The sequence below is a fragment of the Erpetoichthys calabaricus genome, chromosome 16, assembly GCF_900747795.2.
Source record: "Erpetoichthys calabaricus chromosome 16, fErpCal1.3, whole genome shotgun sequence".
NCBI lineage: Eukaryota > Metazoa > Chordata > Cladistia > Polypteriformes > Polypteridae > Erpetoichthys > Erpetoichthys calabaricus.
The window spans coordinates 82,857,340-82,927,320 of NC_041409.2; the positions used below are offsets into that span (position 1 = coordinate 82,857,340).

General features: G+C 37.7%; 1 protein-coding gene and 1 long non-coding RNA gene across 3 annotated transcripts in view; one reads left to right on the plus strand and one right to left on the minus strand.

Moving 5' to 3' along the window:
• Positions 1–6,899, minus strand: part of LOC114666389 (uncharacterized) — a 15,262-nt gene extending 8,363 nt beyond the window's left edge. Inside the window, exons 1-3 of the long non-coding RNA XR_007933629.1 lie at positions 6,818–6,899; positions 3,921–4,009; positions 291–384 (exon numbers count right to left, since the gene is read on the minus strand). This is a non-coding gene — a long non-coding RNA (uncharacterized LOC114666389). The remainder of the gene's footprint in view (positions 1–290; positions 385–3,920; positions 4,010–6,817) is intronic.
• An 8,225-nt stretch (positions 6,900–15,124) lies between these two features.
• Positions 15,125–60,034, plus strand: sel1l (SEL1L adaptor subunit of ERAD E3 ubiquitin ligase). 2 transcript variants are annotated; one of them, XM_028821232.2, is made up of 21 exons: positions 15,125–15,547; positions 16,231–16,265; positions 17,426–17,621; positions 22,336–22,503; positions 27,346–27,451; positions 30,006–30,168; positions 31,515–31,568; positions 31,662–31,721; positions 34,348–34,429; positions 36,694–36,848; positions 39,959–40,015; positions 40,674–40,742; positions 41,834–41,911; positions 43,011–43,073; positions 43,254–43,341; positions 44,435–44,583; positions 46,758–46,923; positions 47,221–47,298; positions 49,110–49,282; positions 57,080–57,208; positions 59,265–60,034. In XM_028821232.2, the coding sequence occupies exons 1-21, from the start codon at positions 15,463–15,465 to the stop codon at positions 59,460–59,462; spliced, it is 2,352 nt and encodes a 783-aa protein (XP_028677065.1). In that variant the 5' UTR covers positions 15,125–15,462; the 3' UTR covers positions 59,463–60,034. The 2 variants fall into 2 exon arrangements, with proteins under 2 accessions (XP_028677065.1, XP_028677066.1); XM_028821233.2 differs by having other exon boundaries at positions 47,224–47,298.
• Positions 60,035–69,981: the final 9,947 nt, after the last annotated feature.

Sequence of the window (69,981 nt, forward strand, 5' to 3'; positions counted from 1 at the left end):
CACTGAATTAAAGCTGAAAGTTTGCACTTCAACTGCATCTGAGTTGTTTCATTTAAAATTCATTGTGGTAATGTACAGAACCAAAATTAGAAAAAAGTTGTCTCTGTCCAAATATTTATGGACCTAACTGTATACATTTGCAGCACTGCCATGTCATGTCATGTCAAGAGTTGCAAATGAGTTGGAATAATGTTTTCAGTCCACCATTGTATTTTATCAAGCTTCAGTTTGTCCACGACTAAAGGCATTTCTTGAAATTGAATAACGTGGGAATATAAAAATTCACTTACATATGTCCCTGCGTCATTGTTCTTGTGTGCTTTGATTGGGTGATTTGACAGCTCTTTGTTAAGAGAGATTTTAAGAACAACTCCAAGGCTCTTGCTAAACTCAAGTTCAAGGAAAAACACTGAGAATGGCAGAATCATCTTCCTTAGAAAAGTTTCAAATCAATCAATGGTTATCAGTTGCTGAAATAATATCTTCATATTAAGTGCCTTCTTACAAAATACTAAACAAAAATTACAATAACCCTGTAGCAAAATATGGCTAAAGAATTAAAAAAAAACAGACAAACAACACCAGCTCATTGCAGAGTTCACCAATTCACAGACCCACACTCGCATTGGGCTAATTTAGAATCACCAATCCACCAGACAAGCACTTCACTGGGAATATGGGAGAAAAATAAACATAAGTAGAAAGTGCATGCTCCACAAACAATGAGAAGACATGGGCTTTAAACTCAGAGCTCCGGAACCATGGGGCAGCAGTATTAACCACAACATTCTCATGCCAGCCACCGACAAATTCAATTACAAGAAATTACATGAATGAAAAAAATGTTTGACTCTAATGGAATATACAGTACTGTGCAAAAGTTTTAGGCAGGTATGAAAAAATGCTGTAAACAAAGAATGCTTTCAGAAATATAAATAATGATTGTTTATTGTTATCAATTTACAAAATGCAAAGTGAGCGAACAAAAGAAAAATCTAAATCAAATCAATATTTGGTGTTACTACATGTTGCCTTCAAACCAGCATCAATTCTTATAGGTACACTTGCACAAAGTCAGGGATTTTGTAGGTTTATAGTCAGGTGTATGATCAACCAATTATACCAAACAGATGCTAATGATCATCAATGTCACACGTAGGTTGAAACACAGTCATTAACTGAAACAGAAACAGCTGTGTAGGAGGCTTCAAACTGGGTGAGGAACAGCCAAACTCTGCTACCAAGGTGAGGTTGTGGAAGACAGTTTCATGTCATGGCAAGATTGAGCACAGCAACAAGACACAAGGTAGTTCTACTGCATCAGCAAGGTCTCTCCCAGACAAAGATTTCAAAGCAGACTGGGGTTTCAAGATGTGCTGTTCAAGCTCTTTTGAAGAAGCACAAAGAAACGGGCAACGTTGAGGATCATAGACGCAGTGGTCGGCCAAGGAAACTTAGTGCAGCCAGATGAAAGACACATCAAGCTTATTACCCTTCAAAATCGGAAGATGTCCAGCAGTGCCATCAGCTCAGAACTGGCAGAAACCAGTGGGACCCAGGTACACCCATCTACTGTTCAGAGAAGTCTGGCCAGAAGTGGTCTTCATGGAAGAGTTGCAGCCAAAAAGCCATACCTCCGACGTGGAAACAAGGCCAAGCGACTCAAGTATGCACGAAAACATAGGAACTGAGATGCAGAAAAATGGCAGCAGGTGGTCTGGACTGATGAGTCAAAATTTGAAATATTTGGCTGTAGCAGAAGGCAGTTTATTTGTCAAAGGGCTGGAGAGCTGTACAATAATGAGTGTGTGCAGGCAACAGTGAAGCATGGTGGAGGTTCCTTGAACGTTTGGGGCTGCATTTCTGCAAATGGAGTTGGAGATTTGGTCAGGATTAATGGTGTTCTCAATGCTGAGAAATTCAGGCACATACTTATCCATCATGCAATACCATCAGGGAGGCATATGATTGGCCCCAAATTTATTCTGCAGCAGGACAACAACCCCAAACATACAGCCAAAGTCATTAAGAACTATCTTCAGCGTAAAGAAGAACAAGAAGTCCTGGAAGTGATGGTTTGGCCCCCACAGAACCCTGATCTCAGCATCATCGAGTGTGTCTGGGATTACATGAAGAGACAGAAGGATGTGAGGAAGCCTACATCCACAGAAGATCTGTGGTTAGTTCTCCAAGATGTTTGGAACAACCTACCAGCTGAGTTCCTTCAAAAACTGTGTGCAAATGTACCTAGAAGAATTGATGCTGTTTTGAAGGCAAAGGGTGGTCACACCAAATATTGGTTTGATTTAGATTTCTCTTTTGTTCATTCACTGCATTTTGTTGATTGATGAAAATAAATGATTAACACTTCCATTTTTGAAAGCATTCTTTGTTTACAGCATTTTTTTCACATCTGCCTAAAACTTTTGCACACACATGTATTTTTTTTGCTGTAAAAGAAGGTGAAGGGACAAACTTTTAAATCAAATGATAATGACTGCTGTATGAAATCTTTGATAAAATGAAAGAAAACAGATGAAAACACATACCAAATGTAAAAAAATTGAGTATGTCAGAAAACTCCAGGCACAGGAAGAGACATTATTTTATGCTTCTGCCAAATATTTTTCTTTTCGTTTTTCATTTTTATCTGTTTAAGCACACGGTAAATGACAGTTTTGAATGCAGCATCTCAATATTTATGAAATCTGAAAAAGTCAGTCAAAGAGAGTCATTTTCTTGCTTTGACAAAACTGCAACAGGTCACTTCCTTGCAAAAAATAAAGAAATACATTGGGGTTTCATAAAATGTAATACAAAATAATCTTCAAAATTAAATCGATAACCAAGTTATTTTTTATTTCATATTTTTATAAAAGGTGTCTCTCAGATATAACCAATTTCCAAAAAAGGTATTCTGCCTAGCAGAATTTTACATATAAAATATTTACTTACAAGAATAATTCAAATATTCCTATATTTAATAATGCTCAGTAGATTATGTACTATGTAGAATGACTCAAAAGAAAAATATGGAGGTTGACAGGTTACTGCTTTATCATCTGTAGACAGATTCTCATTCTATCCTAGCAGGGCATTCATTATACATGGTAATAATTACATTTCTGTTATTTAAAGGAATATCCCACCCAAAAACACAATCGTAAGTAACCTAAAAACCCCATTTTCTTTGTAGTGGTGTTTCTGAGAAAAAAAAATTAAATCTCAAGCTTTCATGCACAATAGTGGAAAAAGCATTTATGATAGAATACAAACCTATAGTGACAAATGCTAATGTTAAAAACATCCAAAGTGTATACATATATATATATATAATAAAAAACAAAAAATGTATTACGTTTATTGCATAACCTACATGAGATTTGGCTAGCTGTATGCTCACAACATGTAAAACACTTGCTTTTTTGCTAAATTATTGTTAAATAATTACTTCTGGAATAAACAGGAAAATAAAGCCTTATAGGAAAGGCTTTGAATTGAAGACAAGAGTCTGAATCAATGAATGAGGGGAGACACAAGTGTCTTATTATTATTAAGCAAAATTTTAGCAAAAAAGCATGTGATTGCATGTTGTGAGCATACAATTGGTAAACTGACATCATGGATTGTGAACTGGGTAACGTGAGATTTTTTTTTTCTCCCATGGATATATTTCCCATTATCTTTTCATTTATATTGTTATTAACTCTCTCTCCATTCAATGTGAAAACATTTTCTTGGCCACCACAACAAACTACATGGTGTAAATTAACATATTAAAAAATAGCATTTTTGGGTGGAGAATTCCTATTAGAAGGCACCAAATAAAACAAAACACCATGTCTCACATATATTCAAATTTTTAAGCTTGTCTATATGAACAGAGTATAAGCTAAGATTCATTTCCTTTGAAAGGATACATATTAGAACAGGAACTGCAGATGCAACCTTTCCAACTTCTTTGTCTTTCTGCATTATTTTCTTAATGCGGGCCTAAAATAAACAAGTACTGCAGAAATTTTAGAAGGGTTCCAAAGTGCACAAAGCAAACACACAAATATAACTGAATATCAGGATTGTACAGATGCCGAACAGACTTACTGGAGTGCTGCGGTGTCTCAACCACAACATTTATAATAAATTCTTGCATAACCGAATATTATTATCAAACCATCCTAATTTATTTCAATGTCACTGGAGGCCAGACCCTATCCTGGCAGCACTGGGCACATGGCAGAAGTCTGCCCTGGTCATGGTGCACTTCATCAAAAGGACCCACGTTTGCACAAACACCAACCGATGGACCAATTTCGAATCTATAAAAACCATTTTATTGCATGTATCGCTTCCACTAAAAATGTACATTTAGAAAGGATTCAGAACTTATTCCAATGTCAATAAATACTCCGGGAAAAAACAGAGGTTAATTTAACAGCATATACGTTAATGCCAAAAGAAAAGTGACCTGAAATATTTAAAAAAGAAAGAAAAAAAAGAATACAATTTGAACATAATAAAAGGATACTCCTTGAAAGGTGCCCTCACACTATTTCTATAAAATACATTTTTTTGATACCCACGCATGTACGTCTATGCTTACACTATAAATAAAAAGCAGCTTCTCTGGTGCGTTTTACCATTTTAAAAAGCAAAGTACGACCAGAGAAAACAACATGATGCAAATAACACTGATAAAGACATTTATCTTCAGACTTGCAAAAACTGTTTTTCAATGTAATCTAAACTATAATGAGAATAAACTGAACATTTTACGTCCATAATGTAAAAAACTACAGGCTGAAACAAACAAATGTGAGGGGCAGGATTTATTATGACTTCACTTTGCAGATGATTTTACTGAATGTGAAGTAAAAAGTAAAACAACGCCCAAAAAAACTATTTACTTACATTATATGTTTGGCTAAAACGTAAAAAAATAATGGGGAACAATAAACGTAAGTTTCCGAATATCCAAAAAAATCTTCTAAATTGGCTTAACAGCATCTCAGGAGAGCTAGAGCCTCCGACAAGGAGCCCCGTATTCTGGAAAGAATTTAGCGCGCGTTCACCGAAGTCCCTCTCGACCCGCCCCCTGATCTCGCGACATGCCAATCACACGTCATCATTAGCGGATGTCGGCTAAATGGCGGATAATTCAAAGAGTAAAAAAAAAATCAATACGGTTGAGTCCGAGGTATTCAATACCGGTAGTTAAGAATTAAGATGTCTGGGGTTTGTTGTGACTTTCATTACTATTACATGTCACCACATTTTATCACTAAGGCACGAGTCGACAACCACGCTTTTTAGTGGAGGCGTCGCGAGTGATGTTTGTAGGCGTGACATGACTGATGTAAGTATTTTGGATTTTTGTTACACTCTGTTGCTGATGGTATGTAAAGGTGTACGTGGACTATGTCAGAATGTAAAAATATAAAAGCAATGTAGAGTTATCTTTAAACTTTTTTTCATAAATTGTATTTGTTTTATGAATATTTTGTTTGAATTTGACCTGCAATGTGTCCTTGTCTTTGAATTGTAATTTTTATTGTTACTGGATAATTAAATAAGTCTATTTATTAGATCTTAAACGTATCCTCTACAAAATTCTAGACATTGAGGAATATTTGCATTAAGCAACGCCCAATTTTTCTTTTGTACTTTATTTAATCCGAAAGTTGGTGACCATGGCTTTCCACTTCCCCTTATTCTGTGCCTTTCTTGTTGCTTCTCATCACACTTTCGATACTGTTTTATATCATCCGCACATCTTTGTCTTCCTTTGTCTCTGATCCCATCCATTCTTCCTTCTATCACCCAGCTGACTCCCCTCAACGTATATCCCGCGAATCCCATCTTTCTTCTCTTCGTCTCCTCCAGAATACTCTTTCCCTATACCCGTCCTCTCCATCGCTTCTTCATGTGCCACCTTCTCTGTCCAGTTAATTTTCATTATCCGTCTGTAGCAACACATCTCAAAGTATCATCCTATTGATAGCGATACATGGACAATCTGGGAAAGCAACTATCATAACCTAACACTGGGGAAAATGTATGTTCTCATTAAAATTCTTTTTAAAGGTCAATTCTTTGATTCCTTCTCAGGAATTCGTTGCGGTCCCAGATCTCTTTTGCTATACAATTTACTGAGATGACCGCTCACTTCACGTTCTCTGACGGACAGAGGGGGATTGCACTAATTTGACCGCTGTTGGTTTTGCGCACGTTTTATCATCGAAAATCTGATCATCCCGGTGCCTACTGCAAAGTGATGCAACCTCAGAGTATTCTATACTTTAACGAAAGAGTCTACAAAATTTCGTTAAGAAAAGGAGCCGAACTTCTCCAGAAAACAGGGTCCTGGCGATCTTGTAACACCATTAGAATTTACTAAAAATCACTCTGGCATTTCGTATGGGTATTATCAAGTGTTTAAATAGGGATGGTAAACAACGATAACCATATATCCAAATAATTTTAAAATTACCTTAAGATGTTGTCCAGTTTCCATACTGCTTTGAATTCTGTCAACAGACAATATAAAAGCATCTGCACGTCGTCAATGAAGACATGCGCGCAGCCCAACAAGGCACATTGAAAGAGAGAATGCGAGTCACTACAAGTTTAAACGTAAAAAGTCTAGCCCATACAGGAAAATATAATGAACAACGTAAACCACTTTCTAGTGCTCGCGTCGTGCAAACAGGTCGCATCATTCAAAGCCTCACACCTTTCTAACGAAGACACATCAAGCTGCTCCTCCCCTCATTGTGTTATGTCTGTTACCTTTTCATAAAACTTGACAAGTCTTACTTACAGGTGGAAACCTTGCGTTATATTTTCTCTTCTTTCCGGGCATATTACGCTCGTTAACCCCCAAAAAAATCAATCACATTATCTAGGTCTCCCCCCAGGGTGTCCGGGCCACGAGCCATTTGTTTATATTTCACAGACAGGAAGTGAGGCGTGTTGTTTTGGGGGGCAAATGTGTCAAGCAGGGGCACCCGATCGTCACATGGTTTTATCAAATGAAAACAGTTTGCAATCCACTTGTAAGCATAAAACCTTCTGCGTGTCAGTAAACGCATTCAAGCATTAAAATTAAAATTTAAAAAATGCATTCAGTTAGATGGATTGGATTCGGCTTGATTGACTTGGCTCAGAAAACTGCTAATTAGTCAATCAGCCGTTAAAGGTAAGAAGAAAGCCGAGCCGTTGGTATACGAGTTCTCCTACGCTCGCCAGTCTTAAAATTGTCATCTAACGAAGAACAACGTCGCATGGACGTGCAGGGGTTAGGTGACATACGCCATGAACTTAAACGAGGTCTCGTTTTGAGAATTTTTTTTTTGGCCAAAAGGTCCCACACCAGAAATGTAGTATGGTTTGGTTTGATATCTTTTAGTGTCAGTACGAAGTATTTCCTTGTTCATTACGGGTACGCTGGAGGGAGAGACAAACGGAGATGTATAGTCTTTTGCAGTACGGTATTCGGCTATGGGGAGCAAGCATCATTACATTTGGCGTGTGTTTTGGCAGGGTACCAATTCACAAATTTAATAGAGTATCTTTAGTATCTTGTTGAGGCTCTTATTACACCAAATATTTCTAAATATTTTTAGATACAATTAAAAGGTTACACTGAGGCCTTCTCACATGTGTACAAGGTTCTTCTTTATTTAATTTGTGCCAAAATTAAATAAATAAAAAGTAAAGGAGTGTAAAATGAGGGAAGTGTTGCTTGGAGAAATAAAAAGTCTTTCAAAACAAGGTAATTTTGAAATAATGCTAGTATAATTAAATGAAAGGTAACTGCAATTTTGTGGCAAAATTAAACAATGACATTGTACTTCATAATAATCAGATGACTATTTTAATTATGCATTTTTTCTACAGTTTAATTCATTTACATATATATATATATATATATATATATATATATATATATATACTGTATATCACTTTACTTTTGCATGTGATTATTTCATAATTTTTATTTTATTTCATTCTGGCACAAACTATATTCCATAGTTAAGTAGTTAAATGGCAATAAGTGTTACTGATTTTTTTTTTTTTTTTGAAGTGAGACTGAATTTTGAATATGTCCAGTGATGATCTGGTGCCATTTAGGTTCTGAAGTGAATGTAATGGGCAATAGATAGACAGATAGAAACTTCATTAATCCTGAAGGAAATTGCAGCATCGCAAAAGCAGACAAAAAAAGGTACAGAGATTCATATAACAATAATGATCATACTCTTAAGTATGCTAACAAGGTACAAATACACACATAACAATAATCTGTAAGTAAATTAACAAAGCGTATTTATGTACTAAGTGTAAAGTGATTAGATTTGCACATACTGTACTTATCAGTTACATCTTCAGAGTACTGGATGTCAGTCAATGGCACAGTATATTACACATAGTGTCATTGTCTGTTAAGAAGCTCAGTACCATTCATCAAACAAGGAGCAAGGCCACCTCGGTCGAGGGGTGACTCATTACGGAGCCTGATGGCTGAGGGTAAAAATGATCTGACATGCGCTCCTTGGAGCAACACAGTTGTCTCAGTCTGTTCATGAATGTGATCCTCTGTTTAGCCAAAACTTCGTACAGGTGGTGAAATTTATTGTCCAGGATAGCAAGCAGCTTCCTGAGTGAACTTTGTTCTATCACATCCTCCCAAAATTGAACAACCCTTTTTAATCAGTTTTTTTAGTTTGTTGGTATCTCTTACGCTAATGACATTTCCCCAGCAAACTACCACATAGAAAAATACACAGGTCAGTACAGACTGGAAGAAAAAAATAGTAAGATTGGCTTGCATACTCTAAACATCCTCAACTTCCTTAGGAAATAGAGGTGAAACTGGACCTTCATGTATTCACCCTATGTGTAGACACTCCTTTCAAGCTTGTTGTTCAGATGTACCTCAAGGTATTTGTATCTTCTCGCCACCTCCACATCTTCACCATCAATGAAAACTGGTGGCAGTGTGGACTTGTCCTTCCTGAAATCTATGATTATCTCCCTTGTCTTACTCATTTTGAGGTGCAGGTGGTTCAGTTTACCCCATTCGATGAAGTTCTCCACAAGTAGTGCCCTGTAGTCTTTCTCCTGCTCACTGCTGATACGCCCAACTATGGCTGTTCCATCTGCAAATTTCTGCAGATGGCATGATTCTGTACTGTGTTTAAAGTCTATGGTGTACAAGATACACAGAAAAACGGCCAGTACACTTCCCTGTGCAACCCCTGTGCTACTTATGACCATGTCCAATACACAGTTCTTAAGACTAACAAACTGTGGTCTACCAGTTAAGTAGTCCAATATTCAGCATACAATAGTAGCATTAACCCTAATTTAATTTAGCTTCTCCACATGCAATTTGAGCTGTGTGGCATTGAATGCACTAGAGAAATCAACAAACATTATCCTCATCCTGCTACCCTATTTCTCCAGATGGGAATTGGCACTGTTCAGCATAAAAATGATAGTATCGCCCACCTCTATAGGGTTCTGGTAGGCAAACTGCAGTGGGTCCAGTGTTGTTTTGACCAGGGGTTACATTTAGGCCAATATTAACTTTTCCAAGGTCTTGATAATGTGCGAGGTCAGAGCCACTGGTTGGTAGTCATTTAAGTCTTTTGGTTGCAATATCTTGGGGACTGGGACCACACAGGATGTTTTCCATACAGCTGGGACCATTTGTAGAATCAGACTCAGAGTTAATATATACTGAAAAACTACACACAGTTACCCAGCACACTCCTTCAGTACATTACAGTTAACATCCTCAAGTATGGCAGCTTTGCTTTGACTGACTCTTCATTGTTGTTTCTACACCTGGTGCACTGTGAATGTCAGTGCTGGTTAGCTGAGAGTTTGGAAGAATAGTGGGTGTAAGTCATTGTAGCTGGGGCATGAGGACTGAGACACTGGTAATTGGTAAGCAGAAGTTAGTCTGTCATTTTCTAATCCGCTTTGTTCTAAACAGGGTCGCAGGGGTTGCTGGAGTGTTTCCCAGCCAGCATGGGGTGAAAGGCAAGAACAAACCCTGGACAGGATGCCAGTCCATCACAGGGCAAACACACAAACACAATCCATAACTACATGCAAGGGTCAATTTGGCATTGCCAATCCACATAATTTAGATAGATAGATAGATAGATAGATAGATAGATAGATAGATAGATAGATAGATAGATAGATAGATAGATAGATAGATACTTTATTAATCCCAATGGGAAATTCACAATTTGCAGGTTTTTAGACTGTAGGAGGAAAACGGGGCACCTAGAGGAAACCCACACAGACACAGGGAGAACATACAAACTCCATATGCAGAAATGCGAATGGAAAAACTTGGGGAGGGAGGTTGTGTAGACAGCAGTACATGGTCTTAGAGAGTAATGTGGATTGGAAGGGGAGCACAAGAGGAAATGAACCCCATAGATTGTCCAGGTACCAGGATGGGTAAACAAACAGTGAGCAGGAAGACAACAGTCAAACCTGTTAAATATATTATTTAACTCATTAGACCACTCCTGACATTCAAATTGTTTAAAAACTGTGATATTTTCCATTCCTTTCCATGCCTCCCACTTTTTTTGTCCCATTTTGGACTCTAGTTCCCTCCTGTAGTTCTCTTTAGTCTCCTTGATCTTTTCCTTGCACCCTCTCTATATGCTCTTCATTTCCCCGTTGTTTCTGTGGTATTTTATAATCTAGGTATAATAATTTGTATAAGATAATGAACTAAAACTATGGAAAAGATAATAAAACATAATTAGAATATGGTTAAGAACCAGCCTATTCAAATAGTGGCCCACGGGCCACATGCAGCCCAGAAGAAAACTTTGAGTGGTCCAGCCTGTGGTCCCACCAAAAATGTAGAAAAAAAACAGATTCTGTAAGCGTTCAGAAATTCCTATATAAATTCTTATAGTGCTTGTCCCAAGACTCCACACCCCCCACAGGCCAAGCAGTAGCGAGACACGTCACTATATCAACATAATGTGGGTTGTGTAACAAAGCCATGCCTAATTACACATGTGGTTATTTAAAACAAAATTCTGTTCCCTCAGTGTTGCATTCATGTATGTTAGTTACTGTTACCACTTGTTATGGGTTTGTGAACTGATAGCTGTGATAGCATTGATAGTTCTTTTTTTAGTCTATTAAATGCACTTTATGATGTGCCTGGGTCATATATGACCAAAATGTTTATTTTTTGGAAAGGGAATACTGTGCACTATTTTGTATTTATGCACTTAGAGATGTGCCTAGTTCAGGTATAACCAAAATGTTTATTTTTTTATTAACAGTGGGAAAAAAAGTATTGCTGCTACCTCAGATTCTGTTCAGTTATAGCTCTTTTATTGTTTTTATGCACTACGTGATGTTTCTGTGCAAGATGTGACCAAATCTGAAAGGGAAACAATGAATAAACATTACTTGTTTTTCAATACATTTATTTGCGTTGGTTTAAAATTTGTCATTACCTGCTGCTTACCAGCCACTGAAAAAGTCTGGCCCATCTAAATTTCTTGGTTCGGAAATCCAGCCCAACTGAATTTGTAATTGAATATCCCTGGTTTAGGAGTTAGGCTTGCTAATACATAAGAGGTATTTGCCTTTTCTTTTTTATTCTTTTGAATAGCTTGTGTAATCACCAGGGTCAAAAAATGAAACAAATAAATGAGTTTCGGTCAAATTCTAGGAATATCCGCTCAGGCTATGAGATAATGGTGGTAAGTTTCAGTCATATTCTAGCTATGAGGAAATGGTGGAAAAATGTTTGCATATTAGGAGGAGCCGAGCAAAAATGTAATGTTAAGATAACACAATAATGGTAAGAAATAACATAAAAAGATGTATACATGTTATTGGGAGGCTTCCTCCACAGACCAAGATAAGGCTTGTTACTTTCTAAGTAGTCTTTTCTGCATTCTCATCTAATCTCAAGCCTTTTTCTTAAAGAAGAGTTCTCTCCACCATCTTTCCAGGTCTGAATATGTTTGAGGATAATTATAGGAGGGCAATATTTGGAGAAGTATATATTTTTTGTCATTTTTTATGGCACATTTTAGATGAATGGAAGGGGTTGTCTTGCATGTTATGAACTCAGCATGTAAGAATGGCTGCATGTGCTTTATGTAATGTTGTACATAAGTGTTTTTACTTTCTTGTATATGAAGTACAGTATATGAAGAATAGGGAAAGTATTGTAACCGTCCAAAAATTCGACCTCAAGATTTTGATGAATCTCGTCGTTTTAGACCTCCCCGATTCCAAATTTTTGGAATTATGTCTGTGTGTCTGTCTGTGTGTGTGTATATGTAAACTCACTTACCTGAGTATGCTTTCACAACTATCAACCAAATTTTGTATAAAAGTATTTGGTACAAAACGTAGATTTCTATCAACTTTTCAGCTATTTCCGCCAACCGGAAGTGGTACTTTTTTATTCATGCAGCCACAGGGTCTGATTTGTTCAACTTTACTTTTATAATTGTTCGATATATTATTAATTTGATTTGATTTGTTGTTGATGGTTCTTTAATGTACATAATATAAAAATATAATCATTGTCTTGCAGTTTACTCCTCAAATATCCATCCCCATATCTGAGCATATGAAAAAGTCTAGGGAAGACCACTCCCGATTTTTTTCTATGTAATTTGCAATACATTTGTATCTGCATGGGATTTCATATCACATCCCAAAAGATGTGTTTGTTTTAATATGATTGACAATTTCAGGTTAGCTCTATGTGTTTGTGAATGTATGCAAAGCTTTCAGTCATTCAAGACCGTAAAACTGGATTAAGGGAATTTGAGAAAATTGTATCATGTTATGATAATAAAAATAGTGCTCGACTCTAAAAATCTTCAGAACAAATGTTTATGTTGAAGATCTGTGTTCAAATAGAATATCAGAGCAGGTCATTACTGTTCCAAAAGCAGGGTGGCAGGAATCTTGAAATGCCATTGCAAAGTTTAAGTACCACAAAAAAAGTTGCAATATTTATTGTCTTTGTAATCTTGTCACATTTTTAGGAAAAGGCATTGTGTATAGTGTACTGTACCTTAATTAGTATAGGGCAGACGAACCTCCAGGTCTAAATAATGTAAGTACATCTATATTTTTATGTGTTTGAAGAGGAATTGTGAATTGATCTGGGGTTCATGGAGGGTCCTCCAAACCCCAGCCCCTCTCTCTTCAGACTGCTCTGTTCAAATATGTGCTCGAGATTTGATCTTTGCATATTTGAATTCCAATGTGGTAAATATGACCTTTTAATTGGAATGCCGTAACATTCTCTTCGATTACTAAGGATAAGGGAAAGTTCGTATTGTTTAATATCTCAAGTGTGGTACCGTATTTCTTCATTCTTAAAAATATGGTTATGCCCACTGGCAACTGTGAGGATTTAATTTTCTGATCAAATTCAAATATTTTGAAATGAATTATTTTTAATATGGTGAAACATCTATACAACTAAAAAGAATAAAAGAGCTTTTTTTATTATACTCCTCATTTTACACCTTTCCATAAAGTATATTGAATCTAATAGAGCTGTTATAGTCACCGTAAAATGTCAGTCAGTCAGTCATTTTCCAACCCGCTATATCATAACGCAGGGTCACGGGGGTCTGCTGGAGCCAATCCCAGCCAGCACAGGGCGCAAGGCAGGAACAAACCCCGGGCAGGGTACCAGCCCCCCGCAGGGCACACACACACATCAAGCACACGCTAGGGACAATTTAGGATCACCAATGCACCTAACCTGCATGTGTTTGGACTGTGGGAGGAAACCAGAGGAAACCCACACAGTCACGGGGAAAACATGCAAACTTCACGCAGGGAGGACCCGGGAAGCGAACCCAGGACCGTAAAATGTTCGTATTGCAAAAATAAAATTGTTGCCAAAACAACGAAAATTAAACTCAAAAATGTTTACCAGTGCCAAAAGAATTACAGTAAACAATAAACAAGATGTTACTGTTTTCATGAATTAAATGATTGTTATCAGTTAAACCTAACATCAATCGAATATTATTACCACTATATCTTTAATGTATAAATGTTCACTGATTAACGTTAATAAACTTATCAAGACATAATGTCAGTTTTCCTATAAATATAAACGAAACCAACGTCACTATCACAACCTCCTACTCAAGAGAAAACCCGTGGCATCCAAAGAATAAGCTGGACGAATAACAGCAGGCCATGTATGTCACGCCGTTAACCAATTGTTTTCAACGCAGGCGGTCCAATCAAGGGTGTGTGACAACGTTATTGGATAGTTTTCTGAAACATGTATTGTGGGAGGGGAAAAGGTGTTCGCGACATAGCAATTGGCTATTTGGACAAGGAAGACCAGGGTTCATGTGAGTGTCCCGGAAAGCAGGGAATATCTATCAAAATTAAAGTCCCTATGACGTAGGCTTATTATAGAAGTTTTTTGAACCCATTTCAGCTATCTGCTGTCCCGTCATTTGTTTGCTGTTTCTGTAGCAGTTGTGTGATTTAGAGGGTCGAAGAACTGGCCCGACGCCTAACCCTCCTCCTTTCTCACCCGGACTTAGGACCGGCAAAGATCAAGTTCATTGGAAAGCACTAGCTGCCCGATGCGCCAAGGAGCGTGGGGAACCCATCTAACTAACAAAGCTAACTGCATCGTTTGCACCAGGTTCTCCGTGAAAGAAAACATATTTTCTATTTAGACCATTTTAAATATTATTCGAGTTGATTAGGTAAACTTCACGTAGATAATTCTACCTGAAGATAAAATATTAGCGAGTTGACATAATGAATTATCAGCTACATCTCTGGTGTTTTTAAATTGGAAACCTCACGGATTTAACGTTAACGGAAACGTTATTTCCAATCGTATAACGGTGAAAATCGATCAGTGGCAGTGACTATTTAACGGTTATTAGTATTCGTTAATTCATTAAAGTAGATTAGGTTAGATTCATTAGATGTTCAAAAAAAAGAGAACGAGCACCTGAAACATAAGTAAAAGAAAATCCCAAAAAATTAACTACCTGTACACATACACGGGCTCTTAATGTGACACAAGTAAAAATAAAAAGCGGAAATACGTACCGGACGTTGTTCTGGTTGTCAGTGCTAACTTGGTAGAGCTGGAGCGGCTAGGTGCTTTACAGTCTGCATCTGTTTACTTGCCTAGCTGTTATGAAGAGGTGGCGCTTCTGATTTTGTTGAAGACTGGCGTTACCATGACCTTGTACGAAAGATCGTCGCCGTCAAGCAGCAAAACAGGGTTACTAAAGGGAGAGTTGTAAACGTGTCGAAAGAAGCGTTTTAAATTGAAGGATGAGTACGACGAGTTGAATCTTCTTATTCAAGCTGCATACAGACTTTTCTGTTTTATTTCTGTTTCAGCAGTTTATTTATTTTGTTATTTCGGCTGACGTTACAAAAATGACTTCAAACACCCGTACGATGACAGCGTCATGGATATTGCTGCTTATGTTACTGGTGGGAAATTATCAAGGAGTGACATCTGGTAAGCCCTACTTCAGTAAAACATACTGTCCTCCGTGGAGAGAGCAAAGTGCAGTGTGTTGTCTTTTTCTTTTCCTTTTTTGTCTTTGAATTTTTTTTATGAAAGTTTCCAATTGCCTTTTAATGCAATCAAGCAATATATTTAAACACCTTTTTCTGTTTTATTCTGTTTTTGTACAATAATGCAGCATTTGGTAATGTTTTTATAACCAATATCATTTCGGGGTCCGTTTGCATCTGCAGAATAAAGCATTTTGTAAAGACAGTTTCTGGTGAATATTCTTTTTGCAGTTGAATGTTATTGTTAACTTGTGCACGAGAGCCGAATCGAACCTTCTTTTGTATAGCATTTTGAAAAGCAAATTCAACCAAAGCGCGCTTTATTAGGCAAATTGTAAAATGAGAAGTCCGAACGGTCTAATAAAAGCACAGTAGGACTGAAGTAATGACAATACCTACACCAGAAGGAGATTCCTATTATACCTGGTAAATGTTAAACAGAACGAACCAAAAATCAAGTCAGGGCAATTTTATCATTATAACCATAACGGATCGATCTTAACTGTGTAACCAAGTAACCAGTTAGAAGTCATTCTTATTACTAAACTTTTTCTCAGTCAGAACAGAAAGTGGTAACAATTCTTGTTAAATGCCGATTACCTGCTACTGTTTTCTCACTTGTAGATGTGGAAGAGGGTGCCAATTCTCCAGAAGATAAGGTATAGCTATAATTTACTTTGTACAATTAACAGTGCAATCAAAATTTTAACTTTAAATGCATTTATTACAAAGCAAGTTTTCCTCCATTCTTTCTTTTTACATTTTTTTTCTTTAGTCATTCTGATGTATATATGAGTTTTTTTTCGGTTGTCATACTAGGATAATACTTATTTGTAATGCTTCTGTAAAAACCCAAAATTCTCCCAGGGACAAATAAAGAGCAATCTGTTGGTTGTTTATTTCTTTCCTTATGATGTGTTTACTTTTATTGTGGAATGTGATATATTAATTAAATGAAATCGCATGCCATATAGCATTTTGAAGATACGCATTCCTTCTGAAAGAGCACAGTAAACAGAGCTCACAGTTCAGAAATAAAATGAGTCAAAGTAATGGGTGTATATGTGAACTTAAAAAGAGTCTCTGGAGGCTTCAATTGTAGTGGTAGATTTGAGGTGCATGTCCGAGATCTTTGTGTTATGCAACTTTTAGCAGTAAGGGACAAATGGAAATTAGATTAGGAAAATCAACACATACCCGTACACAGTTAAAGACAGAGAAATCACAGTTACAGAGACGGGAGTAGAACTGTTGAGATATGATTTGATCATAACCAAGTAATAAAGAAAGAATTGTTTGTTAATTCAGTCATGTTCTTCATACTTTGTAAAATAACGTAATATCAATGCCTCTCAAAATTTACAAATTGTATTTAATATAAGTATTCATTGTTATTTAGGTTTTTAGGTTAAACAGTTTCTGTATGGCAGGAAATAATGGGCTGTACTAGCTATGCAATATATGTGTGGTAACCGAAGGAAGATGGACAGTAAATAGATCTTGCATCTTTTAGGAAGACAATAGTCTCACACAATCGGTCAACAATGCTGCTTGAAGATGCTTTTTAATTTTTATGCCATGGTTAAAACTCGTGTCACAATATTTTTGTGCCATTAAGGCTAATTGTTTACTAAGTAGTTGCTCTTGGCTCATATCCTTTTTTGTTTTATTGAAGAAGCTGTTTTTATCACTGCAGATATTATTGGCATTATCAGTGGCTTAAAAATCTGCACAACTGTATGAAATACATTATTATTATCCACATCAATTTTTAATTAACCCGGTGTTTTTGATACTATTGTTATTATACCTTGTAAAGGAAGCTTCTGTTTCAAATTCTAAAAATGAAGATGAAAAGGCCGGATGGCAGTCTGTGGCAGGGCAATCATTTTTATCCAGTGAATCATCTCAGGAAAAAGAGAATGGCAAAGACGATGGCAGCTCTGAATCATTTTTTCATGGACTAATGGATAATGAAGATAATTCAGATAAAATTGAGAGAAAACAGAAGCCAGGTAAGTGCGTCTTGTTTCTTTTAATACAAGCACAGTTCCATCCCTCCCTTACATGTCAGTTTAATATTTTAATAAGTAATAAAATGGTTTAATTGGTTTTTAAGTTATTCTATGTAATATTCTGCCTTTAAGTTTATTTTCTACCAATTGCTTTGCTTGTCCCTATGAATTACACTCTAAATAACTAAATATACAATACAACTTGCTATCCTTTATGCTTAGAATTTGTAAACTACAGCAGTTGTATGTGGAGGGAGGTCAGGTCAGGGTGGTAAGCATGCACTGGTACAGTGCATTGCTGCTCCCACCACATGCCGAAACAGCTCGGGATCCTGGTTGGCAACCCCCCAGGCAGACATGCGGTCCAGTCCCACCCTCCGGAAATGACCATCTGTCTGCCGCAGCCACTCAGATCCTCAACAATGAGGATCCTTTGAGCCAGATCATCCTCTGAAAATCGTGAAACATGGCCATTGTGCCATAACTGAAGCTCCCTCACAATGCAGGTAATGTGCCTCATTCAGGACTCCATGAGTAACTGCTCATTCTACACAAAGTCAAACCTATGGTACCCAGGATTCTCCAAAGAGGCACAGTACCAAAGGAGTTCAGTCTTCGTCTCGGGTCACTGAATAGCGTCCATGTCTCACAATCATATAGCAAGTCAGGAAGCATTAGGACTCGAAAGACTTGGACCTTTGTAATTTTGCATAGATATCAGGAGCGCTACACACCCCTTTCTAACGACCTCATGACCCCCCATTGCTCTCCCAATCCATCTACTGACTTCATAGGAAGAGTCACCAGAGACATGAATGTCACTACCGAGGTAAGTAAACCTCTCGACAAGGTTGACACTCTCTCTGCAGACACACACTGCTGATGGCTGTCCTATGAGGTCATTAAAGGCCTGGATCTTGGTTTTTATCAGGGACACTCGCAAGCCTAGACACCCAGACTCCTAGCTCAGTCTCTCGAGAGCCCCGATCAGAACCTCCATTGACTCCGCGAAGATCACAGCATCGTCAGCAAAGTCAAGATCAGATTAGGAGGAAGAACACACCCTTGACAAATTCCAGAATCAACTGGGAAAAACGCAAAGGTTCTGCTTCCACTTGGCACAGCACTCACAGTACCAGTGATACCCAGCCGGCCATGATACCCAGCAACCTTGAGGGGATCCCGCAAAGTCTCAGGATGTCCCACAGGACAGCTCGATCAACTGAGTCAAATGCCTTTCAAAAATTGACAAAGGTCACAAAGAAACTCTGGCGATATTCACGTTTGTGCTCTGAGAACACCGTGCCAGGATGCGGTTGATGGTACACTTCTTAGGAGTAAAACTAGACTGCTCCAGTCGCTGGTAGGTGAGCAAGTGATCATGGATCCTATTCAGGATAATAATAATAATAATACATTTTATTTATATTGCACTTTATATTTTAGCAATCCCAACCTTACCTGGCACCGAGAGCAGTGTTATCCCCCCTGTAGTTGACGCAATCCAGGCGATCACCCATCCCTTTCCAGATAGGGACAAGTCACATTTTTCAGTCAGTTGGGATGATTCCCATCTCCCAAATGGAAGCAGAGATTGATTGCAATGCCAGGAGGACAGCCTTACCACCAGCCTGGAGAAGTTCACCCTGGACACCACAGATTCCTGCAGCCTTCCCTACCCTCAGCTGGTTCACCACTTGTGCAATCTCTGAGATTGGGTGGTTCACAGCTAATTGGAGGATCAGCCTCAATAACCATTTATTTTGTAAAACTGTGTACTTACCATTAAAATTTATCAAATGTTAAATAGACTTTTGTTAATTTTACTGTTTCAAAGTAACTTTCCATTTAACCCAAGTTCTTTCATATTCTACATACATGTCTTATCATATTCTCTGTTAAAGAATGTTATTTATGGTACTGACAGAGACGTTGTAATCTCATATGTTTTTGTGTACAGACTGCTGATTCCTCTGCTGCAGGGTCCTTTGGGAAATTTCAAAGTTTGATGTTGGATTGACAGGCTTGCCAATATTTGCAGTCTGCTCCAGCCATGTCCGCTCAGGGTGACTTAAGCCTGTGTTACATTAGACGATGTTTCCAGCTATTTCAGTCATAACCTTCATTTACATAATCTTAGCCAGTCAGAAGCAGTTGGGGGCACGCTACTGGGAAAACAATCTCATAATGTGACATACTGTACTTAATAAATGACAATGGAGGAGAGCTGACAATCAATGAATGTTCATCCAGAAATACAAGAATGTAGTGACGACTAATAAGGAACATGAATGTTTTGAACCTCATAAACATAAGAGAAGCTTGTTTGTCTGGTGTCTTGTTTATTTACTAAACGGAATGGGGAAAAAAGTGGTAGAGACTGCTGCTGAACATACCACAGCTATTAACTCTTTGCACAGTCCCAGTGTAGCTCTGGCTCTGTTAGATGGCATGAGGGCTATGAACCTTGCAAAAATAAAAGAAGCACATCTCCTGATTTCTCAAATATTGCATACCATAATAGAATGGAAAAAAGAAATAAAGGGCAGAGATTGCTGCTGAACTTGCTGCAGCTGTTAATCCTTCATACAACACAGACTCTATTAGGGAACACGGTATTAGCAGTCACAGAACTTTTCTTGGGTTAGTAAGCCATAAAAGTACAAATATTGCATTAAGCCTTTCTAATGGTTAGTTCTACATATATTGTAATTTCTGTGACATCCTTATAATTTTGCATGTCCAAATATTCCTTGTCTCTTGGTCCCACACCCCAGTCTGTCATATTAAAACACACCAGCTACCTGCATTACACTTTTTGTGGGGCTTACCAAACCCCATTACTCAATCTGGCCTTGAATGTGCGGTGTACCAAGGTTATAATAGTTGGATAAAAGGCGTATTTTAATTTATTTTTAAGTTTGATAGCAGTTTGACACAGATAAAAAAAGTTGTGCATAAAAGCTGTTTTTTGTTCAACACTTTATCCAGTTCAATGTTGAAGTTGTACTGCTACAGTGAGAACTGTGAATGTTAGGGATTAGCTTAACTTAGATCAACTTTGTATTCAAGAATCCAATTATGACAGACAGAAAAAAATTCTTTTTGTGTGGGTATTATTTTTGAAATGAGGTGGTGGTTGACTTGTTCGCTCAAATACAGTGGAACCTCGGTTCACGAACGTCTCGGTACACGTACAAATCGGTTTACGATCAAAAAGTTCGCCAAACGTTTGCCTCGGTTCACGACCACACACTCAGTATACGAACAAGCCAGGTTCCCTTTCGGTTTGTACATGTTCAGTCTCTCCCTGTGCAGTGAGCAAGAGAGAGAGCGCGACACACACACACGCACCCCCACACACAGGCAGCGCGAGAGAGACAGACACGCGCACACACACAGGCAGCCCGAGAGAGAGAGACAGACACACGCACACACACAGGCAGCCCGAGAGAGAGACAAGCACACACACAGGATCACAAGAGAGAGAGGCGCACACACACACACACAGGCGCTCCAGGCTCGTAAAAGAGAGAGAGAGGGAGGGATGCATAAGGTAGAGAAGGCTTGTTTTTGTTTTCACTTCTGTTTACAGCGATCGGATCGTAGCCTGCATTGTTGCAATGTTACTTTTCTTGGTGGTTTATTAAATTACGGATTTTTCAAATGTTCATTTTTTACCCTGTGCTTAAAACTCATAAAAAAAAAAAAGTGTTTTTAGCGAGCGGTTCCTAGCACTATAGTGAGAACTATTGCAGTGTTAGTTTTCTCTGTTGTTCAAGGTTTTCTCAGTGTTATTCAATGTTTTTACATTTAGTTTACTATTACGCTGTGCATTCTATGGTATGATTAACTATATTTGTGCTTAGAAATTAAAAAAATATATATATTTACATACAGTTCGTATGGCCTGGAACGGATTAATTGTATTTATATACGATCCTAAGGGGGGAAATTGCTTCAGTCTACGACCAGAGTTTTGGAACGAATTATGGTCGTGAACCGAGGTTCCACTGTATAGACAAAAGTCTATTTTATCCATAGTAACTTAAATATCTGTTTGATAACCTGTATAGGTACTCGGATATCAGAATGTACATATCTTCTATCCACAGGCAGAACTACTAAAGTCACTTATAAACCCTCCACATTTGTTCATTGGTACCAGAAACTGTAATATGATGTATTCAGACTTGCTGAGTTGGTTTCTTTTAAGGGTGTTAGTCTGTCCTTTAGTCTTTCCTTCTGTTTAACTGCTTTCAGATAGGGCAGGGTTAGGGTTGGTGTCAGTTGTGAGATTAGGGAATTATTGCGAGGGTTTTAGGACATTATTGTTCAAAAATTGAAGAGGATTAAATATTGCCTTGTGCCACACCTTTTGTTCTGTAAACTGAAAGTAAGGGGGGGGGGGGGTTATTGATGATTTTCTTTTGGTTAAACCTCATCACTTCCCCCACAGTACAAAAATGCTGTTGGGTGAAATATTTAATTTACCAATTATGAATGCATCCTGTGGTGGACTGACCTCACCTATGGTTGGTTACTCTCTTTTGCTGGTGACTTGTGCAAGAGAGAATGGATTATCTTATGATATATCAAATATTGTGGCTCGATTAAACCTGTAGGGTTATAGATTTTTGCATTTATATTCCTATTATAGTTTTCTGAAGTTGGTGTATTTTCACCTTAATTTTACATATTTTTCCCATTACAGTGCAGAGAGCAATTGGTGGCACAGCTGATGGAGAGTTATGCATATTTCCTTTTTTGTTCCTGGGGAGGGAATACTCTGAATGTACTTCTGAAGGTCGTGGAGATGGCCGACTGTGGTGTGCTACAGCTTATGACTATGACCAAGAAAAGAAATGGGGGTTTTGTGAAAGTAAGTTATTATAATTACCACTTCTTAAGTCTTTGGTTTTTGAATTGTATTTCCTCTCCTACCTGACCAATATATCCCTTATTCTTTAATTAATTGAAAATATTTTTAATGCAGCCATGCTTATACTTCAAAATGGAATTTTATAGCTAATCACCATTTTAATTGTGTTTAGTGCAACACCATTAAAACAACCCATCTATCTTATTCTTTAATTAATTCTTTAATTAATTGAAAATATTTTTAATGTAGCCATGCTTATACTTCAAAATGGAATTTTATAGCTAATCACCATTTTAATTGTGTTTAGTGCAACACCATTAAAACAACCCATCTATCTATATTCTGCCTGTTGTTGAGAATACAATAAATTTAGTGACATGCAACTAAGATACAAAATGTAATGTTTTAAAACACTACTGTGTATGTACAATGTTTTGTAAAATTATTCATATTGTTGACGATTTCTCTAACTTTATGGATTAACATGCAGCACAACTTGGTTCTCAATGATAGATTTACTTCAGAACTCTGAAAATTAAAAATAGTAGTAGTATTTCATTTGTTGTGGAATATCTGAGTTTACACAGCATACAAAAATAGTTGCTTAATGAGGAAGCAGACACCTTATATTTGGCCTCCACTACAGCATCATTTAAGTACCTGCCACATTTTATGTAAAATAATTCCACAGTTAAGGGATCATTGTTACACTTGAATATAAAGTACAACTGGGAAAATGAAAAATAAAGAAAATTACAACGATGCCCGAGAAAGAATAATACAAGTACAATAATTAGCAGAGGAGCACAAAACAATATAAAAATGTTTGCATGTTCGTATGGGTACTGTTGATTCAGTTCTCAAAGTGAATGCTATGTGAAACCACCACTGCTCAAGATCTGTGCAAATAAGTGGACAATATATGGAACAAGCCATAGACCAGTCAACGAAGCTACTGAGTTCAGAAGCTGAGACTGAATTAAAGCTGCAACAGAACAACACTGAGAGCTCTGCATAGCACTGGTTTGTATAGGCGGGTGGCACAAACTACTAACGTATACTGTACATTCTAATCCTAAAAAAGAGAACAAAATCACCTTTACTCTAGTCTGAGCCTCTCAACGGAAGCTCCTTCATGTTATTGTTGTCCTCTCTGTGGCCTCTCTCACAAGTCATTGTCTTGCTTATGTAAAGTTTTTGTCCCCATTGTTATGCTTTTAAGTCTATCCTGGAGAGCTGCTGTAGATTTCCCTGGAAATAGGTTAGTTTCAATATAAATGTACATTTTGATGGGCATGAATTTGATATTTTATCTTCTAATTTCCATCTTCCATGTTTCTAAATTATGTTTTCATATTTTCAAAATTATTCTTTCAGAGAAATACAAAATGTAAATCCTTAAGAAAAAGTGAGCATAATGCAAAGGCAGATATATTTAGAAGAACTACAGTCTTGCAAACTAATTTAATTGGATAGTATGAATCATTTCTCTCTATTATAAAAAAAAAAAACTTGGAAGGAGACGAGACGTGATTTTCTTGAGAGAGTGAGACACTTACACATCCCGCGAGACGAGTTCACGCCTGGGGCCGGAAATAAAGTACAAACAGTAGATGACAAAGTAGAACGTCGTAAAGAATTAAAAAATGTTGGCACAATACCCATGCAGAGCAGGTTAGAGATAATGAAAGTACTAAAATTCAAAAGTCTCAAAAAAATGATAGGAAAGATCACATTACCTCAAACAAACGGAAATTATTACTCGGTGAAATAACGGAACAGCGAAAGGAGATCAAATATATTGCTCAGATTTAAACTTTTAAGTTGGAGACTTGTAGATCATCTAATTCGTGTTGCCAACAAGAATTAAAAGATTTCAAAAACGTTGGCGCGGTATGAATTCCCCGAGGCTGAGACTTTTAACGTGAGATTCTTTCAAGTCATGCCCTACTTACAACTATTTTCAAACAAAACCACAGTCATCTAACAACAGTCGTGTGAATGCTTTTGCCAGACACACTTCTTTTGCTCTCAGCTCTTATACATTTTTTTCAGGACAATAATCTTAAACGTTCTAGATGACACGTCAACAATGAAGTGAAAAAGAAAGAGTATGGAAAAACATTCGAAAAAGCCGTCTTATTTATTAGAGAGAAAGAAACGATATTCACTCACAGGCAGTTATACGTTGCGTTGTCACGATGCAAGTCCAAACACGGAATCAAAATTCAATGCGATCTTGAAGAAAAGTTAATTCCAAATATTGATTTTACTAAAGTTTTAAAGTAAAAGTGAAAATAATGCATATGTAACAATTCCCATGAAAATGACAATTCCATAAAATTGTATATCCGGTTAACCAAACCCAGGGGTGGGCAAGCGAAGCGAGCAGGGGGCAGAGCCCCCTAGTAATTATATAATATACTATCTTATTCCCATGCGGCTCCGCCACGTAGTAGTGAAACAGGACAAACTTAAAAATCAATATAAAAAAAATGTAATTCTGACCAAGTAGAAAGTATGAACACTCCAATGCCAAACGTTGAAACTGTATCTGATCGTGTTCAGCTCTGACGAGAGAGCATCCCCCGCATGGGGAGAAAAGCATATGGCCGTGATATCTCTGGCAATCAGCAGCTACCCACTAAAACACGTAGTTCTGATCTCTCTCTCAAAAACTTCAAACATTATTCCTTAACAAACAGGTATCACTTGCTAAGCGAAGGCAATGTACGCTCCAAGATGTAGCGAGAGGCAGATGGAGGCTGTCGCGTGAGTGAGGAGGGCCTCACTCCCCCCCTCCTCTTGGTACGCTGCCTCTTTCTTGGATTCACGCAAATAAATCGGTACCGCAATTGAACTATAATACTTAGCGTGATGAGAGATGTCACAAAATCAACAGGAATGTTCAAGCAAATTATAGAAAAAACCCAATCTAAATCTGCTAAGTAGTTCTATCGTAAAAAGCAGACAGACATACAGACGTTGGATTTTATATACTGTTTATATATGTATATAGGTGAATTTCTTGAACAACTTTAATCCTACTGTAATTAATAGTCACATTTGGAGACTGTTTTGGTACCACAGGGTGCAAAGCAGAAACCAACTCTGGAAAAATTTATATAAAATAATTTTCTTAAAAAAATTAAGGGAAAACTCCGCAGTTGGTTTTGAATATTATAGATCTTATCAATACCTATGTAATATAGATAGATAGATACTTTATTAATCCCAATGGGAAATTCACATTCTCCAACAGCAGCATACTGATACAATAAATAATATTAAATTAAAGAAAGATAATAATGCAGGTGAAAAACAGACAATAATTTTGTATAACGTTAAATGTTAACGTTTACCCCCCCCGCGTGGAATTGAAGAGTCGCATAGTTTGGGGGAGGAACGATCTCCTCAATCTGTCAGTGGAGCAGGACAGTGACAGCAGTCTGTCGCTGAAGCTGCTCTTCTGTCTGGAGATGATACTATTTAGTGGATTCTCCATAATTGATAGGAGCCTGCTGAGCGCCCTTCGCTCTGCCACAGATGTTAAACTGTCCAGCTCCATGCCAACAATAGAGCCTGCCTTCCTTACCAGTTTGTCCAGGCGTGAGGCGTCTTTCCTCTTAATGCTGCCTCCCCAGCACACCACTGCGTAGAAGAGGGCGCTTGCCACAACTGTCTGATAGAACATCTGCAGCATCTTATTGCAGATGTTGAAGGACGCCAGCCTTCTAAGGAAGTATAGTCGGCTCTGTCCTTTCTTGCACAGTGCATCAGTATTGGCAGTCCAGTCTAATTTATCATCCAGCTGCACTCCAAGATATTTATAGGTCTGCACCCTCTGCACACAGTCACCTTTGATGATCACGGGGTCTATGAGGGGTCTAGGCCTCCTAAAATCCACCACCAGCTCCTTGGTTTTGCTGGTGTTCAGTTGTAGGTGGTTTGAGTCGCACCATTTAACAAAGTCATTGATTAGGTCCCTATACTCATCCTCCAGCCCATTCCTGATGCAGCCCACGATAGCAGTGTCATCAGCGAACTTTTGCACCGAGTTGTATTGGAAGTCCGATGTATATAGGCTGAACAGGACCGGAGAAAGTACAGTCCCTTGTGGCGCTCCTGTGTTGCTGACCACAATGTCAGACATGCAGTTCCCAAGACGCACATACTGAGGTCTGTCTTTAAGATAGTCCACGATCCATGCCACTAGGTATGAATCTACTCCCATCTCTGTCAGCTTGCCCCTAAGGATCAGAGATTGGATTGTGTTGAAGGCGCTAGAGAAGTCTAGAAACATAATTCTTACAGCACCACTGCCTCTGTCCAAGTGAGAGATACTGTATATCATTACTATTTTTTATAAACCTATCTCATACTTACCCCAACTATGTAACCCTCTATGAATGAGGAAACTGGAAGGAAACGTTATGCTGAATTAACAGATAGATAACCAATAATACAGTGTTAACAGAATATAACAAGCGATGATGTCAGAATTATATGTTAATGTTTTTTTATATACTGTAAAACACATGGTCAAAAAACATACAAAAACTGTAAGGCTGAAGTTTATTCCGTAAGAGTGTATCTGCCATTCATGACATTCTACACAAATAAATGCAACTGTCTGTCAGGCATGCACCTTTTTCACATTATGAAATTAAGATTTTTTTTAAATTATTTTTAATCTCGAGTAATCCTGCTTTTGGGGGTGATAGTAGTTACATGGTGTCTGCTTCCAGTAAAATATTCTAAGGAATATTTGTGTGTTTTGGAACTGCTATGATTTATACTAATGTAACACAATTTAATTAATTATTTTTTAATATTCTATAGCTGAAGAACAGGCTAATCAGAGACGTCAAGCTCAAGATGCAGAGGATCTTTACTTATCTGCTGTTAGTATTATTAATGGAACTAGCAAGAAAAGTCAAAAGAGAGAGTAAGTTTTAATTTTCTTGTTTTGTTTTTGTTAAAATGCACAGTATTTCTGTGTGGCTTTTTATACTGAGCTATGTTGGTAACCCAGGCACTAGATTAACACGACAGGTCTGGTTCTAGATATGGGTATCTCTTAATTGACACTACCAATTGCCAATCCACCTAACCTGCATGTCTTTGGACTGTGGGAGGAAACCCACGCAGACACGAGGAGAACATGCAAACTCCACACAGGGAGGACCTGGGAAGCGAACCCAGGTCTCCTAACTGCGAGGCAGCAGCGCTACCACTGCACCACCGTGCCGCCCATTGGCACTACCATAACAGTTATTATTGGCATGTTCTTTGCTTGATTGAATTGTCTATTGGCTCCCTCATGGCCGAATCTCTGATCCAGATAAAGCAATGGAGATTGTTCCTTGTCACTGAGCAGTGCAACAAATCTTTTTACGTTGCACAGGTTTTTGAGGAGTAATGGGAATTTGCTGGTTCTATCTACAGTACGTGTGCTTTATGTATCTGGAAAAAGTTTGTGAAACATTTACTCTGTAGTGCTTTCTGGAAGATCCTTTAACAGAACAGGGTTCTGGATCCTCTACTGCATGATGTTCCATCCTTGTAATGGCGAAACCTAGAGTCTGTGTGGTATGGATGTCCAGTGTTGTGTTGCTAGTCTCTTCTCTCTGTTAGTGGTATGTCTAGTCTCTTCTCCTGTTAATGATTTTTATGGACATGATATCAATGTACAACTCAGATCCAAGTTAATACTTGACAATCCTATCTGTAGACTCCCCTGGGACAACAGAGTGTGATGCGGTGGGGGGTGGAAATTAGTACCTGTAAGTCTAATGTCCCACTCAGCACTTAGGAAAAGACTGGAGGCCAGCTGTGAATGGTAGGAAACTCCATTATAGGGCACAACATATACACACACCCTCTAATTCACTCATACAGATTCCCTAGCATGGTGAGGTAGAACTAGCCATTGTGTTTTGAATTGCTTTGCATGTACTCTTAATTTGTATTTCCCAAAGATCATCATTATTTACTAATTTAATATGGGATAAATCTAGTTTTAATCTCTTCAATATTTCTACTAAGTAACTTCTATACACTGTATGGCTGATTGAAAAATACTTAAAATATTATTGGAAAGTAATTATTTAAAATACTATCCCACTTGCATAAGAGCGGAGCCAGCAGTATTCATGAATGATATATACAGGATGAGTCAAAATTATGTTAACATTTGAATGGCAGAAACAATTTATTCACAAAACATACTTCATTTGTGTAAGATTATTTGCAGGAATATCTCAACCTGTTCGCCATCATGTTCAACACATGTACCATATGTGGCACATACATTGTCCACAAAAATTTTATACAAGTATATACCCTGTACATAGCAGTACCATTAGTGTTAACATAATTTTGACTCACCCTGTATAAGATTGAAAGTTATTAGGGATGCTCCAATCAGGTTTTTATTAGGGCCAATGCCAATTGCTGGTATCATGTGACTGAATCAGATGATTCAGATTTTTTTTTTTTTTTTTTTTTTTTTTTTAAAGCTTTAGCATAACCAGACACACAGAAGCCTAATGTTTTTATATTCAAGTGTTAACTGTAGTATTTTTATAATTAAGCTATAAACCACAGGTGTTACTTGATCATTTTTATTAACAAATTGAAATTCTGTACGCTTATTGTTTAGTGTCCTCACAGGTGGAGCAGTGGAAGATTGTGGGTTCGCTTCCCGGTTCCTCCCTGTGTGGATAGCACTTTGAGTACTGAGAAAAGCGCTATATAAATGTAATGAATTATTTTATTATTAGTGACCACAAAAATAGTAAAATAAATAAATCATAAATCGTATATGTATGTTGTTGTATACAGGGTTTAGAGTTGCACAAACAACACACTTTATTCTTGAACTTGAAGGAATAATTAGGAGTTCTTTAATGACATATACCATACATGGTAAAGTTCTTTACTCAGTCATGAGTTCATTGAAACTAAAAGAATTCAGAGGTGTTTCCATCAGTTATATTGAGCTGCGGGCAGTCTGTTAGAGAAAAAGGCCAGCTGGGAAGTGAACTGATTGTATTGGCAGTTAACCAGCTATAAAGGTTGTTACCAGGAGATATTAGACTTATGCAAAGCTGCGTCTGCATCCACTCCTATAAAGCCGGAATCTGACTGAAAGTTTTTTTTCTCTAAATGAATCCGCTCTAAAATGCAAAGTCACACTTACAATGAATCTACAGGCTATTCAAATTGTAATATGAGTAGTATTTAGTGTATATAATTGTGTTTATTGTCTTTTTGGTCAGCTGTTGGTATTGTACTACTGTCACATGTCTGTTGGAGTAAAATTAGAATTTAATTTCATTGTATATTTTACAATAAAGTTGACCTTAAGTAATTGCACAGAAAATGTATTCTTACTGTTGTAAATATGTTTGATAGTTTTTACCCACTGTATCACACAATTCAGGATATTTTATTTCAAAGCAGCATTCACGTGTTTCTTTTGTCTTATTTTTCTTAAGTGGCTATAACCTTCTGATGAAAGCAGCTGATATGGGCCACATTAAAGCAATGGAGAAAGTGGCCTATGCCATGTTGTTTGGAGACTATTTAACACAGAATATTCATCAAGCTAAGGAAATCTTTGAAAAACTTGCAATTGAAGGCTCCCCTAAAGCTCAGATGGTATGTGCTCTTGTAATTTTAAGAAAATCAGTAAGGCTTGGTCTCAACACAGAGCTGATTTTATTAACTTCTGTATCCCTTTTTCTTGTAACACATGAACACTTTTCCAAGTAGTGAAATTAAACTAAAATCCACCCACCAATTTTCTGATGTCACTTCACGCAATAAAATATCATGGGACGCTGGCGCCTATCCTGGCTAAAAGTAGCCCAAGGCAAAAACTAGTCTTGCTCCATTCTGTGTTTTAATAATTTTATTTTAGATTTAAATTGGGAAAATATATTTAGACTTAATAAAGTAGCAAGACAATGACTATGGCCAAGAGTAGCTTTAAGGATTATTTAACATAGTCTTTACCTAAAGCCATTCCCAACAATAATGACATCTGGCTTTTTTGGCACAAAAACCAAGTTCATCATTCCAAAGTGGGTTTTTATATTATTCATATGGTGTACTGTACATTTGTATCAATTTATCTTCCTTATTTATGTAATCTAAGTAGAAGTACATTGTATTGTGATTGTTTTTTGTTTGTATTTGTAGCATAAGAATGTTATTTGGTTTCTTTTAGCGAGTCAGTGGTGGACTCAAACAGGTGAATTTCTGTTAGATGAATTTTATAGAAATATTTATGTAAAGCAAGTTAATACAAAGTCATAGCTATTTAGCTTCAAATTCAATTGCTTAAAATAGAAATGGTGTTCTTAAAGAACTGCTTGATTCAGAGGAACGTTTCCATGTTGTATGTAGTGGTTTTTATTTTCTTTCTCTTCTCAGAGGTCATAGGTTAGTTACTGTCATATATACAGAGTCCTGTGTAATTCTTACTGCCATGTGCTTACTTGCCATGACAAGGCTGTTCTGCTCACTAATCTCAAAACTTCTGTCTTCCATACCTGAAAAAACATATATTTTTAATTCAGGCCTTCAACAGTCCATCCTCTAAACTGACTTTCTAATTGATTTCATGGCTAGTTCTTGATTGTAGCAGGAGTTTGGATGATTTTTCTTATATTGCAGATAATGTAGATCCACAGTCAAAAAACAAAAAGAAATTGGGATTAAAGTAGGAATTAAACAATGCAGAACCATTGTGCAATGTTTAACAACAAATAGTTTGCCATCAAACATTGTTTCCATGTTTATGTTCATGAACTTCATATCAGCTGAGGCTTGGAGAGTATTCAGTTTTGGAATCTAAGGGTTGCATCTCTGCTGTTTGTTATGATATGTAAAGTTTTCTTGAGAGACACACATTTGATTACTTGACTCCTTAATGCCCATCTTTTCCAAGAACCTAGAAAATGTGCACCTTGTCTTATTAGTGTAATTTTTTTTCTTTCTAGGCACTTGGATTTCTTTATGGTACAGGCCTGGGTGTGAACTCGAGCCAAGCAAAGGTATGTATCTACAATATTGTGATTGGTTAATGAAAGAGTGCATTAACAGTTGCACAATATTAACATTACACTAACGTTCATAATGTTTTTCAGGCATTAGTTTATTACACCTTTGGAGCACTTGGAGGAAACTTGATTGCTCATATGATTCTGGTATGTTATATTAAAGTTTGACTTGGAGATTATCTTACTGAAGAAAAACCAAATAGTAAATGTCTAGAAACAGCATTTGTATCTATGGTACAAATAAGTGGTTACATTTAGATTTAAGATGTTACATTGCATTTTGAGACTGTCTTTACACAAGATAAATAAGAATGCAATTTTTTTTTTTTTTCTACAAATTTATTGAGAAAGGAACACTTCGAAATCCCATGGATGATTAGTGATAACTTCGGAAATGTGATTTCTATAAGTGACATTATATCAAACACTAAAATAAAACCTCTAAAACAACCCTACTTTCTCAATTATTTATTTATTTTACATTATTGTATTGGGCTACAGTAGCCATTTCATACAGTTTATGGAATTTTTAATTTGCCACAGAGCCTAGCTATTTCTACATCCCTTAAGAGTTTAACTGCGAGTTAGGGCGGAATGAGAAACTGAAAATTTAATATTATTTAGTGTGGTCCTTAAATGTCAAACATCGAAAAACACAGAAAGTTGTATTCGCGTTCTGCTGTTTTTCTTTGTCATATTCCTTAGAGCAGCTTATTCAGATTGACAAGTTAATGACGTTGATATTCCTTTATTTTTTTATACAGTATTTCTTAAACATTTCTTGACACAAGCCCAATTTACTTTAGAACTACTTACATGTATCCTGTTGAAAATGTCTGGGTATGTACTCTTTGCTGACAGGCTTTGTTGGAAATTCTTCAAACATACAAAGAAAATAAAAGAAGCTTGTGTAGTTACTGTGATTAAATTATGCGTATCTTAATGATTATGTCAATAATGACAACAGTTCACGAAGCAACATAAAATCTGTGGTACTAGAACAATTGTGTACTCTTGAGGATTTTTTTTTAAATTTCTGCATAAATTTGCCATATATATAATCGGGTTATTGTGTAAATAATAAAAATATAGCATAAATCAAATAATACACAAAATGTTATACATTTCCATTAATTTATTGGTCATAATGATCCAACATTAAATGTCTCTTAGTATCTGAACCTGTGCTTTCAGTAAGTAGTGTGGCCCCTTTGAGCAACAGGGACACTGCACATTGGCTTTGAGGAATTTAGGTCAGTTCTACTGTGTATAACTGGTTTTATGTAGTGATGATTGTGGGCTTTCTTGCAAGAACTCCCTTGTTCAGGTCCTGTTCCAACATTTCTAAGTAGATTAAGTCCTGGACCATGACTGCCATTGCAAAACTTCAGTTTTTTTTCCTGCTTCAACAATTCTTTGGTAGGCTGACTTACATGTTTAGAATGCCATTAACTTTATGCAAGACCTACTTTCTACTGAACGCTGCTAATGGATGGATACCCCAAATTCTGCTGTAACATTTTCTGGTGCAATCCAGAATTCATTATTCATTCAGTGATGTCAAACTGTCTCTGGTACAGTAGCAGCAAAACAGGCATAAACCATGTCACCCCTAACACTGGATTTCACAGTTGAGATAGGGTTCTTTTGTTGAAATGCATTGTTTGGTTTTTGTCAAATGAAATAGTTCTAATTTCACCCAATTTCAGCTTATTTGTTCATAGAACATTCTCCCACTGTTCTTTTGTCTTATCTTAAACAGGAATCAAAGTTGTTCTTAGAGAGTGATAGATAGATAGATACTTTATTAATCCCAATGGGAAATTTAGTGACTTTCTCTTAGCTATCCTCCTATGTACTATATTATTAAAGTGCTTTCCTGATGGGGTGAACCTAAGAACAGTGACTTTAGCCAATACAACAGAGGCCTGTACATCCTTAGGTTTTAATCCAGGGTTCTTTATGATCTCCAGAACGTTATATACCTTGCTCTTAGAATGATTTTTGTTAGATGACCACTACTGGTTTGCACTATTGTATGGTATTTGTGAGCTGGCAATGATAGATTAGCCAACTAGCTTTATGAAGAGGATTAAGTCCAACCTAACTGGAAGGGGGTTTCTCTTTGAATTGCCTTGCTGGTCTGATGGCCGGGATGACAGGAAAAAAAAAAATTTCCAGAGGGCTAGAGAAAACAAACAAAAAAAATCTGCAGGGGGTTCCAAGGCTACGAGACTGCTTAGCCCCCACGGGGCTTTCTACCTAAAATAAATGATCTAAATCAGTCCTCATGGTTTTCAGGCTTCATGTGAAAGAAATAATTCATGTGAATTTATGCAGCACTAAAAATGTAAAGGTTTCACTAACTTTCAAGCACCTCTTTTGCTAAATAAGATAACTTTGCTTAGTTCTGTTTTACAATCTAATATGTCAACTCTGACATACTGATTTCAGCTGAAAATGTGCCTTATGTTACCTTTTTTGAAGAGCTAATAAATAAAATGAAAAGTTTACTGGCATTGTACAGCACAAGCTAAGATCGAAATGGTAAGATTTAAGTTACTAAAATTATATTGGCATCGACATCAATTTTCTTTCAGTATCTGATATGTGGTAAATGCTCTACTGTATTGGCCGTTCGAGATTAATATGAGAAACCTAAGAATGGAGGCCTCAGTGGTATATACAAGATACTTGATAAGTACTAAATTCATGTAAACTAGCTGCTAACATACATGGAAATTTAATGTTTGTTTGTTTTGATTCTATAAAGGGATACAGATACTGGGGAGGGATTGGTGTTCCCCAAAGTTGTGAATCTGCATTGACACATTACCGACTTGTGGCGAATCATGGTAATGCCATTTTTGTTGTTTGCTTCTTGTGTCTCTGTTAGAATGAATGCTTATTAGTAACATATTTAACTGTTGATATTGTTAAAAATTATTTTTCATTTTAAATCTACAAAGTTACTGCTTTATGTCTGGTATTATTGAAAAGGTCTTGGGGGGGGGGGGTGTAAATAAGTGCCATTCTTGTTTTATAGTTTTAGTTTGTGTAACAAAATTGTTAGATATTAAAATTTTTTTAATGTTCATTTCGAAGCATTACACAAATCTGAATCTGTTCCTCGGAGAGTCGCAGTCAGAGTGGCTGATGGAACGGTCCTTACGGATGACCCGTTGGGGTGACTAATTTGAGCAGTTGTTCAAAGCTGATCCTCCGGCTATGACGTTGGATATCTCTGGGCTCACAGTTCCTGAGGCTGATCCTCCAATTAGCTGTGAACCACCCAGTCTCAATGAGATTGCACAGATGGTGAACAAGCTGAGGGGGGGAAAGGCTGCAGGGATCTGTGGTATCTGGAGTGAACTTCTCTAGGCTGGTGGTAAGGCTGTCCTGGCATTGCAAGCAATCTTTGCTTCCATTTGGGAGACTGGCATCATCCCAACTGACTGAAAAATGGGACTTGTCATCCCTATCTGGAAAGGGAAGGGTGATTGCCTGGATTGCAGCAACTACAGGGGGATAACACTGCTCTTGGTGCCGGGTCCTTGCTAGGGTTGTCCTCAATAGGATCCGTGATCACTTGCTTACCTACCAGTGACCAGAACAGTCTAGTTTTACACCTAAGAAGTCTACCATCGACTGCATCCTGGCACTGAGGGTTCTCATGGAGCGCAAACAAGAATATCTGCAGAGTTTCTTTGCAGCCTTTGTCAATTTTCATAAAGCGTTCGACTCAGTTGATCGAGCTGGCCTATGGGACATCCTGAGGGTTTGCGGGATCCCCTCAAGGTTGCTGGATATCATGGCCGGCCTGTACACTGGTACTGTGAGTGCTATGCAGAGTGGAGGCAGAACCTCTGCATTTTTCCCAGTTGATTCTGGGGTTCGTCAGGGGTGTGTTCTTGCTCCTACTCTGTTCAATGCTTGTATGGACTGGGTGTTGGGCAAGGTCATGGGGTCCAGAGAGACTCACGGATCTTAACTTTGCTGGCGATGCTGTGATTTTCTCAGAGTCAATGGAGGCTCTGATTGGGGCGCTCAAGAGACTGAGCGAGGAGTCTGAGTGTCTGGGCTTGTGAGTGTCCTGGATAAAAATCAAGATCCAGGCCTTTAATTACCTCTTGGGCACAGCCATCAGCAGTGTGTCTGTCTGCGGAGAGAGTGTCGACCTTGTTGAGAGGTTTACTTACCTTGGCAGTGACATTCATGTCTCTGGTGACTCTTCCTATGAAGTCAGTAGACGGATTGGGAGAGCATGGGGGGACTTGAGGTCGCTGGAAAGGGGTGTGTGGCGCTCCTGATATCTATGCAAAAGGACGAAAGTTCAAGTCTTTAGAGTCCTGGTGTTTCCTGTCTTGCTTCATGGTTGTGAGACATGGACGCTATCCAGTGACCTAAGAAGAAGACTGGACTCATTTGGTACTGTCTCTCCGGAAAATCCTTGGGTACCGTTGGTTTGACTTTGTGTCGAATGAGCGGTTGCTCGTGGAATCCCAAATGAGGCACATTACCTGCATTGTGAGGGAGCATCAGTTACGGCACGACGGCCATGCGATGCGTTTCCCAGAGGGTGATCCAGCTCGTAAGATCCTCATTGTCGGGGACCCGAGTGGCTGGACCAGGTCAAGGGGTCGCCCATGTAACACCTGGCTGCGGCAGATAGAGGGTCATTTCCAGAGGGCGGGACTGGACCGCGTGTCTGCCTGGGGGGTTGCCAACCGGGATCCTGAGTTGTTTCATCATGTGGTGGGTGTGGCAAAGCACTGTACCAATGCATGTTCCCCAACTTGACTTGACTTGACATGTTCATTTTGGAAATTAGGCATTATGATTGTAAAATATGTCTGTAAAGGTTGGGAGCATGGACTGATTGCAGCACACACTGAATCACTTGGATTACGATTCAGTTGGTTGAGTATATGTGAGAGAGTGTGTCCTGCAGTGCATTGGTTGGTTTCTTTGTCTTACAGTATGTTGCTGTTGCACGGCTTCTGCTGCCTGTATTCCTGTACTGGAATAAGTCTGGTTTAGAGAAGAGATCATTTCATGAGTTGGTAATACGCATCCAGTATGAGCAAAAGAGTTACTTACATGTTTGTGTCATCTTTAGTGGCAAGTGACATCTCGCTTACTGGTGGCAGTGTGGTTCAGCGAATTAGACTGCTCGATGAAGCTGAAAACCCAGGGATGGCTAGTGGCATGTTGGAGGAAGATCTAATCCAGTATTATCAGTTCTTGGCTGAAAAAGGAGATGTTCAGGCTCAGGTAACTAATACCTTTCAGAGTTTACTATTGTTTGTCTGTTTGTATGTGTTTATATGTAAAAAGTTAATGTTACATTTTACAGATAAAGAAATTTGCATTTAAAAATTGAAACTCTAAAAAATAAGTTTTTAAGTAGATTAAAAAACATTTGTTTCTTGCCAAGTATAATTTTAAAGTAATATCCTACTAGTTACTTGGTTTTAACTGATTTCCAGATACAGACATTAATTTAAATTGGCAGTGGATTCAGGAATTATTTAGATCCCCTCACTTCATTGTGTTTTAGATTTAATTGTAAATGGTTAATATTGACATTTTTACCCAACACTCTACTCTCAATAACCCATACTGACAAAGTGAAAAGATGTTTTCAGAAAGGGTTGTAAGTTTATTAAAATTCAGAAATTGAAATCTGTTGTTTATGCCAAGTATTCAAACCCTTTGCTGTAGCACCCCATACTGTGATCAGGTGCATGCTGTTTACTTTAAGTCTCCTTGAGGTGCATCTAGAACTTGATTGTAGTCCACAGACTCCTCAATAATTTTGAAATGGAACAATTTTGGAACCTCCAAACTAGAGTTGGCTGTGTAGCCAAACTGAGTAACTGGGCAAGAAGAGTCTTGGTCAGAGAGGTAACCGAGAGCCCAATGGTTAACAGTGCTTCAGATATCCTCTGCTGAAATGGGAGAAACTTTCAGATGGACAGCCATCTTAGCAGCACTCGATCAATCATGCATTTATTTTAGAGTTGCTAATAAGCAGGTGGAACTTGCCAAATGGCATTTAAAGGACTCTGAAAGCATGAGACAAAAACTGATCTCTTTGGGCAGAACTTCAGGCACTGCTTATTATCTGGCTAAAACCTTCTCTACAGTGAAGTATGGTGGTAGCAGCATTATAAAATTGGGACACAGAAACTGGTTTTAATTAAGAGATGGATGAATGCAGATAAATACAGAGAGTTCCTTGAAGAAGATCTGCTACAGATTGCATGCCACCTCAGACTGGGACAATGGTAATTCTTTCCACACAAAATTGACCCGAAGCATACAGCCAAGGCAACATTGGAGTGACTTTAGGACAAGTCTGTGATCTGAGCCAAAGCCCAGACTTAAACCCCAAAGAATATATGTGGAGACATCTGAAGATGGCAGTTTATAGATGTTTCCCATCTTAACTTGATGCGTTGATAATAGTTCTGTAGGGGTTTTTTTAGAAAAGGAGCTATCACATACTTGTAAATAACAAAACCCATTGACAGGAAGAGAATGCTCACTGGGGTCTTATTTGGGGTTACTGAAATGGTCAAAAATCTTTATTAGGTTAGCAAAAAAAGAAGAAATATAATAACAAGAATATGACATTTTTTCCTAAAATATGAAACACCTAAGCTTTAAATGGTATACCCTACTTGCATGAATAGTGAAACCGTTCGAGCAAGTTTGCTTGTAGCTATTAACATGAATGAAATATTAATCATTTTATTAGTAAATTAAATCCCCAGTACACCTCTTTAGTCCTTGAATCTCACTATTAGTTGGATAATAGCTTCCTAAACTTCCCAAAATGAGTAAAGGAGATGGTAGCAACCGAAACTTTATAACAGAGAATTGGCTACTGTCTGGCAAAGTGAAGCTGGCCTTCTTTTTAACAAGCCTCTGGTATGGATCAGTAATAGACGCTTGCTCCAGGAAAATGTAATAATAATGTAGTACTAATTTTGTCAATGTTCTGAAATGGCTTTTGTTCTTGAGATTCCAAAAGACATGTATAATAGAAACTGTCCATTTAACGTATTCTAAAAGAGTGACATTATGGTTTATAGGCGGCATGGTGATGCAGTAGTAGCCCTGCTGCCTCTCAACAAGGAGACAGGTTCACATCCCTGGAAATTCCTGCATGGAGACTGCATGTTCTTCCTATGTGCAAGTGAGTTTCCTCCAGTTGCTCTGGTCCAAAGATATTTAGGTTTGATGTTGCTAAATTAGTACACCATTAGCACATTGCTGCCATTTCTTCCAATTTGCCATGTGAAGAAGGCAAGACAGTGGAGGCAGTGCAATGTGCTCTGAGTAATGTTTTGCTAGGAAACTTTGGGTCCTGGCATTCATGTGGATGTTGACATTTACCTCCTACCTAAAGATTGTTGCATATAACTCTTCATATCAATGATATTTGTTGATGGCAGTGGCCTCTTTCAGCAGTGTAATGCACCCTGTCACACTTCAAAAATTGTTCAGGAATGATTTAAGGAACGTGACAGAGTTCAAAGTGTTGATTTGCTCTCCAAAATTTATCATCACAGTCCGATTGAGCATCTGAGGAATGTGCTGGAAAAACAAGTTTGATCTACGAAGGCCCCATCTTGCAACTTACAGGACTTGAAGGATCTTCTGCTGGCGTCTTGGTGTCATATACCACAGGACACCTTTAGAGGTCTTATGGAGTCCATGCCTCAACTAGTCAGCTGTTTTGGTGGCACAAGGTGGACCTGCACAATATTAGATGGGTGATTTTAATCTTGTCGCTGATCAGTGTATAGTAAACAGTTTGGTTTTTTTGCTTTTCTTCAGTAGGTTAAGTGACTTAATCAAGGTCACTTATTAAGCTAACTGAAATTCACTGTCAGACTTGAAGTTGATCAAAATCCAATTCCATAGCCATTACATACTGTACATGTGTGTTTGTACCGATGTATGGGCTGGGCTAGCAAGCTGCAGTTTCAAATAGCCTAACTTTATTGCATTTGGTGCTCTTATTACAAAAACACGATCCATTTAAAAAAGTAAAAAACATCACTTAAAACATTATAAGCTATGTTTATTATTTTTCAGCTGAGCTTGAAATATAAACACTTATTAACTAAACAGGGAGTCTTAAGATATTTTTGTGTTTTACAAATGTGCTACTTAGCATTTTTTGAAAATGCAGTGTTTTTTGGGCTTTTCAGAATGAAAATATATTAAGATACAACTCTAAAAGACGAATATTTGAACTGAATGCACACTTTTGCTATACAGTTTATTTTCATTTATCTTTAACAGTTAATGTATTTTGTGAATTATTTTCAATATGTTCAGCTTTGGTTCATAATATATCTCTTTTTCAGGTTGGACTTGGACAATTACATTTGCATGGAGGACGTGGAGTTGAGCAAAATCATGCGGTATTAGAAGAAAATTATTTTTCCAATATTCTTTAAATATATTAAAAATTATCTGGCACTCTTTGTGTTTTATAGAAATATGGGAAACTTTAAAACAAAAATGCCTTGCAGGGAAATTGCATAACTTGAAGAGAAGTATAATTACTGAATATACTGTACATGGATTCAAATGACATATAATAAAGCTGACAGTAGACATACACATTTTAAACTGAAATTATTCACTCAAATCATTTATGCCATCAAGGCAGCTTAACCACATGGTTCTTTTACATATTGTTACCAAGTTAAAATACTAAAAGTAAATGAACACTTTAGTAGTGTTCTGTTTCCCTTGTTACTTTACATATGTTAAAATAGTTGCAGTAGCAAGAAGTTATGTGTATGTCAGCAGTGCATTTTAGTTGGTTTACGTTTACACCACTTTGAGCCTTTTTATATTAGTAAAAGGAGTTCAGAGAATTGCAGAAATAATTTCTGAATATAACTTGGTATAATTTCTTAGAGATGCATTTTTTTATCATTTCTCGTTTAACTATTTTAAATGACTAGTTAAATCTCAGCATGATTTTTTCTGTTTATTGCAAGTAAATTATTGGTATAAGTGTACTTTTAATTAACTGGTATTATAATCAGTAAAATGCTACTTACTTTACAGAGAGCCTTTGATTACTTCAATCAAGCAGCAGATGCTGGAAACACACACGCAATGGCTTTTTTGGGAAAGGTTGATTTTAATTTTTTTTCCCCTCTTTCTCTCAGCACATTATGGTGATTTTTCTTTGTCCCGTTATCCTACATATTTAATAAAATAACACTAATCCTTTCGTTACAAGTGATTTATAGAAGATTTACTAGTAAATGTATTAATTGTTTATTTTCTTTAAACATACACTGTGTTATGGTGTGTTTAACTGTTTTATTTATTGAACTTCCATTGTCTGATAATTCATGTTTAATTTCAGAGTCAGATTTTTGGTGCAAATCCATTCATTTAGCATTATTGTAAAGCATAACACAGAACTATTTAACATCTGCATAAAACATAAAAAGTGATCAAATACCTCCCAGTGCACCCTATATGCTGTAATCGGCTGACTGGTTCACTTTTGTGTGGTTTTATTTCTTTATTTTTTGTTTCTGTTATATACAGATTTTTGCTGCCTTAACAGATTGTTTGAAATTTATTGTCATCAGTGGTTTTATGTTAGTGGTGCATTGACGTATCAGTAAGTTGTACTGTACGTTGTTATGAACATCTACTGTGGTGGTATCACCATGACTTATCATGCATTTTGTTGCTGGCTGCATTAATGTAAGCCCAAAGTGGAGTTCCATCCATCCATCCATTTTCCAACCCGCTGAATCCAAACACAGGGGGTCTGCTGGAGCCAATCCCAGCCAACACAGGGCACAAGGCAGGAAAATATCCTGGGCAGGGTGCCAACCCACCGCAGAGGACACACAAGCACACACTAAGGCCAATTTAGAATCGCCAATCCACCTAACCTGCATGTCTTTGGACTGTGGGAGGAAACCGGAGCGCCCACGCAGACACGGGGAGAACATGCAAACTCCACGCAGGGAGGACTCGGGAATTGAACCCAGGTCCCCAGATCTCCCAACTGCGAGGCAGCAGCGCTACCCACTGCGCCACCGTGCCGCCCCCAAAGTGGAGTTGATTTTCTGAATTTGTTGCTGCAGCAAGTCAAAAAAAAAAAAAATGTGATCTAGAAGTTTTCTTTCTCTTCCATATCCATATTGTGTGAACTAACAACAAATGTTTATGTATAACTTTTAAAAATTATTTTGGTTTAGATGTACTCTGAAGGTAGTGATGCTGTGCCTCAAAACAACGAGACAGCCCTGCAATACTTCAAGAAAGCTGCAGAATTAGTAAGTAGTATGAAATGACTCAACTTCATGTAACACACATTTAATTAACAATAACAGATGTTAAGATATTTTTTGTTAAACATGTCAGTATTATGCTCATCTTCAAGAATGTGTGTGTGTAATCCAGCATTTTATATTTTCTGACTAATGCCTAATTAGGTGTAATCTTTGTCCTTAGCTTCAATAGATGCCTAAATTCTGAACATCGGTTTATTCTGCTGAGATAATGTCGACCTTGTGGAGAGGTTTACTTACCTCAGCAGAGACATTGCCTTTATTTGCTTAACTGAATACTATATGACGTATGCTTATATTGAAGCACACAGTCTTCTTATGCTTTAAGAATGGATACTGGTGGCAGTAAACCAACTATATATTCTTAGCAGTTGCTATTAAATGCACTGCCAGACATGCATTTTATATATTCCATGATGTTTAAAGAAAATACTATCATCTACCACCCTTACTTAAAAGAAGAGGACGACATGCATCAAGACTCTTTGCAGTGTTGGCTCCTCAGTGGTGGAACGAACTTCCTCGTCGCCTGAAGACACACTTCTTTCAACAGCACTTGGACTAAAGTCCCCATACTTTTTTTTCTACCCTTTTTTTTTTTCAAAAAAAAAAAAAAAAAAATTTTTGTACTAACTTACTATTTTCTTCTAGCAGGGTTTTGTATACAATTTGGTCAGCGGTAACTTGTTTAATGACAGTAGATTTAATCCTAGCCTTAAAGACTGAAGAACAGTCGTAGACTACTAAGCACTGTTGTAAGTCGCTCTGGATAAGAGCGTCTGCTAAATGATGTAAATGTAAATGTAAATCTAGTGAAAAAGTGGCGAAATTAATTCTAATGCCACTTATCATGTATGTTATGTTAACACAGTTCATGTTTAGATACCTTGTAAGTTTCTATTTTCTTTAAATCTATAATAATAATAATTCATTACATTTATATAGCGCTTTTCTCAGTACTCAAAGCGCTATCCACACAGGGAGGAACCGGGAAGAGAACCCACAATCTATGGTAATTAAATGACTGCATCTGTTTTAAAAACTGCTTATAAAACATTCTTCATATTTGTGATTTTGTTTTTAGGGGAATCCAGTTGGACAAAGTGGACTAGGAATGGCTTATTTGTATGGACGAGGTGTTCCAGTGGTAAATGGCAATTTTAATTTTTTTTTTCAGACACATCAGTTATGTAATACAGAGTTGTTAATATTTATCATTGTTTATTTAACGAAGTAAACCTAACAGGTAAAAAAAAATATTTAACGAAACTACAGCCATTGTTCATTTAATCAATTAGCATCAATTTGTTGTTTTCTGCTTTTAAAGAATTATGATTTAGCTCTGAAGTACTTCCAAAAGGCAGCTGAACAAGGCTGGGTGGATGGACAGCTTCAACTTGGAACAATGTACTACAGTAAGAACGCCTCTAATCTCACTGCAGTGAATAAGTAAACAGAGTTGAGAAACTAAAATGTGTCTTGTATTATTGTAGATATTTTTTTGTATTTTGCAGAGTCGGCAAAATATGCAGTTTATTTATAAAAACTGAGATGTATAAGTGTTTCACTCACACACAAAGATATAGAACGTGTGGAAGGTCACCCCAACACAAACGGGCTCAGAGACACACAAGTTCAAAAGCACATTTGCTTTTTAACAGCATACAAATTGGCAACAACACCACTATTGCTCAGTCCCTTTTTCTCTCTTTCTGTGTCTCATTGGTTCTCTTTCTCTTTGTCGCCTCCATTCCTCTCTACGTAAGCATTGTCCTCTACCTCCTGATTCTGGTTCCTCGAACGGAGTGAGGCGGCCTCTTTTATATCGCACTCAGAAGTGCTTCAGGTGCTGTCTAATTAACTTCCAGCAGCAATCCAGGGGGGCTGCCCTCTTGTGTCCCAGGGGAGATATTGTCTCTCTCCCGGTCCTTCCATCCAAAGGGCATCCCAACCAGTGAAAGAACCCCTGCCGTCCGTCACAAATGATATAAACTCTTTAAACTTTGTGGGTGTAGAAAACGTTCATCCATCACCACTGATACCATAACTTGACATGTTACATTTTTAAACTGGATTTGTTTTATGTGGTTAACAAATTTTAAGTTTGTCATTTGTATGCAATCCAGCGAGTGTCTTATTTTAATGTCTCCTGTAGACTAGTGACCATCAGGAATGTTATTGATCTATTTTTGTGCATATTTATAAAAAAACAAAAATGGCTCCAATACATGTTTAGCAGTCAGAAAACAAACTTCCAGTTTCACGTTTACTGACTTAGCCACAGTACCACCATCTGTGTGTCTTTATGAAAATTTTTTTCAATATGATAAAGGCAATTTGTGGCATATGTACATACAGAGCAACACAATAACTTTATATTTAAATATAATATAATATTGAAATCATTTTTTTTTTCAAATTAATAAAACATGTCTGTAGTTAACTATTTTAGTGAGCATAATCAGTAACTTTAAATTAAGGTATTGTTACTGCTGTTCTTCATGGCAGGTGGAATTGGTGTGAAGAGAGATTACAAACAAGCATTGAAGTATTTCAACTTGGCTTCACAAGCAGGGCATATACTGGCGTTTTATAACCTGGCACAAATGCATGCAACTGGAACTGGAGTTATGAGGTCCTGCCACACTGCAGTAGAAGTAAGTCTGTCTTGCACTATCCACAATATACTGTAAGATGCTGATTGAAAACTTTATGTACATTGTAATTTATTATTAAATAAATATGCATTTTAATTCTTTTAGATAATGTTTTCTTAATATTTGCTTGAGGTATTCTCATGAAGAAATTGTAGTAAGCAGAAAAATTCAACAAAATTGCAATATAATGTTAGTAAATTTTGTAAAATCCTAATTGATTGTCAAGTTTTCATTTTCACTGGTATTGCTGTTTTAGGCTTACTGTATATACTTGTGGATAAGTCGGGACTTGATTTTACAGTATAATTTCTAGTATTTTATAATGTTGGTCGTATGAGTCGAATGTGAAAAACTCTATTGGTACAAGGGATTATGATATGCTAACGCCCATCTGAGAGAGTCACCACGGAGCACACTGACTTTTTTTTCCTATGTGGGTGCAGCAATGCGCTGTATCAGCGTGTGCTCCTAACCTCCCTCTCTCTATTGTGCCTACGTGACCACACAGTGATACCCGAACGATTCCGAAGCGACGTTTGCACTGATTTGTGTTTTTTGTATTTCACACCCTCATACAACTTTATCGTAATAGCATCCCTTATCTACGATGGAGCGTTCAATCAAAAGAAAATATGAAGCTGGTTTTAAATTAAACGTTGAAGTGGTAAAAGGAATTGGAAACTGTGCTGCTCAACAAAATTCGATGCGTGTGAGAAACTGATGCGAGATTGGAGGAGGCAAGAAGATGTAAAAAAAAAAAATAAATCTTGCATTTTTGAACAGGTGTATAAGTTGGGGTCTGATTTTATGATTGATTTTTCAGGTTTCAAGATCCGATTTATACGCGAGTATATACAGTACTTAATGCTATAATACAAAATATCTGTATGTGTTGGTTGCCCTACTTTCCAGCTTCACAAGAGATGGCAGTTTGGCATTGGAACTTGTGTGAAACAGTTCATAAGCTAGGTGTCTCAAACTCTTCCTGAAGTGGCTTAATATTTTTGTTAAAAACTCAATCATTCCTGCTGGAGCCAATCCCAGCCAACACAGGGTGCAAGGCAGGAAACAAACCCCAGGCAGGGCGCCAGCCCACCGCAGAGACAAAATGCAACAAAGTTATTTCTAAAACCAACATGAATCAGTTTTGTTGGGATCCACACATTTTTATTTCTGTGTCCGTTCTGGCCTTGATCCCCAGGGGTTGATCACTTTTTCTTTCATAGTGCTCTCTATTGTTCTTTTGTTTTCTTAACAACATCTGCAGTGAAGAACATTGATGTCTGAAATTTTGAAGTAGAGTAAAATATGCCTATTTTTTTCTTGTCATGGTTGCACATTACTGAGCAGTGTTACATGGATATAGCTGTGGTTTCCGGCAGTTTATCGAGCTCAGAGACACTACAGAAGGGATAAAATACAGTCAGCAATTTAAAGATTATAATGCTATGACCCTAGATGCTGCTTAAGTAATTCAACTGAATATTTTGCTACCATATTTTGAATATAAGATGTATCCTCCAGTTGTGATACAACCTTCTGTTATACACATCCCCTATATAAACTTGGTAAAGGTAGAGACAGTAAAATTATTACCTTTTTTATTTACTGTGCCACTTATGTTACCTCAGATCAAGCAAATTAGCTTTGGTGCACATTACAAAGTGGGCAATCCATGGTTAGTATGAGAATTCAATTTAGCCTCCGCATCAGATTCTTTACATCTTTGGAGGCATCCTGCTTTTACTGTTCTATGTATGTTGTTTATGAACTCTAAAATTCCACACAATTAGTAGCAATAACCACTTCTGTTATTAGCAGCCGAGGGTCAAATTGATGACATGAGTGCTAAAGGAATAACATCTGACTTTATTGATCTTCTGGGTGACTGTGACCACTCACCCTCTTGCCTGAATAGTCTGCTGATTTTTGGCTGTTGCATACTGCCTTAGGTCTTTCTGTGTTACAGTTTAGAGTATTATTAATGTAGAGTTTTACAGTATATTGTATGGAACTAGCATTGTACACATTGCTCTAGAATCCAGATAATTGAATCCAAACATTAATTTCCACGTATTGGTCTTTATGAAGTGTTTTAATGTGTATCGGTTATTTATGGATTTTTCAGCAAAACTTTTTTTTCCCCCCCTTTTTTTTTTTTTTTTTTTTTACAGTTATTTAAGAATGTGTGCGAGCGTGGACGCTGGTCTGAGCGGCTGATGTCTGCATACAGCAGCTACAAGGATGGAGATGCTGATTCTGCAATTGTCCAATACCTCCTGTTGGCTGAGCAAGGCTATGAAGTCGCACAGAGTAATGTAGCTTTCATACTGGACCAGAGTAAGTATTTGGGTAATTAATCAAAGTAAAACTGATGTGAGAAAATTTGAAGATTACTTTAAAATTGCATCTATTTAGTATAGTATTTGAATTTAAATGATGTAAGGTTAGTTTATGATATTGTTAGATATGTTCCTTTTTTTCTGTGCATAAAGTTTACTGTCAAGGGTACATAGGACAATTAAATTCTTACCTGTATATGTGTATTATATATTGCCTGTAAATACCTGATTTAATGTATTGGTGTTAAGGTAATTTTGTTTTTTTTCTCTTTTTCCTTAATCTCTTTGCTTTAAGCAGAAGAAGTGAAACTTTTTAGTGAAAATGAAACTTATCCTAGAGCTTTGCTGCACTGGAACCGAGCTGCTGCACAAGGTGAGGCATAGTTAAACTGTTAATGAATTTTGAATTATTTAGTGTAGGCCGTCAATGATCATAGCTTTTCAGTACTTTTATAATTTTGTATTTAGTCAAAAACAGTGTTTATTGGCATAAACAACTGTTAAATCATTTTTACATTTTAAGAGGTGTCTTAATATTTTATACTTAAAAATTTGAGTCATAATATACACAGTTGTGATCAAAATTGGAGAACAACTTACAGCTTCCTAAATTTCAGAATCACTGCTTATACCTATTTGAAGTTATCCTAACTGGAATAGAAGGGTGGTTTTTAACCATATTTCATAATTTTAGTATATTCTGAAGCACAATATAAAAAACTTCCAATGAGAAATTTGAAGAAGTACTCTGATCAAATTGAGAGTACACTCTCAGATACGTCCCAGTTGTTGGTGTTAATCTGGCACTAACTGGTGCTAATTTCCTTAATTATCTGGCCGCACTCCTAACTACTTTGTAAGATGGCGTGCCACTCAAGGGTGACTGAAACTTTGCAACAGGTTGTCCTGAAGACGGCCAAAGGGCTAACCCTTTTAGCTATTGCAAGAGAAGCTGGTCATTCCAAGTCTATGATTTTGCTAATATTGCAGCTTTATAGTGACACTAATTTAGTCCCCCAAAAATGCCTGTTGTCCACGTAAGACAAAGGCACAAGAGGACGGGATAATGTGGAGACTCCCAATGGGGAGCTGGTTCAACACTACAGCTGGAATTGCTCGCCAGTTCATCACTTCACAGGGTATAAGGGTCTGTCTCGGCATACAGCGTCTCGCCATTTAAGATGATTTGGACTGAAAGCCCATACTGCAGTGACCAAGCCTGTCATCAGCAGAAAGAATCAAAAAGGCTAGACTAACCTTTGCTGAGGATCACATTGTGTGGACAGAGGAGAACTGGTCCAGAGTTTAATAATTCAGCAACTTACAGTTTCTTCCCTGTGAGCATCTCCCAATCATCCCGTACTTTTCATGCCAGACAATTGCCCCCATCTCATTGCAAAACAGGTAAAGCAGTTCCTTAAAGCTAACAACATTGAAATACTGAAATGGGCAGCCCAGAGTCCTGATCAAGAATCTCTGGAAAATCCTTGGCTACAAAGTTAGGCTAAGAAACCACTACATTTGTCGAACTGTGGAAGAAACTGGAAGAATAGGGGACCGTGATCAGATCAGATCAGAGCAGTTTGAGAAACTAGTAACGTCCTCTGGGCGCAGATGTGCTGAAGTCATTCAAAGCAAGGGCCTCTATACTTCCTACTAATTATTGAAACCTGTAACCCTCCAAACATTTTCTTTTCTGCTACAATGATTACTGTTCTCTAATTTTCATCACTGGGTTTTCCACAAAATAAAGTGTTTTTTTAATTGATTATTTAGTGAAACATGCTAGTAGAACACTGATATACCCACAGCAATAATGATTAACAGTATTTGAGAAAAAACAATTGTTCAAAAATTGTTGTTTGAGCTGCTGCCTCAGCGCTCCAAGAATCTGATTTTGATTTCCGGCCTAGTCCATTTGTGTGACTACATAGTTTTTCCCTGGGTGTTCCAGCTCCCATCTTTACCTTGAAAAAGTAATTGTTAGATTAACTACATTGGCATGGTGTGAGCATATGAATGGAGCCCAGTTTTGAGCTGATATGTAGTGTCCATAGTTGATTCCTGTTTTGTGTCCAGTGCTGCAGGGATAGGCTGTGGAATATTTTGAACCCTTTAATGGAGTAAAGAGTTTCAGAAATTAATAGATGGATTAAGATTTTATTCTTTGTATTTTACTAACAGGATACACTGTGGCCAGAATAAAATTGGGTGATTATCATTTTTATGGCTATGGCACAGATGTTGACTACGAGACTGCAGTTATACATTATAGACTGGCATCAGAACAACAACACAGCGCTCAAGCCATGTTCAACCTAGGCTACATGCATGAAAAAGGTTTAGGCATCAAACAGGTAAGACTAAGAAGTTGACTTGAGTGATACTCGTGAAGTTAACCAACCAAAACAACTAATATTTTGAAGGAACATAACTGGATTTTAAATATCAAACAAGTCATTGATAGATGTTAGAGGAGTCTTAAGTAAAACTGTATTTGAATATTAGTATGTGTGTTTATTTAAATATAGTTTGCATTTTCTTAATAATTTCAGTAACCTAGGGGTACTTCATTAACATAAATGAATTAAACATGCACAAATAAGACATATGAGGCATAGGAGATGAGAGAAGTTCATATCAATGCATTAATCTAGTGGCTAGCTTTGTAATATACTAATATGGTTATAAAAAATACTTCACATTATACAAAGCATCCATGCACAAACAGACGTGTATCTTCAAAAACTGTAAGATGTAAACATACACACTAGAGTTCAAGACAAATACACTTTTGTAATATGTACCGTAATCTGGCCATACATGTTTCAGTTTGGATACTAAAGGCAAGTCAATCATCATCATATGTTAAAGCAAATATGAACATCTTGTACATCTCACATGCCTAACTGTGATTACGTGTTTATATAATACTGAAATGTCACAATTTTGCTATATAATATACTGCAGATATTTTAGATTTAAAGTACCTCTAATTCTCCTGGAAATCATATAATGTTGTGTTAATGTTTATAGCTATTCAGTGTTTCCACCCACTAAGAAATTCTTCTTGATGCTTCTAACATAATTACTTTTCTCCTTTATGGTGTGTTGTAGAAGTGTTTTAATACAGCGTTAATCTAACTAATCTATTTTCAACCACCTCTCAATCTTCAGAAAGCCTTATTTAGTATTTCAGTATTTTCTTTCCGGGCTCTTCACAATGTTTAGAGACTTCACTGCTTTTTTTCTACAGTGCACTTCACAAAATATATAGTATTTTCCGATCCTTTCAGTCCATTAGAATTTTTTTTTATAATTTATAGGATAAAGTAGATCAAATCCAGATCTTGTAGTCTCACACCAGTCCTTTGTTTTTTATTTTTTTAATAAAGATGTCAATTTTCCTATCCATCTAACAAGCAAATTTTGTAACTTGTATATAACAGTTTAGTGGTCCCAGGGAGCAGTGCTCTGTACATGAGGTGCTGTAGCGTTAACTCCCACTACTCAACACTGTGGACCATTTAGAGTTTCCACCTAACCTAAGCTAGACATTTTTTGAGGTGTGGAAGGAAAACCTGAAGAAACTTGGGGAGAACATGCAAAGTAGGCCTACAGAAGCTGTTCCCAGGCTTAGAGTTCAGACCCTGATTATTAGAGGTTTTAAAGAATTTCTGTATTTATTTATTTTTATGAATGGCAACATGTTTACATCTTATAGCATCTAAAGTGGAATACAAATCTTTTATTTTTTTAATAAAAAATAATTACATCATAAAATTTTAAAATAAACACTTATCAATAAAAAAAAATGGAACATGCACAATGATTGATAACACTTTAAAGAATTTCTTTTTAAGATCCCTATGTGCTCAACATTTAACTATTAACTTGCGCTTGGCCAATTTTAAACAAATGTGTAAAGTCACCATTATACGGCATGCACCCAGAGATACAACACTATGTACTAATTTTTTTAAACTGCCTTTTCAACTTTGTTCATGTCAGTTACCTTTAAATATGATGACATAATTAAGCCTAATTGTTTTTTCATGATGTTGCACCACCATTACATTGTATAAATAATTTAAATGGGCACTCACTAATGGCACATGTGTTCTTCTTAATGCAGTAGTTTCTTTCTGATATTTCATGACATGATTAAAATGCATGGAAAGAGAATTTCTTGCATGTCATTTGTTATATGATCTTGGCTTAGGAGTGGTGCTGGAACATATAAAACTAACATTGTAATAAGGTGGGAAATTGTTAAAAACTTTAGAATCAGAGATATAATAAACAGATAGACCAGAATGAAAATGTGGTGCATCTCACTGCCTGATAAAACAACTTAAATACTACAATATTATGAAACATAAGGAGTTAATGTATTAAGGGAATATCTGGGGTGGCTATAGTGTGCATTTTCCTATTACAATGCTGAAGTTTTTGTCTTCAGTAATTTCTCGTCTGTCTGCTGAATTTACTTACATCTATTTTTATTTCTTCTCTATACTGTGCTTGGCAGGTGCCATGCACAAGTGAGACATGGACTCTTTTGATCACACTATTCCTTTGTGTGAGCTCTAAGTAGCTAATACTTGATGTCTTTCTATCTATATGCAATAATATCATTCATATCAAACTACTGGAAAATCTACAGTGCCACGCTTTGTGGCTCAAAGCAAAACTTTGCAACACCTCAGACTGTTATTTGGGGCTATACTGTATGGAGTTATGACAGGGTCATTATTGTTACATTAACAGAGTACAGTGAATGTTTTACTTAATCTTTTAATCAACATGCAACACATCTCCACTTTCTGGTACCCTGAAGAGTATAACTATCTTACTCTGAAACATTTGTCTTCCCTACCTGAAAAATCTCAGAACACAAATTTAATGAAAATATATATGCAGTATGTTAAGAAGTGTTTGCTTGGTAAACAGAAAAAATCTGACGGGAATTGAAGCATAATGTCTGGTTTGAACCAGTCTCAGTACCCTGGGGTTCACTCATATATAGGGGTGGTCTACTGTATCACTGACCTGAGATAGATAATTATTATATATACAGTAATCCCTCCTCCATCGCGGGGGTTGCGTTCCAGAGCCACCCGCGAAATAAGAAAATCCGCGAAGTAGAAACCATATGTTTATATGGTTATTTTTATATTGTCATGCTTGGGTCACAGATTTGTGCAGAAACACAGGAGGTTGTAGAGAGACAGGAACGTTATTCAAACACTGCAAACAAACATTTGTCTCTTTTTCAAAAGTTTAAAGTGTGCTCCATGACAAGACAGAGATGACAGTTCCGTCTCACAATTAAAAGAATGCAAACATATCTTCCTCTTCAAAGGAGTGCACGTCAGGAGCAGATCATTTCACAGAGATAGAGAAAAGCAAACAAATCAATAGGGCTGTTTGGCTTTTAAGTATGCGAAGCACCGCGGCACAAAGCTGTTGAAGGCGGCAGCTCATACCCCCTCCGTCAGGAGCAGGGAGAGAGAGAGACAGAGTTTGTTTTTCAGTCAAAAATCAATACGTGCCCTTCGAGCTTTTAAGTATGCGAAGCACCGTGCAGCATGTCGTTTCAGGAAGCAGCTGCACAAAAGATAGCAACGTGAAGATAATCTTTCAGCATTTTTAGACGAGCGTCCGTATTATCTAGGTGTGCGAACAGCCCCCCTGCTCAATCCCCCTACGTCAGGATCAGAGAAAGTCAGCGCAAGAGAGAGAGAAAAGTAAGCTGGGTAGCTTCTCAGCCATCTGCCAATAGCGTCCCTTGTATGAAATCAAGTGGGCAAACCAACTGAGGAAGCATGTACCAGAAATTAAAAGACCCATTGTCCGCAGAAATCCGCGAACCAGCAAAAAATCTGCGATATATATTTAAATATGCTTACATATAAAATCCGCGAAGGAGTGAAGCCGCGAAAGGTGAAGAGCGATATAGCGAGGGATTACTGTATATATATATATATATATATATATATATATATATATATATATACATATATATATATATATATATATATATATATATATATATATATATACATATATATACATATGAGTCTCGACGACCTGAATTGTGGTATGAATGCAATGAATGTAATTACTCTGGACCTACAGGCTGTCAAATAAACAAACTACACACCGTGGCGCAGTGTAAAGAGACTTCGTCTCTGACGCTGACGTCCGAGGTTCAATTCCCCGAGAGGGGAGCAGTAGAGTGTGTGTACGCCTGATGAGCCCAAATGAGGGCAAAACACGTGTCACGTACTCTTTGCTTTATTTGACAGTAAACTATGCAACATTCCATGATCTGCTTCTCGCAACTGAAAGAGGGCACCGTGGCGGATGTTTGTCGAATGGCAGACCAACCACAAGCATTACCTGGTAGGTAACCACCCACACAATTCAGGTCGTTGAGACTCAGACTATGAATGCAATGAATGTAATTACTCTGGACCTACAGGCTGTCAATTAAACGAACTACACATCATGGCGCAGTGTAAAGGGACTTTGTCTCTGACGCTGACGTCCGAGGTTTGATTCCCCGAGAGGGGAGCAGTAGAGTGTGTGTACGCCTGATGAGCCCAAATGAGGGCGAAACACGTGTCGTGTACTTTTTGCTTTATTTGACAGTAAACTATGCAATATATATATAATATAATAACAACTTTATTTGTAAGGACCAAAATCACTGTTGTGTTTTACACGGTTTTGGAAGGAGATGAAAGTTGACTTAATCTAACCAACACAACTATGTACCGTAGGTATTTCTCAAACATATTCCCACTAGATGGCTTCCAAGAGCTACGTGTAGCTACAGCATAAACTGCTGTGTGGCCGTGAGTTTGAATAAATGAAGTGTCCAGCAGCACAGCTACACTCTGCCATCCTGTTTATTTTACACATTAAAATAAGCAAGTAGTTATGAAGGAGAAATTAGTGAAAATGTTATTTTCATGCCAAAGAAGTGTCATTCACCTCCGTGCCATAGCCCAACAAGCACAATACGTGCAGGAACCTGAACGTTATCTCTTCCATTGAAAGTATCCTAGCCTACAGAATCTCTGTATGTTAAGGTCTTGGATTTCTTAACACCGGCTCTACGTCTCCAAGAATACAAATTTCACACCCTACCTTTCACATTTATCATCCTATCCAAGCATGAAAGAGAGAATGGACAGTATGATTAAAGCATTGTATGCACTTCTAACATGTGTAATCAAATCTGTTTTTGTTGTAGTGATAAATAAATAAAAACAAAACAAAAAAACCCACAAAAGCAGCACGTGGCTGTTTTATTAGGAATCCCTTTCATTAATACAGTGTACCAAAAACAATACAGAGTTGGCTTCCTGTTTCTCCTTAAAATGGTAGGAATTTGGACTCTGTGTCAAAAGTGTGGTAATGATATCCAACCTGTGATTCAATAAAATAATGTATTTAAATGTACAGTTTTAGTATTATCATGACATTTGCTGTACATTATTTTAAAAGTTATAAATAAAAAGATAAATGCAGGGACCACAATTTGTATAGCTCAGTAAGAGAATGCAGCACAAAATGGAAATACATTTGGTCATGTGCATTACAAAGAAATGACGAAATAAACATCAGACGGTAAGAGAAATAATACATGCACTAGAAATAACCGAGTCTTACCTTACATTCAATGTGCACCTACATGTCATTTAGTCTAGTTACATTGTAAGTGTGTACTGCTCTAGTTTAATTGCTCTCCTTTTAAACAGCCAGATCACTTACTGTACATACACATGACCTCCAATTCCATTTAAATCTGTTTTGCTCAGCAGGATCCTCTCATTAGTCTAACTGCTATAACAATATAAAGTGAGAGGATGGACAGGATAATAAAGGACATGATAAAGGTTTTTAAGATCACGGTCTGAATGTGTTTCATCAATGTTTGATCAACCAGTGTCTCTGCTTGGTGCTTTAATAATGAATTGCAGTGTGGATGTTACTCTGTGTATGTTTTTTAAAGAAAACAAAAACACTGTTCAGCTAAGTGTGTTCGAAGATGATTTGTAGGATAGGACTCACTCAGCTGTGTGCGCTTGTTTTAGTAGGTGTGCATACGATCTTGATGATCTTCTGTGTGATCTTCTCTTTTCTTTACTCTATGAGTATCCCAAGGTAGTTATTAGTGTAGTATTATAAAAAGAAGATATTTCAATGTTAAACCACATTTGAGATGAAGTATTACATTTTTTAAAACCCAGTAGTCCATCCAACACTGCCATATTTAAAAAGGGTACAAGTCAGAGATAAAGCTCTACAATCATTTTGATGTAAGATTTTCAGGAAAAGAACATAATCTGTTTAGATGGTTATTGTGTTGCTAGAGCTCCAGACCTTGAAAGAGATTTATAACTTTACTAAGAGTATAAAATCTCTTGGTGCTTTGTATGCATACTTGTTGGGTCTAAAAGAGGAGTAAATTATGGAAGAACATTTTTTAATATGATTTACTCAAAATACCCCATTAGGACTGAAGTCAGTGCAGCTGAACATTGATCTTTCATTGGTTTTGATTGACTGTTCCTCGGTGTTGGGACAATCACTGATCTTCTCCAAATGAGCAGAAGAGATATTTCACAATCTCTTCACCACTGAAACAGTTTTCAATAGCTGCACACTGAAGGGTTTGACAGTTTATCTCTTTTAGGCCTTTCCGTGTTTAAATTGTAATCCTCCGGCATCAAGTATTGCAGTATCCACATCAGCAGGAATATCCCATACTTTTATTGTAAAGTGCTATAAACAAATTACTAGTATTGAAACTAGGATAAAAACTATTTAAATAATTTATCTCTTAGGCTTCTAACTGGTAATTGTTTTTGTTCTTTTGCAGACTTACTTGGCTTACTTTGTACAATTATTAAAGAATAGTTCTAGTTTCCTTTTTTTAGGTTGTTTTGCATTTGTTATTCTTTGTTCTTCCCTCAACTTTCTCCACTGTTGTAAATAAAATGTTTTTGTGAAAGTGAAGTTCTTTTAAATTCAGACATCATTCAGGAATTATTATATTGGTCATTTATTTTCTTTAGTATTGGACTCATTCATTTCCTTATAGAAATATAAATCTAGAAATGGCTGCCACTGACTAATTGTTTTCTGTTCTCTTGGTGACTCCATCCAATCAGAACATTTAGTGGCAAGTGCATTACGTCTTTTATATCTGCAGTTTTCAGTTGAAGGCTTTGGTTACCACACATATTGAGGACATTTAAACAATACAGGAGTGGCAGAGCCTCACAGCTCCATAGTTCAAGCTCCTGGTCAGCTTAAAGACAATGTGAATTTCCATGTTCTCCCTTCATCTCTCAGATGTTATAACAGGAGACACTTGATATCCTCCCACTTCCAAAAGACCTGCAGGTTGAGCTAATCAATGACTGGCCAGGTCTGTGTGTCTGTCTGTGTGTGTGTGTGTGTGTGTGTGGAGGAGCCTTTAGACGAACTGTTAGTCACTCTGCACACTCTGGGCTGCTGGGTTCAGGCTCCAGACTGTATGGTCCTGAGATTAATTCAGTTGATTTGATAGTATACTGGTAACCAGTGACTGTCCTAAAAACACAGACTGTGCAAAAAAATAATAATTGGAATACTTACAGGAAATATGACACCCACATTGTCTTCATACAGACTGCAAAACAAAACCACTAAATTCCCCCCCAGTCCTGGTATATATAATAATGTGCTTCTAGTAAATAATTTGGCCTTAAACAAAAATAGAAATCATGGGGATGATTAATCAAAGAGAATGAGCAAAAAGGAAAGAGAGAAGTCGTCAAATTGATTCAGTCTAAACAAATGGGGTTTAAGAGGTGACGTAATTGAAAGTTTCTTGAGGTATAAAATATTGAATTCTTAAAGCTTTCATCAGCTCTTGTTATTTCTTGCAAATCATATTCATAAGGGTTAGTAAAAATTAAAGAATGAAGTGTGGTTTTTTTTGAGCCTCTGACCATGTGACCGACAGATCCACATTTAATAGATACAAAGTTCAGGGGATTCTCTTATATCACAGAATGTTCAAAAGCCTTTTCTCTGCATGTCTCAATATCTTTATGGTGATGCTAATTCTAGCCTCTGTCTTGGTGTTTCAGGATATTCACTTGGCCAAGCGCTTCTATGATATGGCTGCTGAGGCGAGCCCTGATGCCCAAGTTCCTGTGTTTCTAGCACTCTGTAAGCTGGGCCTAATTTATGCCATCCAGTATCTGCAGGAAATGAAAGTAAGTTCTTGTGATTTAAACACATCTGAAGCAAACAAAGTTGTCGGTGAAAGCTATAAATGTATGTTAATTAGTGCTACTCTTACCATTTTTAAATAAAATCCAAAAAAATCTGTTTTTCTTCCATTTTTACTTTCTCGTATACGAAGTATAAGGAAAGTATTCTAATCATCCAAAGATCTGATGTCGAGATTTTGATGAATCTCGACGTTTTAGACCTCCCTGACTTTCTTGTGTATGAAATATAGGGAAAGTATTGGAATCGTCCAAAAATTCCATTTCGAGATTTTGATGAATCTCGACGTTTTAGACCTCCCTGACTTTCTTGTGTATGAAGTATAGGGAAAGTATTGGAATCGTCCAAAAATTCCGTTTCGAGATTTTGATGAATCTCAACGTTTTAGACCTCCCAGAGTACGAAAATACCATTTTTGGAATGATGTCTGTCTGTGTGTATGTAAACATGATAACTTAAGTACACTTTCACTTCGGTCAACCAAATTTTGCATACAGGTATTTGGTACAAAACGTAGATTTAATTCAACTTTTGATCTATTTCCGCTAACCAAAAGTGGCGCTTTACCTTTTATTCATGCTTCTGCAGAGTTCAATTTATTCAACTTTACTTTTATAATAATTGTTCAATATATTATTAATTTGGTTTGATTTGTTAGTGATGGTGTGTTGGCTGGGATTGGCTCCAGCAGACCCCCGTGACCCTGTGTTCGGATTCAGCGGGTTGGAAAATGGATGGATGGATGGTTCTTTAATGTACATAATATAAAAATATAATCATTGTCTTTCGGTTTATTCCTCAAATATCCATCCCCATATCTGAGTATACGAGAAAGTCAAGGGGAGACCACTCTTGATTTTTATATTTTATGTTGAATGCACTGATTATATTCTTAGGCCAACTCTTCATCAAGTTAGGAGAGACTTCAGAGCAGTACACTGCATCATGTAACTTTAGCCATATTTGACTTGACTTCAGATTTCTATGTATGGTTTATAAAATTACAGAAAGGAAAGGGAAAAGATTCTGGATTTTATCATTCTATAATAAGACCATTCCTACTTCATGGATGTTTACTGGGGGGAAAAAAATAACTGACAAGAGTTTTATTATTCTATATTTGACATTTTTTCAAGGCCACTTACAAGTTCTGGGTCAGTCAGTCAGTCAGTCAGTACACTACAGATATTTTTTATAGGTAAGAGCGTAGGCAGTTTAAATGAATACTTCACCAAAGAATTATATATACAGTATTTTTATATGTATCTTACCCTTATGTGTTTTGTAGTGACTACAGAGATCAATAGGCCTATATGTTGACCAATGCAAACATTGTTAAGTTTTTTTCTGAAATATTTGCTAAATAAGTGTCCAGAAAAATTTGCACAGTGCATAAACAGGAAATGGCAATTCACATTGGATTGAGCTTTTGATTTGAAAATCCGCCTCTCCCCCTCATTCAGTGGTCAATCACAACAAGCTACCTGTGGTAAGTAACATAAAAAAAGAATCCGTTTGCTGTGTGGCAATCCTTTAAGCAACCTGCTCAGGGTCAGACTGTGGGGAATATGGAGAAAGTGAACAAGCAGCGTTGGGATTTATAGACCAGCACCACAGCCACTACACCACCTTGTTTAAAGGAATCCCTGTCACTAAATTCTTAAACATAAAGGTTTTCAGTCTATAAAAAATAATTTAGTCACATTTCATGGTATACCATTTTTTCTTAGCTGAAACACAGTTCAAGGGTTAAGAAGTGCTTAAGATAATATCCAAAGTGTCCTGCTTAGCGTATACCCACTGTATTCATTAAATTACGGAAAATTCTCTGGTAGAATGCACATGTCATTATTTGGGGTCCTGGTTTGGACAGTATGTTCTAACTTTGATATGGCTATGCCTTGGTATGCCAGAATTGTGCGATTTATTTATTTATTTATTTTTTTGAGTTCTTTATTTCTAGTCCTGTTCTAGATATGATAAAGAATGGACTGTAAAGAGACATATTTAAATGATTTTCTGTGTTGATTTTTATTATAGGCACAAGATCTCCTGACACACATTGATCTGAATCAGCTGCTGGGCCCAGAGTGGGACCTGTACCTCATGACTATCATTGCCTTACTGCTTGGCACAGTCATCGCTTACAGACAGAGACTGCATCAGGCAATGCCAAGGCCAGTGGCGCCACAACAGCCGGCACCAGGAATGGCCCCACAGGAACAGCCTCAACAATAAACCAACATTGAAGCCCATTTTGTCTTCTCACACGCTAAGTCATGGATAATATCTCTTATGGAAGATTCTTTCATTGTCAGCAACATTTTGTAGACTTGTAAAAAGGATTTAAAAATGACCAGAAAACCTATTTTGCAAAGACTGTATAGATCATGGTTTACAAACATTCTTCTAGATCTTAATATTTCGTTTTTTTTTCTACCAGGACGTTTATAGGTAGGACAAAAATTCTGCAATGGCCAATTTAATGATAATTTCTTGATGTAATGCAGCACTAAGAATGACTACAGAGCAACACGAGACGTGATCATGAGATGATTACATCGTAGACTGAGCCTTCCTGCAGTGCTGAGTCCACGGAGCGCACATCCTGTTCTCCTAACCCTGACACACTGAACGGGCTTTGCCTGGAGAGCCCTTATTGGTCAGAAGCCCCGACGCCATCGGCTTTTTTGGGGTAATTGAAAGGCTGAAAACAGACTTGAGCTTTTATAAAGCTAATGCAATGTTAGCATCTTACCGCAGTTTTCATGCATATCATTAAACTTTAATTTCCTTTTTTCATTTATACTTTTTCTTTTTATAGTATTTTTTTTTTTCCCTGAAACAAACATTTTTTGATGTGAATTTGATAAGAACATATGATGCATTTTGTTTTCTTCCATTAAATTTAATTTATATTTAAGTTACAAAAATAGCTTATGTTTGTACTGTAATTTTGTATTTATTTTTGCCATCTGTCCTTGGCAGCCTTTGATTAAAAGTCAGCCTTTTTTGAAGAAAAATGTATACATACAATACAAGGTAAAAGCAATTACAAGCGTGTTTTGTAAATTCGAGGGTTTCTTTTAATATGCAGATAGTTCTAGATAATCGTGATGAAGAAATTTACTGGTTAGGCAGCAACGTCAGTTCTGTTTTGACACTCTTTCCTCATTCTCTTTAATGAAATATTCAGTATGTGACCTTGCATAATTCTGTTCAAAGGTTTTTGTTTTTCTTTTTCCAAGGACAGAAATGCTGTTGCACTATGGGAAGGTGTGCGAGTATTGGTTAGGATCGTGACATGCCTACTATTCAGATAATTATCAGTATTTTTTTTTTTTTTTTTTTTTTGTGGAAGCTTATAAAGAAAAACCTCATCAAAAAAGCAAAGTTCAGTTGGCAACAATTCTGAAAGCAATAAGCAGAGTTAATATTAAGCTACTTTAAAAGTGATTAAGTCCTCGTTATTTTCACAAACAATTATATAAAAGCCAGTCCAACAGATTTAATGAAAAAAATGTTAGCATGCGGCTACTTTAACCACAGGCACATACAGTGGGTACAGAAAAGAATCCCCCCCTTTGAAAAATATTCACATTTTTTTTTGCTTTACAGCCTTAAATGAAAACACACAACAAAAAATATTTCTTCCCAGCTTTACTTACTCAATGCAACGTATAACATCCAAGTGTTCAGAAAAATTATAAAAAAATCAAAAACCAGACCTACTGAGATTCATAAAGGACCCCCCCCCATAAACTCAATCAGGTGTCAGTGCCCACCATTTCCGTTGCGGTTACTGACTTCCTTCCACCTGTGGTCAGCTGTAATCCGTGTGATTAGTGAAGCTGTTCCTGGCTCATTCATTCCCTTGCTTGGTAGTGCAACTGACAACAAAAAACTGACTATGGGTGGCAAGCCACTTTCAAAAGATCTCCAGGATAGAGCTGTGGACAAACATAAGGCAGGAGATGGAGACAAAAAAATCTCAAAGGCTTTATCAATCCCAAGGAGCTTAGTAAAGTCCATCATACAGAAGTGGCGAGTGTTTGATCCGACTAGGACCTTCCCTGGATCTGGCCACCCCTCTAAACTGGATGGAAGTAGCAAGGAGGAAACTGGTAAGAGAGGCTACCAAGAGGTCAATGGCCACATTGAAGGAGTTATAGGATTTGATGGCAAAGAGTGGTCATTGTGTGCAGGTAACAATTTCACAAGCGCTCCACAATAGTGGCTTGTTTGGGAGGGTCTCAAGGAAAAAGCCACTTCTCAAGAAAGGCCACATTAAGGCTCGTTTGAGCTTTGCCAGAATGCAACTTGAAGATTCTAATGCCAAGTGGAAAAAGGTCTTCTGGTCAGATGAGGCCAACATGGGCCTCAACACCAAACGGTACACCACTGCAGCTTACCATCCACAACACACCATACCTACAGTAAAGCATGGAGGTGGCAGCATCCTGCCATGGGAGTGTTTCTCTGCCGCAGGGCCTGGGGCTCTCGTTAGGGTAGAAGGTAAAGTGGATGGGGCAAAATACCATCAAATTCTTGAGGAAAAACCTGCTATCCTCTGCCAGAAAGTTGAAGGTGGGCAGAATGTTCACCTTTCAACACGACAACGACCCGAAACACACAGCAAAATTGACTACACAGTGGCTGAAGGAGAAATGAGTGAATGTCCTGGTGTGGCCCAGTCAGAGCCCAGACCTAAATCACACTGAAAATCTGTGGAAAGATCTGAAGATCGCAGAACACCAACGCTCACCATCTGAACTTGAACAGTTCTGTAAAGAAGAGTGGGGGGGCAAATATTGAGTGCAAATAGATGTGCAAAGCTGATAGAGAAGAATCCCAACAGACTCAAGGCGGTCAATAAAGCAAAAGGGGGTTCAACAAAATGACATTGACATTGGGGTGCACCTTTATTAATCTCAGTAGGTCTTGTTTTTGATTTTATTATAATTCTTCTGAACTGTAGCTGTGATATTTTTCACTTGGATGTTAGAGGTTGCATTGAGTAAGTAAAGCTGGAAAGAAATATTTTTTGTGTGTTTTCATTTAAGGCTGTAAAGCAAAGAAAATGGGAAAATTTTGAAGGGGGGGGGGATTCTTTTCTATACCCACTGTACACATTGTACATACTATATGACCATGTTACGTGATTGTGGTATGGTGGGCTGCGAGTGCGTCCCTCTTGTTCAGTTTTGCTGTGCGTCTGATGAGATCAGATTGCCAAGAAACTGAAGATTTCATACTCTTTTACAAGGGTATCTTGAAGGAAACAAAAGTATCCATTCCAATCAAAAACACAAGCATTTCTGGGAACTCCAGACTACAGGAGGAGATCCGGTCGAAGGGGACTGCAGCCGCCAGGGCATAGGCATGGCCACATTTTTTCTGCAGGGTCATTGTGGGAATTAAATTGTCGTAGCTGTGTTTGGGGACTGTAGATGGTCCAGTGCAAATGTGTGCGCCCAAGGTCCTCACCAAAGTGTTGGTTCAGTGCTTCTAAGAAGTCAGTGGACTTTCCCACCCCTGACCTGAAGGGATACGTGGATGGTTTCATTTTTTCATTGTTTAATATACAAATGTCAGAATGATTTTAATTCTTTACAAGGATGCAGCATTGTGTACAAGACAGGAACCATCCTGAATAGGATGCCAGCCTATCAGAGGCTTCTCTCTCTCACACACAACATTAAACACTGTCATTTTGGGACGATTCAGAGGCGCCAGCCAATGTAACACAAGCGTCTTAGAAATTCAGAAGGGAAAAAAAACAACCAACAAGTACAAAGACAGAGGTGCTGGGCATCATAGCAGCTTATTTAAACCTTCCTACCGGCAGTTTCAATGTTTTGGGTTTTTTTTTTTGTCGAGATCATGTTTTTCACATTTTTTAAAAAATATTTAGTATTCATTGCATGTGTTTACACACTGTCTGTTTTTTAAACTTGTTATCGAGTCCTAAACTTGTATGAGGGCTGTCTGATGGGAAGTGAGCCCACATGCGAAGGAGTGACGTCAGGTATGGGAAGTTGTTTTTCTCTTAAGTACACCAAACTTTGTAATTTCCAGCAACTTTCAACCTGGCATCTGTTTCTCCTGCCTGCCATTGCTGACAAACATCTGGAAAAGTTGTCCTCTGTCATCACGACACCACACAGAGCACACGTACCAGTGGAGACATTGCAAGAAGGCCCCATCCTCCTTACTCACCAGATTGGGTAACTTTTGACTCCTTACTCTTTCATGAGGTGAAGAAACACCTGGCATGTTTGGAAGACCAGCATTGTGCTACAGCGCTTCCTTTTGTGGTGGGCTCACCTCTCATCAGACACCCCTCATAGGCAAATACTGTGAATTAAACTCGACAACAAAAAAAAAATAAAACAATACCGCAAGTTTAAGAAAATCACTAGAGCCCACCACACTAGTGAGACCCAGCAGCGTACAACTAACATCAGCTTAGTGGTCTGGTTATAGCAGTATGGACACAGGCACTACAGAGTATATTTACCTATTTTATAGTGCCTTTCATATCTATCTGTTATATATTATATAGTGCCTTTCACATCTAAATCTATCATTTAATGTCTTTCTTATCCATGTACAGTATTATATATATTGCCTTTCATATCTATTATATTGTGCCTTTCACATCTATATATTATATATTGCCTTTCCTATCTATTATATAGTGCCTTTCACATCTATATCATTTAATGTCTTTCCTATCCATATACCGTATTATATATTGACTTTCATATCTATCTATTATATAGTGCCTTTCATGTCTATATCTATCATGTAATGTCTTTCCCATCCATTTACAGTATTATATATTGCCTTTCCTTTCTATTATATAGTGCCATTTACATCTATATCATATAATGCCTTTCCTATCTATTTGAAGTATTATACAGAGTCTTTCATATCCACCTCTTATATAGTGGCTTTCACATCTATATCATTTAATGTCTTTCCTATTCATCTACAGTATTATATAGTGCCTTTCATATCTATCTGTATCCATTTTATATTGCCTTTCCTATCTATTATATAGTGCCTTTTACATTTATATCATATAATGCCTTTCCTATCTGTCTGAAGTATTATATAGTGCCTTTCATATCTATCTGTATCCATTTTATATTGCCTTTCCTATCTATCTATTATATAGTGCCTTTTACATCTATCATGTAATGCCTTTCCTATCTGTCTGAAGTATTATATAGTGCCTTTCATATCTATGTATGTAACTCTACTCCTTTGCAGATTCCCTCTAGCCCAGTTGACATGTTCCAGGATGAGTGCCCCTCATTTGTCACAGTTAAGTGGCGAGTTGTACAATTCCACCATGGCAGGACAGCCCTTAACATTAATGACAGAAGAAAATACCACCATGGAGTGATGAAGAAGAAAACCGAAGCATGACGCCATGTGAGGCCAAAGGCACTTAGAGATTCGTTTCGGTTGCAACAGACAACACGTCCATTTTTTTCACCTGCTTTTCCCATTTAAGAATCCTTTAAAGTTTGGAGTCTGTTCTGATTGTGGAAGCAATTCAAGAATCCGTTCCAGCTAGGATGGTAGCCCATTAAAACTCACTTGGGCACAAAAACCCCAACCCAAGAGGAAAGTGGAGCACCAGGAGAAGATGAACAAGGAAGAACAGCCCAGCAGGTCCTTAGAGCGATGAGACACCCATGCCATCCTAAATGTGACGCCCATCTGGTTTGATTACTGAGATCATGAAGATGCCAGTGCGCTGTCTCAAAGTTAGAATGGCAGAGTGGCTTCAGTGCCAACAATGACATATTCTTGTCAGCTATACATTTGGTAAGAAAATGAATGGCCTAAAATTCATTAAAAGTTATTTCTTTTCTTATTTACCATTTTCAGACACACAGGTCCCCATGGTGGGTGTGTGGATCATTTCTAATAATTAATGATGTGGCGTCTCGTGTGCCATTTCTCTTTCTGTATCTTATCGTCGGAAAACACATCCCGAGTGCGGCTTTGGCGCGCCTGCCAGCTTTTCAAGAGCTTGCCGGCTTATTAGCATACAGGCCTTTCATCTCATGACCCGCTGGTGACATATGTGACAAGCCTCTGATTGGACTGCAATCACGTGCCACTCTAGCTGCCACCCTGATGGCCTCAGCAGTGACAGCTGCAGACAAGGCCATCCGTTCAGTCGGCGATAGAGGCGTATTTCATTTATATTCAGTTCAAGCTCTTGAGTGCTGTGTGGCACAGAATTCGCTCACCGCCTCAGAGCTCCAGAGACCTGGGTTCAAGATTTCTTTTTTTTTCCTCCAGGTTCTCCTAACGATGTGTAGTCAGAGTAGTGAATGTAAAGTAGGGGCATTCAATTTAGTGAACTTGATGGTTTTTTGGAAGAAATAAGTGGATAGGCCTGGCGAGCTTTGTTGGGCTGAATGGCCTGTTCTCGTCTAGAAGGTTCTAATGTTCTGATTTAGTTGTTTTATTGCCTTATTTTTTCATACTTGTTCTCATTCAAGCAAGCAGGTGTATGATTTAGCTACACATTGTTGAAATGCACAAGGAGCAAGAGCTATGCCAAATACCCCACATAAAGAAAAAACCGCCAGCAACCAGGCCAAGAACTGAAAGCAGATCTTAGGAGCCTTGACCACTGTGCCAACTGTTCCATCAAGCTTGTATACTTGTTTACCACAGCCTCGGACGTGCAAGTAAGAGTTTCACGGCACTCAGTACTTGTTCTGACATTAATATACAACCACGTCTACAACTACTACTGACATTTAACAGCATCCACAACATAGGCGTCTCAATAGAAGTAATAAAGTGTTTGTTACTCAGTGGACAGCATGGAGGTACGGTGGCTGGGTCTGCTTTCTCATGGGTCCTGGGGTTCAATGCTTACCGTATTTACTCGCATTTAAGTTCTCCCAGGGATAAGTCGGGGCTTGATTTTACTGTTTAATTTACGGTATTTTATAATGCCGGTCGTATAAGTCGATGCGGAAAACTCACGCTATCGGTCCAAGAGATTATGATATGCTAACACCCACCTGAGAGAGTAACCACGGCGCACACGGCCTTTATTTCTGTGTATCGTGCCTACGTGACCACACGGTGATAATCGAATTATTCCAAAGCGACGTTTGCACTGTTTTGTGTTTTTTGTATCTCACACCCTCATACACCTTTATCGTAAGAGCATCCCTTATCTATGATGGAGCGTTCGATCAGAAGAAAATAAGAAGCTGGTTTTAAATTAAAAGTCATTGAAGTGGTGAAAGAAATTGGTAACTGCGCTGCTGCAACAAATTTCGATGCGTCCGAGAAACTGATGTGAGATTGAATGAGGGCAAGAAGATGTAAAAACGACAAAAATGTAACACTCGTATTTCTGAACGGACGTACTCGTGAGGGTCTGATTTTATGTTTGATTTTTTTGGGTTTCAAGACCCGACTTGTACATGAGTATATACGGTATATTCACATTTACTTCACTTTGCAGACCCTTTTATCCAAAGTAACTTTGAAAAGAGGACAATCGGGGAGACTGCTTAGGAACAAGAGTTACAGGACAAGGTTACGAAATTGACAATCGTAAGTGAAGAGCCCAAACCAAACAGAACAACACAAGCCTAGTTACGCCTTTCTTAGCTACAAACCGTACTTCTCCTCAAAGCCGTTATTGATTAGATATTCACAGAACCAGAGGGTCTTCAAATGCTTCTTATACTCGCCAAGGGTGTCAGTGGTTCAGATGGAGGAAGATTGCTCGGTCCACCAGCTAGGAGCGACAGGTGAAGAGTCTGTGAGTGAGATTTGATGCCACGCACCGGTGGGATCACCAAACGCCATTCATTTCAAGACCTGAGAAGGTGAGGAGGTGCAGTAGGACCTCACAAATGGCTCCGTGTACAAAGGTGCCGCCCCACTGACTACTCTGTAGGCAAACATCAAGAATTTGATCTTGTGTGCTGCCAAAGGGAGCCGGTATAGTGACCAGAAAAGAGGAGTGACATGCGCCCACCTTGCCTGGTTGAACGCAAGACATGACGCCTCATTTTGAATCATCTGCACCAGAATGGAAGCACATGCGGGTACTGCTGCCAGCAGAAAGCTGCAGTAGTCAAGATGTGACAAGAGCAAAGCCTGCTGCATATTCTGTCAGATTTGGCCTGAGCCTGTGAATGTGTTACAGAAGACCGAGAGACAGCTAGTCATCGATCATCACTCCAAGACTGCGTGGAATGACTTTGTAGATGTTGGCGATAATGAGCTGAGCTGTACTGAGTGCAGTTGTTGAGCAGACACACTGGGTGAGATAACAAGGAGGTCCGTCTTTTCCAGGTTCATTCATCCAAGTTGAGACAGTGAGAAATGTTGAGATTGTAGCGGAGACCATGGAGGGAAAAACAAGTCCAGCTGTGTGTTATCAGCATACCACCCGATACGAGAATCCAGGACTGGATGATGGGGTCGAGTGTGGGAGAAATTGTATATATATTAAAGAAAGAAAGTTGTCCTCAACTAGGACCTCTTTGAGTCGGGAACCGGGCAGGAGGAAACTTCTTTTATGTTATCTTTGGCAAATGCTGAAGAAGGAGCACCCTGTTGGAGCAATCTACTAAGGCAGCGGTCCTGGGGGGTCCACTGTGGCTGCAGGTTTTTGTTCCAAGCAGCTTCCTAATCAGTGACAACACCCGATAACGATGATCTCATTGAATTAGCTAGTATTATTTTTCTTTTATTTGACATTCAGGAAAGCACAGCAGCATGATTTTTATATTTATAAGACATTTAGAAATAGTTCTGCTTTTGCTAGAGATTTGAATGCTTAGCTCTCTCCTGTTGCTTTCATTATATTTTGCCCTTTCTCTGTGCAGTTTTCCCCCCTTCGTTGTATCTTATTAATGACAATTAAAAACGAGCAGACAGGAAAACAACACGGAATCATCAAAGAATGCAACTATAGGGTGTACCACTCGGGAGTACAACTTTAAAAATGTGACTTACTCTGCAACGCGTGCATGTATCATCATGCAACAAGGTTCAAAATATTCCTTATTTAATGAAGAATTGATTCTGTGTCATAAAGAGGCGGGCACAATAGCAGGCGCTGCTATGGGGCAACAGGACAGGGCAACATGCCATGCCTCTCATGCCAGTATGGAAGAGATCTGATCGTTTTTTGGAGACAGGGTGATCTCGAAAGGTTTGTGGCCACCTCGATCGCCCGATTTAACTCCCCCAGATTTTTTTCTATGGGGATATTTAAAGGGCAAGGTTTATGCAAGCAAACCCAGGACCATCGAACAACTGAAAGCAAACATCGAGCGTGAAATTGTTTCCATCGACAGTGACATGTTGCAGAGAACATTCTCAAATATGGAGCGTCGCGTTTCCTTGTGCGCGGACGTTGGGGGAGGACATTTTCAGCACCTTTTGTAATGTGGACTTGTTTTCCACTAAATACAGGTATGTTCAGTTCTTACAGCTCGCCTTTACGTTCACGTGTTCGCGAGTAATTCACATTTTTAAAGTTGTACTCCCGAGTGGGACACCCTGTACTTCAGCGTCAGCTCCACTAATTAGTAAATAATGGATTAATTAAACAGAACACCTAGAAAAGTAGAATGAAAATCAAGATGACAATACTGTTAAAAAGAAAAAATACATTATTCCCCTATAACTGCTTGGTACATTTTAATATTTGTTTTTTTTACCAAACTTAGTTTTCTAATTTCTATATTGTTCCCAAAACACTGAATCTGGTAAAAAAAAAAAAAAAAAACAGTTCACTTAATTAGCCCAGAGAGCTGGTTGGGACAAAAACCTGCAGCCACAGGGGGTCCCTAGGACCGAGTTTGGGAATCTGTGTACTAAGGCAGCGGTCACCAACTCCGGTCCTGGAGGACCACCGTGGCTGCAGGTTTTCATTCTAACCATTTTCTTCATTGGTGACCAGTTTTTGCTGCTAATTAACTTCTTTTGCCTTCGTTTTAATTAACTTGACTCCGACCCCTTAGTTGTAATTAGCAGCCAAATAATAATGAGAAACAAAACGAGCCGCCACATGACCAACTGTGCCCATCACACAGTATCTGAAAATAAAGAAAGGTGAAGGTCTCAGTAAAGCTGATCTGCTCAGCTCACCAGAACATCTTGATGGTGTTCTTAGAAAAAACATAAAAATCAACAGTTTTGGAAATGTCTGCTGTGGCAGAATGAGAGCAGCGACAAGCCATGGAATTAAATAACGGGTTTAATTAACAGCAAGAATTGGCTTCTTATTAAGAAACTTGTTGGAGTGAAATTGTTTGGAGTTTGAAGCCCCAAGTTAGCTGGTCATCTGTTGGCTCGTTTCACATCTCATTTCTGTTTGGCTGCCATTTAATGAAGAAACAAATCAAGCCAGAGGACTGAATCCTTAAAAACTGGACGATTAAAATGGAATGGAAAAGGAGTTAATTAGCAGTGAAAACTGCTCACTGACTAGGAAAAGGGTGAGAATGAAAACCTGCAGCCACAGGGGGTCCCCAGGGCAGAGTTTGGGAATCTGTGTACTAAGTAAGCCCAGAGCCCAGAACAAGACAGAAACTCATAGTTATCGGTAACTGAATTTACATATCATGCTCTGATTGGTTCGTTTGCTTGCACCATCTGAAGATTTACTCTGATTGGTCAAAAGACATGAGGTGTTTTCAGCGAAGAGCATAAACAGCTTACACACCCCATAATAACAGTCTCA

What these genes read in the sequence shown, in the direction of transcription:
- sel1l (XM_028821232.2), top strand. Translation starts at nt 15,463, where the DNA reads ATGACTTCAAACACCCGTACGATGACAGCGTCATGGATATTGCTGCTT. An exon ending in AAGGAGATGTTCAGGCTCAG is followed by an intron (nt 36,849 to 39,958) that starts GTAACTAATACC and finishes TCTCTTTTTCAG; the next exon opens with GTTGGACTTGGACAATTACA. An exon ending in AAGGTTTAGGCATCAAACAG is followed by an intron (nt 49,283 to 57,079) that starts GTAAGACTAAGA and finishes TTGGTGTTTCAG; the next exon opens with GATATTCACTTGGCCAAGCG.